Genomic DNA, 72,089 nt, shown 5'->3' with positions numbered 1-72,089 from the left:
CGATACAGTCATCAATGTACCGGAGGAAGAGGTGGGGCTTGGGGCCTGTGTAGGTGCGGAAGAGGGACTGTTCCACGTAACCTACAAGGAAGCAGGCATAGCTGGGGCCCATGCGGGTGCCCATGGCCACCCCCTTAGTCTGTAGGAAGTGGGAGGAGTCAAAAGGGGGAGAGGGTTGCAATTTTAGGACTGAGCTGAAGAGGAACTTCTTCACCCAAAGGGTTTTGAATCTGTGGAATTCCCTGCCCAGTGAAGCAGTTGAGGCTACCTCATTAGATTTTTGAACAGTAAAAGGAATTAAGGGTTATGATGAATGGGTGGGTAAGTAGGGCTGAGTCAATGAAAAGAACAGCTATGATCTTATTGAATGGTGAAGCAGACTCAATGGGCCAGATGGCCTAGTGCTGCTGAGACATAACGGGGACTGCAGATGCTGGAGAATCCAAGATAACAAAGTGTGAAGCTGTGTGAACACAGCAGGTCAAGCAGCATCTCAGGAGCACAAAAGCTGACGTTTCGGGCCTAGACCCTTCTAGGCCCGAAACGTCAGCTTTTGTGCTCCTGAGATGCTGCTTGACCTGCTGTGTTCATCCAGCTTCACACTTTTTTATCTTGTTCTGTAAGCCCAGTGCTGCTGCTATTTCTTAAGATCTCATATTTAAACACTGGGAATTCCAGAATCAGGTCACTCCAAAATTACATGGTAGACCACTGAGGATTGAGATAAGGAGAAATTTCTTCACCCAAAGAATGGGAGCCTGTGGGAGTTGCCTGCCATAGGAAGTGAGAAAAGTTACAACGTTCAATGTTTTCCAATAGGAATTAGATGTAGTTCTTTGGCCTAAAGGTATGGAGGAATGAAGGAACAGGGTATTGAGCTGAAAGATTAGCCATGATCACATTGAATGGCAGAGAGGCTTGAAGGTCTGAATGAAATAGCTTACAAAATTCTTATTTTCTATGTTTCTGTTAACTCCGCCAATCCACGGACAAACAGGCAGACACAGGGGCAAAACGCCATGGATATGAGTGGTGTAGGGAAAGGCAAGGAATGCAGTTCAATGGTCCCTATTCACATGGTGATACTTTTGGCCTGTCAGGATGTTCTGCTGCTTCATTCTCCTCCTCAAAATTCTTTCACTTGCTTGCAGAAGGCACAGGGTGGTAGGTTCTATATTGTAAACTTTCTGCTCACTGGTGAAGAACAAAGCTACAGCAACTTCTCTGGCAGAATTAAATTGGCTTTCTTTGGGCTCAGGGTGTTTTTTGGTGCAGAGAAAAGAGGTCGATCCCAACCTTGCAGAGATCCGATATCTTCTGACCCAAACATTTACACCCACAAGCTATCAGCTATCTGGAAGTTAATCACATAGTTTTGATACAGGCCTTTACCATTGATAACAGGCTGTTAGTCCACAAATACTGATTTCCAGCGATAGGTCCATTTGTAAACATTGTGAGTGAAGGGCTTTCCTTTCATCCTCATTAATAAGATCAATTACGAAGAAAAAGTCTTTGCAAATTACCTCTGCCTGGTCATCTTTGAAGGAGTATATTTCTAATGACAGTGCAACTACAGGAATTCCTTTTAGTAAAGCTCTTTTTTCACAAGAGCTTGAAAAAATAAATGATACACTTTATTTTCCTTATAAAAATCACAGATTCCTTAATAAGTAAGAAAAAGTATCACTGGGTTATGAAATGTGTCAGGAGACCAGGAGAGGAAATCCACTGAGCAGAATTTAATTTATTTGAGAAAATGAGTTTCTCTGGAAATCAAAGCTTGCATGCTTTGTCAGGTCAAGACTTGAAACAGATCAAATGCAACACATTTCAGACAAGCTCGTCCGTCCGTGTTGCATGGTCATTTGCTTCTATTTTACTTTCTTTGTTTCAAATATGTTGAGATCCAAAAAAAACCTATTGAATCAATTTCAATCCCTTAATTTCCTCTCAGTTGTCAAAGGACTTATTTCAGGAATTATCTTTTTCATGATTTTTTTCTCAATATCCAGTAAGGGGAAAAATATTTAAACTTGGCTTAAAAATTATAGATGGCAAAAACCTGGGTGCCCAAAGAGGACATTCAAAAGAATTGCTTTAAACTGCAACTAGCCTCATGTAAATAAACATTGATCAACTGCATTTTTTTGGGCTTGACTTCATTACAAAATTCCTACAACCAATAGTCAGCAAGATATAAGCATTAATAAACCTCCTTCTGTATTGTTCACAGTAAGTTAGATGATGCAGAAGTTTGCAACCTTTAACTTTCCTGTTGAGGAACTGAGATGAGGGGAGAATAAGATTATAGAAACAAAATAAGATGCCTAGATACACCACAGTTATTCCCCAGGTCCAGCACACAATAAAAAATACAAAAGATTTGCTTCATAACTTTGGACCTTCCTTGAATTGAGGAATTTTCAAAACCAAAATCATAGTTTAAAGTGTAAAACACATAGTATTGTATGAAACACAGCAGCCAAGGTCCTACAAACGTCAATAAAACAAATCATCTGCTGTTTCATGGTTCCAACTCCTTTTCATCCTCTTGCAATGGAAAGGTGTAAGAGCTTACATTTTCTATCCTACCCTAAGACCTTCCAGCAGGAATGTTTTTCCAGTTTCCTGCATCTTCATTGAAGTTTGTAAGTTTTGGGTGACGTTTGTGGTTGCTGAAAGGAAAATTCTGAGAGGTTGCTGCCTAAATTCTTTAATGCAGATATGAACAGTCTTAGGATTTACTTACTAAAAGAAAGAAAAACAGAAAAGTTAAGAATTGTGCATGTTATAGCACATGCTCAGGAAACATCCTGCAGATGTAATTTGTTATCAAGGGGAAGTCTCAAGAGAGTGGGCTGATTTTCAGCAGGCTATTGAAGTAGTTAGCCATTCTAAACAACGAACAACGATTCAAGTTGAAATATTCGGTCAAAGTATATAGCCCTGTTCCACTGAAAGTTTAAGAAGATGGATCTAGAATTATTTGTCAGCATAGAAATTAAGAATAACAAAGTGTAGAGCTGGATGAACATAGCAGGCCAAGCAGCATCAGAGGAGCAAGAAGGCTGGACATTTCAGGCCTAGGCCCTTCTGCTGGTTTCTAATCTGCTTTTGTATGAAACATGCATCCATTTTCCCTTCAGGATTCACCTGATGATGCCAATGCATTAAAGCCAGTGTATCACAATTGCAAATGTCATGCCACCACCAGCTCAAAAGCAAATAAGGTATTGATTTCAGCCATCCTGCCTTCATCTCAGTTTGTGCTGTGGTGTTATAACATACCACTGACTAATAAAACATGTTAACCAACCAACCATGATTATTTGCTTAGATAATAAAATGTGAGGCTGGATGAACACAGCAGGCCAAGCAGCATCTCAGGAGCACAAAAGCTGACGTTTCGGGCCTAGACCCTTCATCAGAGAGGGGGATGGGGGGAGGGAACTGGAATAAATAGGGAGAGAGGGGGAGGCGGACCGAAGATGGAGAGTAAAGAAGAGAGGTGGAGAGAGTGTAGGCGGGGAGGTAGGGAGGGGATAGGTCAGTCCAGGGAAGACGGACAGGTCAAGGAGGTGGGATGAGGTTAGTGGGTAGCTGGGGGTGTGGCTTGGGGTGGGAGGAAGGGATGGGTGAGAGGAAGAACCGGTTAGGGAGGCAGAGACAGGTTGGACTGGTTTTAGGATGCTGTGGGTGGGGGGGGAAGAGCTGGGCTGGTTGTGTGGTGCAGTGGGGGGAGGGGACGAACTGGGCTGGTTTAGGGATGCAGTGGGGGAAGGGGAGATTTTGAAACTGGTGAAGTCCACATTGATACCATATGGCTGCAGGGTTCCCAGGCGGAATATGAGTTGCTGTTCCTGCAACCTTCGGGTGGCATCATTGTGGCAGTGCAGGAGGCCCATGATGGACATGTCATCTAGAGAATGGGAGGGGGAGTGGAAATGGTTTGCGACTGGGAGGTGCAGTTGTTTGTTGCGAACTGAGCGGAGATGTTCTGCAAAGCGGTCCCCAAGCCTCCGCTTGGTTTCCCCAATGTAGAGGAAGCCGCACCGGGTACAGTGGATGCAGTATACCACATTGGCAGATGTGCAGGTGAACCTCTGCTTAATGTGGAATGTCATCTTGGGGCCTGGGATGGGGGTGAGGGAGGAGGTGTGGGGACAAGTGTAGCATTTCCTGTGGTTGCAGGGGAAGGTGCCGGGTGTGGTGGGGTTGGAGGGCAGTGTGGAGCGAACAAGGGAGTCACGGAGAGAGTGGTCTCTCCGGAAAGCAGACAGGGGAGGGGATGGAAAAATGTCTTGGGCGGTGGGGTCGGATTGTAAATGGCAGACGTGTCGGAGGATAATGCGTTGTATCCGGAGGTTGGTAGGGTGGTGTGTGAGAACGCGGGGGATCCTCTTGGGGCGGTTGTGGCGGGGGCGGGGTGTGAGGGATGTGTTGCGGAAAATACGGGAGACATGGTCAAGGGCGTTCTTGATCACTGTGGGGGGAAAGTTGCGCAACTTTCCCCCCACAGTGATCGAGAACGCCCTTGACCGCGTCTCCCGTATTTCCCGCAACACATCCCTCACACCCCGCCCCCGCCACAACCGCCCCAAGAGGATCCCCCTCGTTCTCACACACCACCCTACCAACCTCCGGATACAACGCATTATCCTCCGACACTTCCGCCATTTACAATCCGACCCCACCGCCCAAGACATTTTTCCATCCCCTCCCCTGTCTGCTTTCCGGAGAGACCACTCTCTCCGTGACTCCCTTGTTCACTCCATACTGCCCTCCAACCCCACCACACCCGGCACCTTCCCCTGCAACCACAGGAAATGCTACACTTGTCCCCACACCTCCTCCCTCACCCCCATCCCAGGCCCCAAGATGACATTCCACATTAAGCAGAGGTTCACCTGCACATCTGCCAATGTGGTATACTGCATCCACTGTACCCGGTGCGGCTTCCTCTACATTGGGGAAACCAAGCGGAGGCTTGGGGACCGCTTTGCAGAACACCTCCGCTCAGTTCGCAGCAAACAACTGCACCTCCCAGTTGCAAACCATTTCCACTCGCCCTCCCATTCTCTAGATGACATGTCCATCATGGGCCTCCTGCAGTGCCACAATGATGCCACCCGAAGGTTGCAGGAACAGCAACTCATATTCCGCCTGGGAACCCTGCAGCCATATGGTATCAATGTGGACTTCACCAGTTTCAAAATCTCCCCTTCCCCTACTGCATCCCTAAACCAGCCCAGTTCGTCCCCTCCCCCCACTGCACCACACAACCAGCCCAGCTCTTCCCCCCCACCCACTGCATCCCAAAACCAGTCCAACCTGTCTCTGCCTCCCTAACCGGTTCTTCCTCTCACCCATCCCTTCCTCCCACCCCAAGCCGCACCCCCAGCTACCCACTAACCTCATCCCACCTCCTTGACCTGTCCGTCTTCCCTGGACTGACCTATCCCCTCCCTACCTCCCCACCTACACTCTCTCCACCTCTCTTGTTTACCCTCCATCCTCGGTCCGCCTCCCCCTCTCTCCCTATTTATTCCAATTCCCTCTCCCCACCCCCCTCTCTAGGTCTAGGCCCGAAAAGTCAGCTTTTGTGCTCCTGAGATGCTGCTTGGCCTGCTGTGTTCATCCAACCTCACATTTTATTATCTTGGAATTCTCCAGCATCTGCAGTTCCCATTATCTATGATTATTTGCTTCTCCAGCTTCCCTTCAATTCTCATGGTTTAGCAACACGGGGCAGGCTCAAGAGAAAAGCACTGGGAGGGTAAGGGGAATCCATTAAATTTGGATTTCTCTGAAAGGAATACCAATTCAGTTAACTGCATTGCTGTTCGAATTCAGAGGTTTATTTTTCAAAGATAAGGAATTACTTGTATAAGCATGCTATCAAACACCAAAAATACTGACTTTGTTGTTCCCAGATGACTTTACACTTTCCCATACTTAAATTTTGGGTTGTACATTTGTGCTAGCCCATTATTCATGTAAATCCAGATGCATGCTTTTGGCAAGATTGGTGGAGGAAGGGTAGGATCAAATTACTGGAGATGCTGGAATCTGGCTGGAAACAATGAATGATAGAGATTACAGTGGGTTAGACAGCATCCATGGAGAGGGAGAGAGCAAGTTAATGTTTTGAGCTTAGACGACGCTTCATCTGATGAAAAGTCATCTGAACTCGAAACATTAATGAATACTGTCTGACCTGCTGTGATCTCCAAAAGGAGGAAGGGCGGTGTGTGTGTGTGTGTGTGTGTGTGTGTGTGTGTGTGTGTGTGTGTGTGTGTTTTGACTGCTGCAGATGTATAGGAAGGAGTTACAATATCATAATAAACCTTTGTGACTGTGTTATGAAATGGTTTCCATTGCCATCAAGATGTGAGGTGGAATTGTAATCAGAGATGATGAGAACTGCAGATGCTGGAGAATCCAAGATAAGAAAGTGTGGGGCTGGATGAACACAGCAGGTCAAGCATCATCTCAAGAGCTGCTACTTGGCCTGCTGTGTTCATCCAGCCCCATACTTTGTTATCTAAGATCTGAGGTAGAATTGGAACCCACGGCTGCTGGTCACCCCTCTATCACAAGATCTGCCTGGATTTATGTAGAATTTACAAAGCAGAGTCATGCCACTTGGTCCAATTGATCTACAGTGATGTTGACATGCCAATCTGGATGGAGGAAGCTGCTCACGTTATACTGGCTGCCTATCACTTTCCAGCTTTTCTCCACCTTTCAGCTCTTCGTATATAACCCTGTAGGTTACAACATTTCAATTATGTATATTCCTCATAAGCCTTCTCACACCTATTACGATTTAATCCTGTCAGCATGTCCTTCTTTGGCTTTCTCCCTCAAAATCCAAAGTCTGTTTTAAGTCATGTATGCTATTCAGCTTAACTATAGACATCGTTGCAAGCTCCACATTCTAACCATTCAATCTTCTGAAATTTCTCCTCAGTCATTTACTATGAATATAGCAACTTGCTTCTACAGGCAGAATGACCCCCAGTTTATCTTCACAATTGCAAACTTCTCCAGACCTTTTCCATTAAATCTCATTCGGATTTAACATTTATTTTGTTATTCTTAAGACTTTTCTCATCTGGAGGCCGATACCTAAACTTGGTCGATGAAAGACGTGGAGCTGTATTAACAGATAAATAATAATAAAGTCAAATTATGGTTAATTTTTGAAAAACATTGTAGTCGCGGTTTAATAATTGGTCACCTGTTGTTTTCTCAGGCTAAGGTTTGTGGGTGTTAATGCTATGCCTGAAAGAAGTTCCTCAACTGAATTACTTTACAACTGTATCTTCCAATCCAACCACATCGAACTTTCATTTTTTAAATTCATAATAGTTAAATTTAAATAGCTCATTTGACATTAATTTATCTCAAAATAGTTAGGAATTAATTAATTTTTGAAATACACTAACTCCTGCAGGACAATATTACAGAAAATATTTATTTCAATTAACTGTTACAAAGTTTACCTTTGGCCTTTAAGTCTTAGATGGTGTTTGTGTCTATTAAAGTTTAATAGAACACACTAAATGAAAGTGCATTCTACTTAATTTTAATTTAGTTTAAAAGAAATTTTAAATGCATGGACATTCTTCTGAGTGTATTGTTCCTTTATGAAATAACTTTAATTTTAAATGCGCTTCTAAACACTGTCACCCATCTGGCTCTTGTTTTGCTCTTGTTTTATTGTTTGAGTGGGTGCTTGTGAAGCAATTCCCTTGTATTTCCATAGTATATTGGTTCAATCAATGCTGAATCCATGCAGTGGAAAGTAAATCAGGATTTTAAACATAAATAGACTTACTGTTTGTAGACACACAATTTCAAACAATTGATTCATTGACTTTTCTCATAATTCTTTTAAACAGCTTCACTAACAAGTTAAATTGGCCCTGTTATGTGTTGTTATACAGGCACGTTGAATATTTTATCCATTCTCTGTTCCATTTGTTATTTTATCCACTATTCTATTTTCTTCAGGTCTTTTATTTTGCTTTAATCCCATGAATTTTCTTAACAATTTCAATTCTTTATTTTCTTTTTACCTCAAATTATCAACAATATCTTCAATAAAAACTGTACCCCCCAACTGTAGGTCAATTGTCTCAAGTCCACGACATCTCCATAGGAGTTTCACAGTGTATTTTGCTGTACGAATCATCATGGTGGCTTCATTAACTACCTTCTCTCCATCATTAGGCCAGAAGTAGGGTTATTTGCTGATGATTTCACGGTGCTCAGAAACATTTCTTTCACCTCATATAATGAAGTAGCTCATATCCATATGCAGTAAGATGTGGACACATTATAGCTGATCAATGACAATAAATATTCGTGCCACACAGTACCAGGTAATGACTATCTCCAACTAGAGAGAGAATCTCAGGCTGGCGACACAAGAACATTGCACTGTATATCAATGCTCCGTAAATGTGACTGCATCCATTCATTTGAGTCTGTTTAGCCCCAAGTGTAACTATAGCGTCATGATGTCTAACATTCTGACCATTTGCAATGTACCATGGAGAGGTATCTTGGTTAAGAGCCTATTACAGCATGTGGAGGCAAGACAAACAAGGCATATATGGGGCAATGGGTTCTGGTGGTATCATTTGTTCAAAATTGCTATTCGTTTTCTGACCTTTGTGTGTGAAAGTGTTAGTCTTGAATGAAGTGGTCAACAATGCCTGTACAGCATACAGGGTCATGAAGAAATGGGAGCCACCAGGTCCTGAATGCGTCTGTGTGTAATGCTGCTTCCCTCTAAAGTGCCTCACATCAGTGAGTCTTGCAGTTCCCGTCCTCACAGGTTGAGACATGTACCCCGTTCATTCTGATATGGTCACGGCTGTTTTCTTTCCCATTCTACATTTCCAACACAGTACAAGGCATCAGTGAGTGCCCTTCTGATAGTTACATTGTTGTTGAGGCCCCAAACATCCAACTTCCATTTCCATAGCCTTTTACATGAACTCCATTAGCTTTGCAGATCTCCCCAGATCCCCACCCAATCAATCTACATGAGCCTGTACGTGCTCACCTTTCCCCTCCCAGCCCTTGGTATATGAGGTGGCCATGCCACTTTTGATCAAATATTGTTTCCTGCCTTGCTGCATGGGTGGTCCTGACTGTGGAATAATCTGCCATTCCTCCCTACCCCCACATTATCCTATTTCCAACCATGCTGTGCCATATTCCCCCTCCCTGTAATTTTTCCCCATTTCACCTAAGCTGCAACACTCAATTTCCATGTGTATAATCCCTCAGTATTGACCCCTCCTTACTCGATGGCAACCCCCAACCAACCATCTTTAATTTTGTCAGGGTACATTCAATGGACAGATCACGGCCTACTCCCTTCAGTGACCTAACAAACAGCCCTGGACAAGAAATGCCCAGATCGCTGATTGATACCTGTATACCTCCCAATTGTGTTCACCTTACCCTTGGACTGGCCACTATGGAGCCACATGACTGACTGTGAACCACTTGCTGGACTTCAGAGGGAGGGCCCCCCTTACCAATACTGTTCTGACCAATGGTCTGATTGTGGCCAATACCCTAGACAGGATTCAGGCAGCCCTTGACTTAACACGCAAGACCTCTCTAGCTGTTGGCTGTCTCCGTAGACCTTGGTGAGAACCAACTGCCTCAGACTTTAAGGCATGGCTTGCTGCTTGCTGCACATGCAGTTTGTTTGCTGTGTAAGCTGCTGGCACATGGTACAGCTATGAGATTGATGTAGCTCACTGCTGATCAGGACAGATATCTGCCCGCTTGACTGAACAGGGAAAGCTGCCTGATTGTGGGAGTGCACCATTAGGCAAGGCTGGGATGATGTAAGCATTTAGGTAGGTGTTAAGTGAGCAAGTATGAAGGGAGCAAGGGAGAATCATGTGATGCAGTCCAATCCAATCCATGGCAAACAAAAATGGAAATTTCTGGAGAAAACCCGTAGGTCTGACAGCATGTGTGAAGAGAAAGCAGAGTTAATGTTTCAAGTTCAGTGACCCTTCTTCAAAATTGTGAATAGCGTGCATGACTTTCTGCCCAAAAGTGTTCTTGTGGAAGTCTTTCAGTGCTAGTTGCCAGTGCATCGTGAAATCCAGTCATTACTTCCTAAGCAAAGTAGATTGGAGAGGCTCAATGAAGATCTTGAGAAGTTGGTGATATTTGGATGTCAGTGGCCTACAATGATGGGGTGATTGCATAATCTCTTCTTACCCTGTCAGGAAAAACAGCCCGATGTAGGAACTATTAACTAAACTACATTCAAATAGAAAATATTATAGTTCAGAAACACATGAGCCAAACTTGAATATTCAGCAAGGTTTGTTTTCAGGGCAAATGTGAGGCCCAAATTTGCATGGAATGTGGCCATATTAAATCTCTTTAGAACTAACAAGTGTGGCCTTTCAGACTTGGAACTGTGAAAAGGAGGGATCTCATTACAGTTAAGAAACCACACTTACATGTAAAAAATTAACAACATAACCACAAGACCCACTTTGGAGCAAAAAGGAGTAAGCTTCTCTTGTTCAGCTGAGTGAGAGGGTCATTCCACTAGTTTAAAATGTTCCTCACTCACTTAGGAAATGACAGAATGCTACTTTAATATTTGTTAGATACCATTATGATTCACAGGGCTAACATGTTGGAAATCAAACTTTGTTACTTCTGGAATAGTTACAAAAATTAAAGATTTTATAATGTACTCAAAAATCCCCAGTGTTCCTAATTTTCAGACCCACATTGATAGAAAGCATTGACCATGTTTCTGTACTGAACAAGAATCATTGTTTATTACAACTGTTCAATCTCTAGCTACAGGTAAACCAGTTATAAATCATCTCCATATAATACTACTCATTAAAACTCTTAATTCCATTATAAACCTGTCCTACATGCACACAAACAGACTAACAGACTTAATAAAATAAGTCATTAGCAGAGGGGAAATATTGGAAAGACAGTTCAGTAGCGTTGTTTCCAGGTCCTGTTCTTGAGATGATCCTAATGACTCATCTGTTGTTCAAGTGAAATCACTGTTGCAGGAAACTATTATAGGATAAATTGGTTTCCTTCTGGTTTACAGGGAATTTTGACTGCAAAAAACAGTGAGACTGCTTCTGAGCTGGTAAAGAACTTTGCTTTGTTTCACCTCTGTCTGATACTTACAGAAAACTATTAACTTTAATTCCTCATGATCATATACACTCACATTGTTTACAGTTCATTCTTTTATAATAAACAGAAATCTTCTGCTCTCAATCATTCTCATCCTGTCTACACGAATCTGTTTATACTTTTAATCTGCTCCCAAGTTTACTGCAGACCTTAGGCTGTAAAAAGTCCCTTTCCAGTTACTTCTGATATGAACCTTGGAGGTTCATGTTTCTTAAAATGTGCCTTATATTACTTGTAAGTAAGATGTCAACATCTTCCTGTTGTAATCCTTTATTTTTAGAAAGATGTGCAGGTTAGGTGGATCGGCCATGCTAAATTGCCCGTAGTGTTCTGGGGTTTGTGGGTTATAGGGGTATGGGACCGGGTGGGATGCTCCAAAGGGCAGTGTGGACTTGTTGGGCCAAAGGGCCTGTTTCCACACTGTAGGGAATCTAATCTAATCTTAATTCAAACTACAGTGTGCTATGTTAATGCCTCTGTCTTACCCATAAGTGGCAACATTTTGACTGTGAGAAGTTCTGACAAAGCATTTGTTTATTCACTATTGTATGTAGCACTGTAGTACAGCTGTCTTGTATCCCATCCTCTCTTCTCAGAGATTTAAACAGCATATGTGACCGTGGATGTTGGTGTAACATCATCTTCTACATGATCGTGTCATGTACCTGTGTTTTCTCATTCTCATTGTACCACTGGTGGGGTTTCATTACTGAGGAGTTTAACCCAAAACATAAAAATATTCAGGAAATATTCAAGGGTAGTGTCAAAAAATATAGTACTTCTGTTTCTCTTATCTTTTGCAGTGCCTTTTTAAATCACATTATTTTAATCATTCTCTTTCCTTCTTTTGTTGTTTCTTGTCTAGACTACAATGTGTTCATCTTTCCACAACTTAGTTTCACACAGTAACCTGTGACGTATTTAGAGTTAAAAGATTGTGAGTTTAAACTTCATAGAACCTTGGTTGATACTTCTGTCCAGTAGTGAGAGAGCATTATTATATTTGGAGTTGTATCAAACTTTAAGCCAGGGTCTCATTTACGTATTCAGTTGGACATTAACAATCAAATTTTACTATTTGAAGAAGAACATTAGAGGCTTTCAAGCATTCAAACAAACATTTATCACTTACGAAAGTGCAAAAGATGGGATCTCCTTCCTGTATCCTGGACAATGCTTAGTCCTTCACTGAACACCTCCAATCAGATTGATTGAACATTATTCTGAGAAATGCTTGGTATGACCTTTCTTTGCAGATTTTTTTAATATTTTGGATAAAAACAGTGACTGCATTTTTTTGGTTGTAAAAAACTTGAGTTAACAAGAGCGCATGTAATGTGCATTCTCAATGTAAATTCTTTCTTTAAGAATCAATGCACTTTAAATAGTAATTTCACTTTTTTATGTCTAGTGATAAATAGCTTTAACGTGTTCTAAGGACAATTTAACCTTCATAAAATTCTAAGCAATTGTGAAGAGCATAATGGAAATACAGAAGAAAGCCTCATTGTCTCTCAGGAATTAAAAATAACAATGGAATTTACCTTCTGACAATCCATCACTGTGCCCTTGCACCAATTATTCACAACTAATTTAGTCCTGCCCTTTTGTACAGCTAAATTTATTGCTTTTTGACTGACAGATAACTGCAAACAGTGATTTGTGATGACTAAACATATGGTTTGCTACACAGACCAAAAAAAAATTCATTAATTTTTCATTTCTGAAATGCTATGGTTTAAGTTGCCTGGTATTTGACTGAATCACATTTGTTGTTAATAGACGGCTGTATAAAGCATCAATTCAAAAATGTGTCCTAGTGCAATTATGGTCAGAATAAAAGTAAAATCTTGTAATTCTACCTGGAGCAGACAATGATAAATGAGCAATTGACAACCCAGATGTATAATATTTCCAACTGAAATTTTTTTCTTACATATTTTCCAATTTTTTAAAATTAACTTTTTCAAATTCAGATTAAATTGGTTTTAAAATATGTTTCAGTAAAATGTTTAGTCCATATTGTGAAACATTTCACTTCATAATATTTTCAACTTATCCTTTCCCTTATTGATAGGTCCAGTGATATCCTTCTTGGCCATTATGCTTTGAAATTAAAATGCAGTAAATTTATGTAGCTGTACTTCATGCATTTATGTTAAATTCCTTTGTCCTAAGCTCATAGGAACTTAAGAAAAGGTCATTTAGTCCTTTGTGGCTGTAAAGTCATTTACCAAAATGATGGTTGATTTGTAGGATAGAAGACTTCTTTTCATTTAGTTCTGCTCACCAGATATCTCAAAACACCAACAAACACCTTTGAAGTAAAGGCTCTTTTTTTTCTATTCTTTTATAGGATGTAGATATGGGCATTTCTAGCTGGCCAGCATTTATTGCCCATCCCTAGCTGCCCTTAAGAATGTGGCGGTGAGCTGCCTTCTTGAACGACTGTGGTCCTCCTGCTGTGGGTTGGCCTACAATGCTAGGATTTTGACCCAGTAACAATGAAGGAATGGCGATATATTTCCAAGTCAGGATTGTGGGTGACTTGGTGAGGAACTTGAAGGTGGTGGTGTTCCCATATGTTTGAAGCCCTTGTCCTACAAGGTGGGAGTTTGGAAGCTGCTGCCTGAGGATGTTAGGTTAATTTCTGCAGTGGATCTGTTGCAAAGTTGGTAAGGCAATAGTCTAATGGTATTATTGCTAGATTGGTAATCCAGTTTAATTGAGGTGATTTGCTGAGATTCTGTAGTAACAATGCCTTTTTTGAGCATTCAGGGTGAGAAAGAGGTTTTTTTTTTGTCCTGTTTCCTTTAAAAACTGGTTTGCAGAACCAGATTGGGAAGAATGTCTTTAAGTTGTTAGTATTCTAGGGACTGGGATTCAAATCCTGCAAGTTAGAAGTATAATTTGAATTCAATAAAAAAAAACTGGAATTAAGAGTCTAATGATTGTCGATTTTCTGGTTCACTAATGTCGTTTAGAGAGGGAAACTACTATCCTAACCTGGTCTAGCATACATGTGACTCCAGAACCACAACAATGTGGTTGACTTTTAACTGTTTTCTGGACAATTAGGGATGGGCAATAAAATCCAACCCAGACTGCAACTCCGTCATCCCTTGATTGAATAAAAAAAAGTCAATTGCCCGAGATCACAGGGAGAAGCGTCTTTTATTTTGTTAACCTTAGAATAGAATATCCTTTATTGTCACATGTGCTCCATTGTATAAGTACAGTGAAAGCTTTTACAATGTCTGCCTCTTATGGCGCCATCTTAGGTATGAGCACGTAAGTACCTCGGATAAAAACGAGGAGTAGTTGCTTTATTTTGAAGAGTTTAAAGAAAAGTTAGAAATATGACATTGTAAAAGATTGACATTATACTCAGGTAAAAAGTTTCAAATAAACATTACATTGTACAATTCAGCACAAGGCCTCATCATGTGGTCAGACTGACCATGCCAGACCACAGTCCCTCAGCCGTCCCCACTCTGCTCCATACCAACACTCAGCAGCTCCAAGGTAAGTTCCAGGACTACCTTCCCCATTGCTCCCGCTGTTCTCTACACAAGGTGCACTGCCTGTGCTGCTCCAGGGCTCACTGCCTGCGTTGTTCTGGGACTTTGTTGCCACTAGCCAAGGGGATAGGTAAATAAAGAAGGGGAGCCAGTTCATCTCTCCTTTGTTGGGCATTAAACAGTTTGGGATTTTCTGTCTGGAACTGTGATGAATTGGGAAATGTCACGCAGGGTCAATTGTAACAAATGCATTGGAGTTCAACATGGTTTTAATGCTCATGTTCTTGAGTGGGACTTGATCCCAGAACCTTCTGTTCCAGGTGAGAATGCCTTGTAAATTGACATGCTTTTGAACAAGTGCCACAAATTTGCCTTTTTCCATAGGCCTTAATAATTTCAGATGCCAGAAATCTTTCAAGTTCAGACTTGCATTTTATAATTGATCAATCATCAATTACCATTTCTAGAATTCTACATCTTTCACACATAGAAATACTTTCTATCTTTGATCATGAAAGATCTGACTCTATTTTTTAGGCCAAGCTCCCTATTTCTAGATACTGCAAACAAAGAAAATCGTTTATTTTTGTATCTTTTGTATCCGTTCTCCTTGAAACCCTTGAAAACTCTTCCATCACTTATTAAAAAAATTGAAATATTGAAAGCAGGACACACTTTGTTCACAAAATAAAGTAAGATATTCAAGCAACCAAACTGCATCTTATCTAATGCTGAAATTGGCTAATGAGCACAATAAGATATCAAAGAATCAATTTGAAATGACATTGTTATGTTACTGTGTGAAACTCTTAAGCTTTTAAAGAACTCAAGCTCGCTTTAAACACGGTTCATCGGATTTCAAAAACAAATGTGTGCAGACAACTTGTTTAACAATGTGGACCATTTTATTAATGGAAATTGTATCATTGGAATTGTAAAAGAACTCGGTGTTTCTCCAACAGCGTCACTGTCAAATCTACAGCTCTTAAAAAGCATGTTCATGCATCTTATCATTTGCCACTTGTGCGACATATTTTGTCAACTCGTGTCAGAACCACCTGTTCTATCACAAGTCTGAGTTCATTTCCATGAGTGGACTGACGTATGGGACTCATATACTTAATGCTGCAGCCTGCCACTGGGTCTGCGGTTAGGCCCAGTCTCCCATAAAGTGCGATGGAACTGACAGCAGTTAAGAAGGGCTCAATCCATCACATTATTAGAGCCCTGCTGATCCGTGTTAGCCTTTACTCAACAGGGGAGGTTTGTCCTAATGGATACAAATGATCGCCGGTAAGATTGGATTTCGACTGGAATTTGAAAAAAATTGCTTCACAAAGAGGCTTATAGAAGGGTGTGATGGTTAGCAGTACATCAATGATTAATAGCATGGTTGTATAAGACATTAAAATAGCACAGCATGGCCTCCAGAAACTAATGGGATGTAAGCTGTGTTAGTGAGTGACTGACTTCAGTATGATTGCCGAGTCTGGTTGAAGTATTCTTGGAAGTCTGTTCGCACAAGATTCTAGCAACATTAAGTGTGACCATTGCCACCTGGTCACATGACATTGAATCACACAATTTACGCAAAGGACAGTGCATTTAACATGGCTTTATGCTACTGGAGTTGTCAATTTCCCAGGGTGAAATTCTATCATCTGTTTTGCAACAAACTGGAACCAGAAATCCCCCAGTTGAGAAAAAAAAGTTAATGCTGCCTGTTATAGCCGCATCACACCTCTACCCAAACCCCTTCAACACCCCCAGGTCTATGTACTGCATCTTGTACTTATGGATTGTTTTGTTCTGCAGAAGCGAAGGAAGAATTTCAGTGAGTTACGGTGTGTACCTGCCATGGCTGAACAGGTGAAGATATATAATGTTGCATGCGGCAGGATTGAAATTGGCACAATTGCTCCATATGTGAGGGCGAGGTGAAGCAGGTCATTTTCAAACATGAGCCCTGATGCCCAAGAAGTGAGTGATGAGGCTATGGCGCATTGAACAGTTTGAAATATTGTGGGTACAGTCAGTAGGAGGTGCCATGAGAAGATACATTCACTGACCATGACCACTCAGGGACTATTTCCAACATGGCAGTCAAGCCCTCAGAACCAGACTTAGAGGTGTCCTGCCTAGCAATCTGTTTCCAATCCTTTCCCAATGTATGTCTTGATTTCCTGTGGAAATTTTCTTCTTCCTCTCAAAACCCATCAATAATGTATATATGACAATTTTGGAATCCTTTCTCTGTTGTTTTGGCCCATTACAAGTCTTCTTCTTTTCATTAAAATCTTCCAGTAATCCAGGCATTAGATATACTGTAATGATTTTATCTCAAAGAACAGCTTTCTGCTCTTATTATTTTCATTGAATGAGTTATTTTATTATTTATTGTTATTTTTATTTAATCAGGCAAGCACTTTCTCCGCATTTTCCCACTATTCTTTAATCTATCAATTTCCCACATGAACATTTTTTGGCGTGCTATTTGGTGGATCTTTAGGTACCAAAGACTAAAGAGAAAGATACATTTGATTATTGTACTTCACATTTGTATCTGCAATCAATAGCAATGATAACTGATAATTTGTCTTCCAGAACATATTGGACTCCAGCAGATAGAATTCAGAGCTTGCTAACTTGGGCAAAGCACCTGCACACAGAGAAAATAAAGGAATTTTAAATAAGGATGAATTTTAGAAAGATGTCAGGGAAGTCAAATTTGAACAGTTTTATTTTGATCTATTCATCACATAAACATCTGCTGATTTTAAATGGCGTCACAAGTGTAGCTGACTAACTGATGTTCCTTCAAAAATAAATATGCAAACTTCCTGAACAAAAAGATGTCATGCATAATTCACTGTGGCAATGACTGTCGCTGCCAAACTAGTGAACAGGACCAATTGCTCTTCCGCCTCACTATTTAGGCAATAGCAATGTGAAGTGGCAGCTTGAGTGGTGTTCCTCAGAATTCTTGATAAAGATCAAGTCCCCATACTCCCAGAGGGTTGCTCCCTCATGTGACAGAGAAAAACAACTGGTGTCAATTTGAGATGAGATAATGGGAGTTGCAGATGCTGGAGAATCTAAGATAACAAAGTGTGGAGCTGGGTGAACACAGCAGGGCAAGCAGCATCTTAGGAGCACAAAAGCTGACGTTTCAGGCCTAGACACTTCATCAGAAAATGGGGAGGGGGAGAGGGTTCTGAAATAAATAGGGAGAGAGGGGGAGGCAGATCAAAGATGGATAGAAGAGAAGATAGGTAGAAAGGAGACAGGCAAGTTAAAGAGGCAGGGATGGAGCCTGTAGAGGTTAGTGTAAGTGGGGAGATAGGGAGGGGATATATCAGTCTGGGGAGGATGGACAGGTGATGGGGGCGGGATGAGGATAGCAGGTAGGAAATAGAGGTGCAGCTTGAGGCAGGAGAAGGGGATAGGTGAGAAGAAGGACGGATTAGGGAGGCGGGGATGAGCTGGGCTGGTTTTGGGATGCAGTGGGGGGAGGGGAGATTTTGAAGCTTGTGAAATCCATATTGATACCACTGGGCTGCACACCCTTAAACAACCTGAAAAACTAAGAATCTTGAAAGCAACTATTCAATTACCAGCATTAACACTCTCTTGTTACATGTACCACAATTGTTGTAATGTTCAGCTGTCAATTCTTCATGAATAATTTTGAGACCAATCTATTTCTCTGCTTCATTTTTTTTACCTTTATGTTCTTGGACTCACATTTTATTTCAAATTTGTGTGCATGTGTGTTCCATTACCAATTCTTCTCATGTTTAGTAATGAATAAGCTCATTCTTTGTTAACTCAAGAGTACATTGATGGTTGGTCTCTTTTAAAACATAAATTCATTTGCTTCTGGGAGAAAGAGATAAAGAAGGAAATAAATGGATTTTTGATGAATATTGTTGCAATCAACCGAGGGTCAGGTGTTTCGAGAGGAGTCCATTCATCCCTTTTCACCCAGGAGCATAATGATTTGAGGTTACCCATCTGGAACTGTAACAAATTGGGGAACCTCGCCCAGGAACTGGGCATAGCAATTGATAATGGACGCTGTCTGGGGCCTGCTGCACTGGAACCCCCTGACTGATGATAATTCCCCTGGATTTGACTAGGGATTACTCCCCTAATGCTCTTAATAATTATTGTTTGACACAATTATTTGTTTGAAGGGCATGAAGTATGTTTTCCATGCAAGTTGCTGACATATGATGCAGGTGTGACATTGAAGTTCCGTACAACAACAAATACGCCCTCTTGGGTGGACACTGCTCGCTCACATTTTAGGTTCCCTAGTTCTGTCTGTGCACTAAAAGACAGAAGCAAGACGAGAACTGCTGTGAGTCTGGAAGTTCTGAATGAGACAGCAATGTAGAGAATCTAACCATCTCCCCTTGACATTCAAGGGAATTACTCATTGAATACGTCTCTATTGAGATCTTGGGGATTACCATTGATCTGAAGCTGCATTGAACCAGACACAAAAATACTGTGGCTACAAGAGCAGATCTGACTCCAGGAAATGTGTGATGGCTGACTTGCCTTCTGTTGCTTCAGTGCTGTTCATTATTTACAGGCCACAAATCAAAAATGTGAAAAATATTATCCACTTGCCTTATAAATGCCTTTCTAGCTCAATGCTGTCCAGGACAATACAACCCACTTGACTGTCATCCCATCAATCACCTCCAAATAGTTTTTCCTTCCACCACCATCACACAGTAGAGACAACATGTACCATCTACAAGACATGCTGTAGCAACTAGACAACACTCCTCTGATAGCATCATAGAACATAGAACATAGAACATTACAGCACAGTACAGGCCCTTCGGCCCTCGATGTTGTGCCGACCTGTCATACCGATCTCAAGCCCATCTAACCTATACTATTCTGTGTATGTCCATATGCTTGTCCAATGACGACTTAAATGTACCTAAAGTTGGCGAATCTACTACCATTGCAGGCAAAGTGTTCCATTGCCTTACTACCCTCTGAGTAAAGAAACTACCTCTGACATCTGTCCTATATCTTTCACCCCTCAGTTTAAAGCTATGCCCCCTCGTGTTCGCCGTCACCATCCTAGGAAAAAGGCTCTCCCCATCCACCCTATCTAACCCTCTGATTATTTTATATGTTTCAATTAAGTCACCTCTCAACCTTCTTCTCTCTCTGATGAAAACAGCCTCAAGTCCCTCAGCCTTTCCTCGTAAGACCTTCCCTCCAGACCAGGCAACATCCTAGTAAATCTCCTCTGCACCCTTTCCAAAGCTTCTACATCCTTCTTATAATGCGGTGACCAGAACTGTACACAATACTCCAAGTGCGGCCACACCAGAGTTTTGTACAGCTTCACCATAACCTCTTGGTTCCGGAACTCGATCCCTCTATTAATAAAAGCTAAAACACTGTATGCCTTCTTAACAGCCCTGTCAACTCGGATGGCAACTTTCAAGGATCTGTGTACATGGACACCGAGATCTCTCTGCTCGTATACACTGCTAAGAATCTTACCATTAGCCCTGTACTTTGCCTTCTGGTTACTTCTACCAAAGTACATCACCTCACACTTGTCTGCATTAAACTCCATTTGCCACCTCTCAGCCCAGCTCTGCAGCTTATCTATGCATCTATCATCCAAACACTCAACCTCTATTACCTGAAAGGACAAGGGCAACAGATACTTGGGAATATCACTACCTGCAAGTTTCCCTCCAAGTAAAACATCATTTGGAATCATTCCCCTATCACCATTCCTTCACAGTCACTGGAACAGCTTTCCTAAAAGCAATGCGGGTACACCCACCCTCCAAGGACTCCAGTGATTCCAGAAGGCTACTCATCAGCACATTCTCAAGGGCAGATAAGAATGGGCAATGAATGCTGGCCCGACCAATGACTCCCAGACCCCCTGAATAAATACAAAAAAAAATAAGTTTCCATAGGTTTATGATTTTGTGGCCACAGTTCTTTCAGTTTTTATGATTTATTTATTTATTGGCATGTGTATTTTGTTACAAATTACAGTGAAAAGTGTTGTATGGTGCTCAGTTGCTCATATTGTTCAGCAATACTTAATAATTATGACAGGATCATGGTAAAATTGAATTTCTATCCTAAAAAGATGAGATTTATTTTACTAACTTGCTGTAATTGTATTGAAGAATAATATAGCAGCATATCTTATGATGAATGGGAAGTTAAAGAAAATAAATCACAGCAAATTAACATTTTTATTGATTTAAAGGAAAATACATAGTTAAAATATTCAAACTTTAGTTCCAAAGCCTACAATTCCTCCTGGGTGATGAATTGCAAATTAGCAAGCACCAAAATTGCTTTGCACCTACGCACCTCAACTAGAAAAAGCAGCAGCAAGGCATTCTTGTGCATTAACATGTAAAGAAATAAGTACAATCTGCTCTTCAACTCACTTGTATTGTGAGACATTTCAGCAATGCACATTGAATGTTTTGCACAGATGGCACAGTGACCATTAAAGTGTTGAGCATACAAATTACAGTGGATTTGCAAAGCACAGAGATTGATTGCAAAGCAAAACAGTCCCAAGCAATATTAGATGACATCTCAGAGAAAGGATTGTTTGCCCTTTCTATAAATTGGACATCCCTTATTTTAATGATTATTTTTTATTTAAAAGCTTTTAAAGTTTTTGAAGCAATTTGCAAGTATCTCTTAAGGATACAACTTTTCCTTTTCCTTTCATCTTTATTGTTTTTCGAAATCGCTGAGATACCCAGAGTTGTAATTGAATTGAGGATGAAGTATATAGCATCGGCATTGAGAAAGAATGCATGCCAAGGGGCTTGCTTCTTGATCAGTCCAGATGAAAACATAAAGAGCACTTTCTACTGTATCCAGCTAGCAGATAAATTAGCAGGTGATTTTCCCATTGATATTTCATCACCTGCAATGTTAATTCCTTTACTGAATGGGCAGCAAGGACATCAGCAAGTTGTACATTGCATACTAATTATGTTTAATTATATGCACATTGTGTGAATTAGTTGGGGATTCTCTTGCACCCACACAGACTGAGATCCTTGTTAGCAATGTGCAACTCTCTGTAAATAAATGCTTAAAGAATACAGGTTCCAGTCTTGCTTTTGACAAACCTAAGTATGGATGGTTCACTGAAGGGGAAGGTTGGAAGCCAGAAAAAGATTAGATGGAAAACTACAATTGTAATCAATGTTGCGGAAAATGGTAGAAAATAAACTTGACCTTTTGGGTTTTGATTTTAATGTTCTTGAAATTCATTTCAATTTCCTGAAATCTGAACCATACGTTCAGTAAAACAAAACAGCGGATAATTGGAAAGGGGTTATATGCATACTAAAGCAGAAATAATAAATGATATTGAAGCTATCACTTCCTACAAAATCATTAGTGAGGTATTTTATAAGTTTAATGCACTTTAATTGGCTTGCACCAAGGGTTTGGATCTGCTAATAGAATTCTTTGATGTATTTTACAGTAGGGATGGTCTGTTAGATGTCAATGAGGCATAGTCGGACTTTGAGACATTCTGGAAGAGACATTCCATTGATGGAATTCAAATGACTTTCATAGATTATATGATAAATTGACAACATTCAATGTGAGGATCTGTGAATCAGGGCTCAGGTGTAAATTTCTACACTGTCTAAAGAGGTCAATGAAAAATGTTTTGGAGGATGTGAAGTCATCCTATTACAAGCCGTTTTTTGTTTGCCAAGTGACATTACCAATATAGTTACCACAGGTTATACATCCTCATTCCATAGTTTGTAGATGTGCCAACTAGATTTCAAGCTTTTACAATAATATTTATTAAGAATAAAGGGTAATAAGAGAAAAACTCATGGGAAAAAAATAGATACAGATGAGATGAGGAGCGCCAGCAATATTTTGAAAAATGACGAAGATAAGTTTGTCACGATAAGATCAGAAAGATGTGTAAGATGTGAACATCACAATCAAGGGATGATTTTCTGAAGGAGGTTCCTGACCCAAAATGTCAAGCTTTCCTGCTCCTCTGATGCTGCTTGGCCCGTTGTGTTCATCCAGCTTCACACCGTGTTATCTCATGTAGTGAGTGACTATATTTTCCATATAGTTTCAGCTGCTCAGTCAGATTGCAAATTGACAACTGCTCTGGCATGAATCATTTAGACAAAGGATTTCTTCAGATAGTTGGAATTGCAATCCCTATCAATTACTTTGTGGACCATACTGCAAAATACCTTCTGTGTTTCCTTCCCTTGAAGATACTAGAATTGTTTTTTTCTTCCTGCACTTTTGAATGCTTTACATGCATGAGTTACCTCAAGGCTGAGGCGTTGGAGAAGATTCAGAAAGGAATGAGGCATTATATAAGAGATTATCAGTCCAGAAGGTAATCCAGGAGATTTTGTATACAATAAAAGGGAGGGTAAAGCTGAATAAGTTATTGGCTCATAGTGGCAAGTCAGTAATTAACAGGCATTGGAGTTAAATTATTAAGGTTCATTTTCTATGATTAAGCAGAATTAATGCCAAAATTTTAGACTCTGAGCAGCTAATGGAAATAATGAAGCCAATTTGTGACATAAATATTTCATTATTTTATGATAGAGGTCTTGAGAAACTGAGTCTGGCAGATCAAGGACTGTGTGGTGGTAATGTGAGTGATCACAATTCATACAACCGAGCTATCACCTTCACAGGCCTGTGAACCAGAATATGGGTTCAGTGACATTTACTTCAGAAGCGTTGAATAAATAGAGAGATGCAACAAAAGCGACGCATGCAGGAAAAGATACTAACAATTTTGATTATTGGTTGGATATTCAGAATAATGGTCAAACAGCAAGATTCATGGATTGTCAAAAGGGGGTTGAAGACAAGAAAGTGAAAAAATGCAATGCTAATACTGATAGCAGGTGAGGAAGCAGTCATTGCATCAACAAAACAATCAGATGCCAGTCCCTTAGGGTAGTGTCTGAGGCCCAAATATCTTCTTTGGTTTCTTCTTAATAGACTTCTCTCCATCATAAAGTCAGAGGTGTGGATGTTCACCAATGATTGCACAATATTCAGAACCATTTGTGACTGCTCAGATACTGAAGCAGTCTAGGTTCAAATGCGACAAGATCTGGACAATTTCAAGGCTTGGCTTGACAAGTGACAAGTAATATTTATGCCACACAAATTTCAGGCAATGATCGTGCCTAATAGGTGACAATCTACCCATTGCCCCTTAGCTTTCAGTGGTGTTACCAATACTGAATCCCTCACCATCAACCTCCTGGGAACTACCATTGACCAGAATACTGCATGCAATTTTGGTCTCCCTGCTATAGGAAGGATGTTATGAAACTTGGAAGGGTTCAGAAAAGACTTACAAGGATGTTGTCAGGGTTGGAAGGTTCGAGCTATAAGGAGGTGCTGAGTAGGCTGGTGCTACTTTCCCCACAGCACTGGAGGCTGAGGGGTGACCTTATAGAGGTTTATAAAATCATGAGGAGCATAGATAATGTGAATAGCAATGGACTTTTTCCCAGGGTAGGGGAGTCCAAAACTAGAGGTCATAGGTTTAAGGTGAGGGGGAAAAGATTTAAAAGGAACCTAACGGAAAATTGTTCACACTGAGGGTGGTGCGTGTATGGAATGAACTGCCAGAGGAAATGGTGGAGGCTGGTACAATTACGACATTTGAAAGGCATCTGGATGGATATATGATTGGGAGGAATTTAGAGGAATTTGGACCAAATGCTGGCAAATGGGGCCAGATTTCAGTGATGTAGTTCACAGAAAGAATATTGGGAGAATTATTCATATGGTAATGAAAATAGTTCTGCATCTATTATTAAAATATTGGACTGACTTGCATCAGCATTGTATTATGTTACAAAAGGATATGGGGTGCTGTTTATTGGTATCAACTTAATAGGGTCAGTGATGGACAAAGTGGGTGCAATACCCACTTGTCTTTAGTATTTGTCGGCCAGTCAAAATAATTTTTGTGGCCCTTTTGTACTCTAATTCTCTGTGATATCATTGCAAAATACATTTCTTACTGATCTGAAAGATAGGAAATCCTGAGGATTGATTGATTTGGAAACTATGCAGAGTGTAATTAGCACAGCAGTACGTAGCAGGAGGGCCAATTCTTGTAGCACCTACTGCAAGAAGATGATTAAGCATGGAAGTGTCGAAACCTCACAGGAATCAAGTCTCTCTGCATGCATCAAGATTATTCAATACTACACCATGCTTTAAGGCATCTTGAATTTCAGCATTGCAACAAAGCATATTCTTTTCTTTCTGTAAATTACAATCTGTTTCTTATTGGAATGCATGTTTTCAGTTATTGTCATCTTCAGTACGTCTTTTACAGTTGTCAATTTGTTTCTCTGACTTCTCAAAAAAAAACAAGTGGAATTGAGTTAAGACTAAGATGGGAATTTCTGGAAAATTTTAGCAGGTCTGGCAGCATCTCTGAAGAGAAGGCAGAGTTAATCTTCCCTGTCCAGTGATCTTTCCTCAAAACTGTCAGAACCGCACCGGACCTGAAAAGTTAACTCTCATTCCTCTTCACAGATGCTGCCACACCTGTTCAGCTTTTCCAGCAACATCTGTTTTTGTTACTGATTTATAGCATCCGCAGCTCTTTTGGTTTTTATTCAGTTTGGATCAGTTGTTCAAGTAAGAATAGAATCCCTACAGTGTGGAAGCAGGCTTTTCGGCCCAACAAGTCCACACTTATGCTCAAAGAACCCCACCAAGACCCATCCCCTAATCTCAACATCCCTGTACACTATGGGCAATTTAGCATGGCCAATCCACCTAGCCCACACATCTTTGGACTGTGGGAGGAAACCGGAGTACCCGGAGGAAACACACGCAGATGTGAGGAGCAAGTGCAAATTCCATGCAGGCAGTCACCCAACAATGGAATCAAACCTGGGTCCATGGTGCTGTGAGGCAGCAGCGCTAGCCACTGAGCCACCGTGCCACCCAGAAAATCTGAACTCAAATTTCATTGCCTGTTGTGCAAGGGTTTGAACTCAGGTTCTCAGGTTAATAGTCTAGAGATGGTACCCTTAGGCCGTCACCTTCCATTAAGATGACGATATCATTCCCAGCCCTACCGAAAGGCACACTGTTAGTCTCCAAAATAATGTCAAAGCAAGTTTCTGAAGACAATCAGAATGTAAGGCACACTTTGAGGAGATGTCTTTGTTTCCACATGAATCAAACAGAGAAATCTCAAGCATTGAATTCAACCGAAAGTTAACATTTGCTGTGAGACTAAAGTTGAAAATTTGTTCATCAGTTTCTTAGATTGGGTGTGTAATATAGATGTTTTTAATCAACCTGTTCAGGTTATAACACATCTCTGGAGCAGGTGGGACTTGGGGCCAAGCTGCCTGGAACAGAGGTAGGGGACATTACTACAGCATCACAAGAGTATCAGTTTACATTCTGAATATAAAATGTGAATGAGGTCCTAATAGTGTGTGGCGCTGGATAAACACAGCAGGCCAAGCAGCATCTTAGGAGGCTGACGTTTCAGGCCTAGACCCCTCGCGTCTGCTGTGTTCATCCAGCTCCACACTTTGTGATCTTGGATTCCCCAGCATCTGCAGTTCTCATTATCTTAGGTCCTAATAGTGTTAGTCATCACCATTTTGAAATGTGAAAAACAAAACACTGTTGTTGCTCTCCAGTACATAATTGACTTTCAGTGAGCCTTTTTTATAGAATGGACATAAGCTATGAAATAGAGATAATAAAGTGTGGAGCTGGATGAACACAGCAGGCCAAGCAGCATCTCAGGAGCACAAAAGCTGACGTTTCGGGCCTAGACCCTTCATCAGAATAGGCAGAGGGAAAGAGGATTCTGAAATAAATAAGGAGAGAGAGGTGGAGGTGGATCAAAAATGGACAGAGCAGAAGATAGGTAGAGAGGAGACAGACAAGTTAAAGAAGCGGGGATGGAGCCAGTAAGGGTGAGTGTAGGTGGGGAGGTAGGGAGGTGTCAGGTCAGTCCGGGAAGGATGGACAGCTCAAGGGGGCAGGATGAGGTTAGTAGGTAGGAAATGGAGGTGCGACTTGAGGTGGGAGTAGGGGATAGGTGAGAGCAAGATCAGGTTAGGGAGGTGGGGATGAGCTGGGCTGATCCTGCGATGCGGTAGGAGGAGGGGAGACTCCCAGATTCTGGGGTCACAGGAAATAATTAAACTGAGCCAGCATCACAGAAGGGGAACAAAATCAGATTATCTGGCTGCCGGGACACGGCTGCATGTAGGATCTTGCTGTGTATTAATTGCCCAGTGCCATTGTTGCAGGCAGTGACTATTTTAATCAGCTAAAATGTCATTGCAAAGCATGGAAACTCAACTAGTCACCCGATATCAGAGATAAAAGGAACTGCAAATGCTGGAGAATCCGAGATAGCAAGGTGTGAAGCTGGATAAACACAGCAGCATCTTAGGAGCAGGAAAGCTGATATTTCGGTCCTCGACTATTCATCAGAAATGGGGGAGGGGAAGCGGGTTCTGAGATGGGTATTGTGAGGGGGGAGGCGGAACGAAGATGGATAGAGGAGAGGATAGGTGGAGAGGAAACAGACTTGTTAAAGAGATGGGGATGGAGCCATTAAAGGTGAGTGTAGGTGGGGAGGGAGGGAGGAGATATGTCAGTCCAGGGAGGACGGACATGTCCAGGGGGCAGGATGAGGTTAGTAGGTAGGAAATTGGGGTGCAGCTCTAGGTGGGAGGAGAGGATAGGTGAGAAGAAGAACAGGTTAGGGAGGTGGGGACGAGCTGATGAAGGGCCTCGGCCCGAAACGTCAGCTTTTGTGCTCCTAAGATGCTGCTTGGCCTGTTGTGTTCATCCAGCTCCACACTTTGTTATCTGGGGGCGAGCTGGGCTGGTTTTGGGATGCGGTAGGGGGAGGGGATATTTTGAAGCTTGTGAAGTCCACATTGATACCATTATGCTGCCGGGTTCCCTAGCGGAATATGAGGTGCTGTTCTTGCAACCTTCGGGTGGCATTTTGTGGCACTGCAGGAGGCCCAGGATGGACATGTCGTCTGATTTCACAGGGTTTGGGGTCTCCCCTCCCCTACCGCATCGCAGGATCAGCCCAGCTCGCCCCCACCTCCCTTACCTGATATTGCTCTCACCTATCCCCTACTCCCACCTCAAGTCGCACCTCCATTTCCTACCTACTAACCTCATCCCGCCCCCTTGAGCTGTCCATCCTTCCCGGACTGACCTGTCACCTCCCTACCTCCCCACCTACACTCACCTTTACTGGCTCCATCCCCGCTTCTTTAACTTGTCTGTGTCCTCTCTACCTATCTTCTCCTCTGTCCATTTTTGATCCACCTCCCCCTCTCTCCTTATTTATTTCAGAATCCTCTTTCCCTCTGCCTATTCTGATGAAGGTCTAGGCCCGAAGCGTCAGCTTTTGTGGTCCTGAGATGCTGCTTGGCCTGCTGTGTTCATCTAGCTTCACACTTTATTATCTTGGATTCTCTAGCAGCTGCAGTTCCCATTATCTCTGATAAGCTATGAAATGACTTTTACAAATCATGTGAGATTTCATCCTTGAACAAGAGATAGTACCAAGTCACTTACAAATACTGAATTTGACCTTGACATTCCAGAGAATTCACACATTTCTTGGTCTAAAAATGGAACAGCACAAAATGACGACGTAAGCTCTAGTCTGCCTGGATCCAGAGACTCTGAACAAAAGAGGAAATTGAAACTTAACTGCTGGAGGGTGGCCCCATCATTGTCCCATTCCATTCAGGCAACTGTCTCAAACCTTTCAGGCTTTAAACCACAAATCAGGCTCAGAAATTAATGTAAGCACAGCTCTCTTATTGGGAAAAAGACTTATCATGAGAACAAAGTATCGAGCTGGATGTTGGCTGATGAAGGGCCCATGTTGTTAGCTGCTTTTAAAATCAGCTGGGATCTGTTTGCACACAATTTCTCAAAGCCAGCAATTAGTTCCAATGAAATGAACCAGGGAAGCTGACAGTAATACCTTGTAAGCAGGAGATTCCAAGAGAAGATTTCTTCTATTCTCTTCCAGCTCCAAGTTCATCTGACCACCATCCTGCCAGAAATTTCATCATGAGAAACACTCACTTTGAAGAAAATACTTCACTTTACAAGACCCTCTGCCCAACTTCAATGCATGAAAAAAATGCAAGAAACAATAGGCCTTCCAAGAGGGAAACCTGAGTTAGTGGTAATTTGTAAATATGCGCTATTTTATCTGTTTTGTGTGTGTGTGTGTGTTTGTGTGTGTGCGTGCGCGTGTGTGTGTGTGTGTGTGTGCACGCATGTGCATGTGTGTGTGTCATGTGTGTTTGTGTGTGTGAGAGAGAGAGAGAAATACACCAAGTGGTTATTAGAATCACAATCCTCTGCCCCCTCACAGCCCTCTGTGCTCGGGACTGTTGTACCAAACCCCAATCTCCAGCCCTCTCTCCTGCATTACACCAACCCTTTCCACCAACCCCCAATCTCCACCCTCCCCCCACTGCCTTACATTCAGTCCATGCCTTTCCCCTCCCTCGCCACCCTCAGTCCCATGGTCAAGGTACAAGTAAGTATAGGGAAATGGTTAACAACCTGCAAGATTGAATTGCACAAGAGAAAAGCTTGAGCTATTTCTTGGACTGAGATTGGAAATTGTAAACCAGGCCATGATAATTGAATTTATGAATTGGTTGGAGAGGTTTTGTAAGGAGTAAGGAATGGAATTTGTTGAGAATTGATTTTTTTTTGGCAAAGGTATGCGTGACTTCAAATTAATGAATTGTATCAGGATACAAGAATAGGAAATTGGAGCCACAACTCAAAAACTGCAATTGAAAATAATGTGGAAAGGGAGACGAGACGACAAATAGAACAATCGTGTTTCAGAATATGACACAATTGTCATGTAACTTTTTGGAAGCAAAGGAGGTAAATATTAAACTACTAGAAGGTAGAAAGCAGAAAATGAATATGGTGACCAGGTATTGTTACAATAAATATGGGTCAAAGTTATTCAAATCATTGCTTAGCAATACAAGGCTTGAATATTGTTGAAAATATTGCATTCGTCCAGACAATAATTCTAAATTTCAAATGGCCCCAACAATTTGTACTACAGAGGAAAGGGGGCTGATTGGGTCACAAGGGGGCCACAAATCAAATCAGTCACTGAGGGACTGTTTTATTGTTCAGCAGAAATGTAATCTAGAATGAATTTAGTGCCTTGCAGCTATCTCGAAGTTCTCTCTTAACCTCAATGGTGAAAATGGCCTGCCCAGGATTATACCCATCTTGCATTCTGACCCACTCTGATCCTTATTCCTACTTTCAGAATGGTGTTCCATCATGACTGATGGTTCCTGCTACTCCCACTGCCAATCTCTCAAAGCAACATCTTTCTCCAGCCCTGACTCTTTCTTTTCAGTGGCATCCAAAGATGTGCAGGGTAGGTGGATTGGCCATGCTAAATTGCCTGTAGTGTTCAGGTTTATGTGGATAATAGGGGGATGGGTCTGGGTGGGATGCTTCAAGAGTTGGTGTGGACTTGTTGGACTGAAGGGCCTGTTTCAACACTGTAGGGATTCTAAGGATTCTAAGGATCCCAAGATCGATGGCACCTTCCTCATCCCATTCCCTAACTATTTCAACTTCCATCCTTCATCTCCTTTTCATGCAGTGGTTGATGACGACAGCTCTGCCCTCTACCCTCCACTTTCCCATCCCAGGTCCTTCATCCCAACCCAACATTTTTCTCCCCAAGAGTGTGAAAAAGAGAGACATATTGAGAGTAAAAGAGTGACAGAGAAAGTGAGAGGTGGTAATGGAAAGAGAGAAAACCTTGAGATCAGAAGTATCCTGGACACAAACTGATATAAACACACACAGATAGAGGCTATACACTGTAGATAGGCAAACACAATCCCTGCCTTCATACTTCTCCCTACACTGGGCCGAATGAGAAGTAACACCCATTTCTAAACCCTGACCTTCATATGAATTCCACCGAGGTTAGCTTTAAATGTGTAAAACGAGGGGAGAGTCCAAGTTAAACCTAAGCCCTTACATCTCGGCTGCAGTAATTGGGAAAACCTCCAAAGGGTTAAAAACCACAATTTTGATCAAATGAAAATGTGGGTAAACCCTAGCAAGCAGCCCAGAAATGCATATTTATATTTAGTGACAGTGATTTTTTTAAAAGAAGTAAAACACCACAACATTACTGTACCACAGAACGAAGATTGTGTTGGAAGCAAACAATGCAGCATTGTTACAATGCAGATCTTGAAAGCTTGCAGATAAAGAAATTACTACAACATTGCCAAAATATAGTTGAAGAGGCTTTAAGACAACTATTTTTTTCAAATCATGAAAGAATTCAAGCTTTAAAGGTATTAGAATTTACACATTGTAGAAACATCACATCTTTGAGTTAATAAAGACAGCATTAAGATACTACAAATGTAGGATAGTTTTAAAATGTAGGAATAATATAAAACAACATCAAGAAATGGAGGGGTAAGTCATATTGCCAAAAGTATTTATGAGTCAAAGGGCAGCTCTTTGAGTGCAGGAGTTGGGACGTCATGTTGTGCAGGACGTTGGCGAGACCTTTCCTGGAGTACTGTGAACAATGCAGGTCACCCAGTTAAAGGAAAGATATTATTAAGTTGCAGACGGTTCAGAAAAGATTGTAAAGAATGGTGCCAGAATTGGAGGGCTTGAGTTATAAAAATAGAATGCATACACTGGAACCTTTTTTCAGTGGAGTATAGAAGGTTGAGGGGCTACCTTGTTGAGGTAGATAAAATCATGAGGGGCATAGATAAGGTGAATAGCTAAGGCCTTTTCCCTTGAATAGGGGAGTTCAAAACTAGGGAGCCATTTTTTAAGGTGAGAGGAGAAAGATTTAAAAGCATATAATGGGCAACATTTTTTTACATAGAGAGTGGTTAGTGTGTGGAATGAAATGCCAGAGGAAGTGATGAGTGCAACTACAGTTACAATGTTTATAAAACATTTGGATAAGTATATGAATATAAAAGTTTTGGAGGGATATGGGCCAAACACAGACAGGTGGGACTAGTTTATTTTGGGAGAATCGTTGGCATGGACTAGTTGGACCAAGGGGCCTTTTTTGTGCAGTATGACTCTATGACTATGACTTGATGAGCAACAAGTAATTCCTGGCAGTGAAACCACAATTTCTCACAGGAAAGCAACATAAATTATCCGCTGTCTAATGCATAAGCCCTCTATGAACAAGGCAAAACAAATGGGATAAGCAATGTCTCTTTTCTTGGGTTGCAAGAAAATCATGCTTCAATGGTGGTAACTGCAGAAAATACCTCTCCTCTCTGATCTATCACCATTTCCCCCTGAAATGTCAATCTCTCCACTTCCCCTTCCTTGTTCCCTCAGCTTCCCAGGATGCTGCCTTCAATGCCCAGTATTGATGCTCCCACTTCCCTTCCACAACAGTGTGCCCTGATTCCTCACTCCCTCCTTTGGCATTCGTTGCACAGAGCTCCAGGACTTGCCATTGCCCAAACTACTTGGCTGGGCAGGTCAAATGGATCCCCAACACTGACTGAAGACTGCAGAATCCCTAATTGCTTGCAATGGACTTGTGGGGCTGATCATATCCTCCTCCCCAGAGCTTAGTGAGATGGAACCTCCTCAACCTAAGACCTCTGAATACATGACTGAACACAGCTAAGCCTTTGGATTGTAAGGAATCCCTTGACTATTGGCTGTCCCTCCGCTTGACTTGACTGAGAACCACTCCACATAGACCTTGTTGCACGGCTGTTTGGTTGAAACACATGCAATGTGTTTGCCCTGTATTTGTTACATGCTATAGGGGTGAGAATGACATGGCAATGTACAGAAACACTTCCACCCTTGGCCAATGAGTGCTAACAACCCTAAGGAGCTAGTAGGAACAGCACATGTTGGAGAACCTGAGATACCAACGTGTAGAGCTGGATGAATACAGCAGGCCGAACAGCATCAGAGGAGCAGGAAAGCTGACGTTTTGGGCCTAGACCCTTCATCAGATTTCTGAAGGGCCTAGGCCCGAGATGCAGACTGGTCCTATCCACATTGACGATGACTGCCTATCACCATCACCTGGCTGCCTGCCCCTGTGTGCACTGTATCCTTGTGGCAGTATTTGGATGAAAGATGCCAGTATGTTCCAAAGTGCAGCATTAATGTGCAAAAGCATGCTGTAATTGGATAGGAGATATACCAAGATGGTAGGCTAAGACTAATCCTTGTTGAATACCAACATCCATAGATGTGGATTACATGCTGCCACTACCCATGATACATGCCCTGAGACATTTAACAGGGTACCCAAGATATAGGTGCAGAGGATCATGCGGTGAGCTCGACTCACCAGCTACCCGCTCAGACTTATGTGACAGGAGTTCTTGAGGATTACATTCCTGGATTGGAGACTGGGATCCTGCATATTAATAAGATGAAGTGCGACTGTAATGAAGTTGACAAAAAGTGATAATCCCTGCTAATAGGTATCTTGTGTGGACTGGCAGGAATTTCAACTTGACACCCTGGACTTAGTTGGGAAGTGTGAGCTGTTGTTCTTGGCATCAAAGCAGGCCTTGTCTGACATTTTACATCTTTTTAATGAAATTTCTCATCACAGCCCTCCACATCACTCAGAGGCTGGGAGGATACTGCTCAGTGTCTTATAAATTGGTTACCAGAAGCCAATGAATTCTGTTGTTGACGCACTGCAGCTAAAGATATGTTGCCTGAAGAGGCAATCACAAATATTACTAAATGCTTCAAAGAACTTTAGGACTGTTCAGAGTAACCTCCAAAGATGTGACAATGTTTTGCAGGAGACTGGAGGATAGCAGAGGGTATTCCAGCACAATTGACATTGCTTTGTGGAACAATGATTCATTGATGTTAACAACTGCAGTCATTTTACTTAAGTTTCATTGAAATCTGTCTGAGGAGCCATATTGTTTACAGTGTTCCTAGGAAACCATGTGAAGACAACACCGGGAACCACCTCCCACTGAAGGAACTACAAACCAGCATGTAAGAAATTGGTTTTCTCCCTGGCACAGAGGGGTGAAGAGAAAAGGTGTCCTCTACGCTTTTCAGAAAAGGATTTTAAATATTTTTAAGTGTTGTGACAGCACAACCAGTAAAGAAAAGGGATCTTTACTTACTCCTTCTGGCAGCTGCACCTACTGAGCGCAGTTGCAAAAGCAAACTCTGACTATTCGATTACAGAGCCAATGCAAATCTTGTTTCTAAGATTTTGACTGTCTATTTTAGATAAAGAACCCTCAAGCAAGCTAGACCTGTAACAATACTAGAGACAGATTCTGTCAGCAGATCTAGCAACATCTGTGGAGAGAGAAAGAGTTGTTATTTTGAGTCCAGTTTGATTTCTTTCTGAAGAAATGTTAACTCTATCTCTCTCCATAGATGCTGTCAGATCTGTTGACTTTCTTCAGTATGTTCTGTTTTTTTAAATTCCAGATTTCCAATCGCCTTCAACATTTTGCTTATATTTAACATTTTTCTTTGCTTCCTTTAAATCTTTGTATCTTTGTTTCAACTGGTAACTTTCAATTTAAATGTCATTTAGTAATAGTTGTGCACAAACTAACTTTTTATTTTGTTTAATACAAAACCTTTGCAGTTGGTTCATTTTATCCCCAAAAATAAAAAAAAGCTCCAAATATTAAAAGATGGGTTAGAAATGAGTTAATAAAGAAAAGCGCTCGAGAACACTGGGATAACATGCCTGGTGTTGTCATGACACACATACAATTGTAATTCTTTTAACTTTCAGGTAACAGTAAATGCAAAAAATAAATTCAGTTAAAGCATGTGATGGGATAGTAATAAAATTGTGAACAATAAAATATCCTGAATTTGATTTGCTTCATCCTGTAATGGATTAGGAATCAGATCACTCAAGGTTCGATTAAGGCAACATGATAAATTCAATAACCTTCATCTTAATAAGACAAACAATGTACCGTTTCAAGGATCATAAGAAAAGTTATAGTTCTGGAATACTATGTTGTATGGTTAAGAATGAGAAATATAATTTGTAAATAAAATTAAGCTTACTGTAGCAAACCATGGTATTTGTCTAAAAATAACACAATGCAATGCAATACATACAGTGCAAAGCAGTGTAGCTGTACATGACTCAATGATGCAGAATACAGGTCAACTTAATGCAATTTGATACGGTCCAATGCAACACTGTACAGGTCAAAATACTGCAGCAGAATAGAACAGAGCACAGCACAGCACAGCACAATGTTGTGTTTTATATCCAATAGTGAATATCTCCCACAATTTCCTCATCAGGATAATGAAGATCACTCTGGTAGAATAGTCGTTGTTCAATTTGAATGCTAATATAAAAGAAGGATTTTAAATGTTGTGAAATTATACATTAAAGTAGAAATAGTTGGAACTGCTCAGATCAAATGGAATGTGGAGACAGAATGATTAATTTATGGAGGACTGTCACCTAGTGCACTAACCTAAAGTTACGTCAGATGTTAATGTGGCATTTGGATCAGTGTTTCTAATCCGTGTGTCTCAAACAGTCAGGAATAACTTCAATGCAATCCTATTGCATTGGATACGCTCACATTTGGTATAAAAATAATAATAGGCCCCACTGGATTCTGACTTTAGTAATTTGTTTCCTTTGGGAGTTAGGTTCACCTACACGAGATATGTTCTTCAGAAAGTGATGGTGCACACAGAAGACTTCGGAACAGAGTCAGATTATTTGGTCTGTTGAGTCTGCTCCACCATTCTATCATAACTGATATGTCTTTCAACCCCATTCTCCTGCCTTCTGCCCATAGCCCTTGATTTGCTAACCAATCAAGATCTATTTTGTCTTAAATCAACTAATAACTTGACCTCCATTGCCCTCTGCACCAATGAATTCCACAGAGTCGCCATACTCTGGCTGAAAAAAATTCCTCCTCATCTTAAGGGTCATCTCTTCACTCTGAGGCTGTGCCCTTGGGTCGTACTCTCTTCTATTATTGGAAACACCTTCTCCACATCCACCCTACCCAGGCCTCTGAGTATTCTTTAAGTTTCAAACAGATCCCACCCTCATCCTTCTAAATAACATTGAGTATAGACACAGAGTCTTCAATTACTCCTCACCAGACAAGCCCTTCATAGGAGGGATATTATCATTTTTGTAAACCTCCTCAGGCAATCCCCTCCAAAGCCAAGAAATAGGGGGCCTAAAACTGCTCGCAAATGCAGTCTGACCAGAGTTTTACACAGCCTCAGCAGTACATCTCTGCTCTTGTATTCTAGCCCTCTTGAGCTGAATGCTAACGTTGCATTTTCCTTCCTAACTGATTCGACATTTTAACCTTAAGAGAATCCACAACTAGGACACCAAAGTGCCTTTGTCCTTCTGATTTCTGAAGCCTTTGCCTACTTAGAAAATGGCCTATGCATCTATTTTTTCTGATCAAAGTGCAAAACCTCACACTTTCACACATTGTATTCTATCTACTACTTCTTTGCCTACTCACCTGGACTGCCCAATCCTTCTGCAGTCTCCTCACTTCTTCAACACTATCTTCCCTCCAGTTATCATTGTGCCATCTGCAAACGTAGTTGCAATGGCCTCAGTTCCTTCATGCAGATTGTTAATTGAAAACACGAATAGCTGTGGCCACAAAATGGGCCCATGTGGACCTCTTCTAGTCACCGGATGGCATCCTGAAAAAGACTCAGTGATCCCCTCTCTCTGCCTTCTGCCCGTCAGCCAATCCTCTATCCATGTCTGTACCTTGTTACTAACACTGTGGGCTCTTATCTTAATTAGCAGTCTCTTTTGAAGCACCTGTTCAAAGATGTTTTGGAGATCCAAATAAATCATGCCTTCTGGCCCTCTTTTGTCTTACATACTCAATACCTCCACAAAGATTTCTAATACATTTGTCAGGCATGATCTCTCTTGATGAGGCCATGCAGACTGAGCCTAATTTGACCATGCACTTGCAGTATTCTAAGCATTCAAAGAACATTGACTGCAGGTGTTCAAACTTTATGTTGAGGCTGTACAGGACTTTGCTGAGGCCACATTTGGAGTAATGTATGCTGTTCTGATCATCTTGTTACAGGAGGGATATTATTAAATTGGAGCGGGTGCAGAAAAGATTTACCAGGATTTTACTGGAACTGGAGGGTTTGAGTTATAAGGAGGGGCTGGGACTTTTTTTACTGGAGCATGGAAGCTTGAGGGTTGAGCTTATAGAGGTTTATGAAATCATGAGGGGCATAGATAAGGTCAATAGCAAAGATCTTTTCTCTGGAGTAGCTCAAAACTAGGGAGCATAATTTTAAGGTGAGAGGAAAAGATTTAAAAGGAACGTGAGAGGCAACTTTTTCACAACGGGTGGTTCATATGTGGAATGAACTACCAGAGGAAGTGATAGGTGCAGGCCCAGTTAAACCATTTAAAAGCATATTTGATTGATACATGGATAGGAAAGTTTTGGAGGGATACAGGGCAAGCTCAGGCATATGGGATGAGTTTATTTTGGGAAACTTGGTCAGCATGGATGAGTTAGACTGAAGAGTCTATTTCTGATTTATATAACTCTATGACTTGACTCAGCAATATCGCACTCTTAAAATCTTACTAACGTCTGACATCAGCCTAATCAGCATCTAGTTTCCCGTCTTCCCTGCCTCCCTGTCTTCTTAAACAGGGTGTTACATTTGCCATTTTCCAGCCCTCTGGCACCTCCCTGAATCCAGTGATTCTTGAAAGATCACCACCAATGCCTTTACAACCTCCTGTTATTTCTTTTAGAAATCTAGGGTATAGTCCATTTGGTCTGGGTGATTTATCCATCATTAGACCTTCAGTTTCTCCGTAACTTGTCCTTAGTGATGACCACTGATCTCACCTCTGCCCCTTGACTCTCTTGAAATTCTGGTTTGTTACTGGTGCGAAAACTGATGTAATGTGCCTATTCAGTTCCACCACAATTCCTTTGTTTACTAATACTATTTCTCCCAATGACACCAAACTAAAAATAGCTGTCATGGAAAGGTGAATTTCTAATTCAACTAAAAAACAAAATGATGATTTAGGGACAGGATCACAAACATCAATGATTGGTGTGACAAAAGAGTTAAATGGTCTTTTACCATTCTCAAGTTTGAACTACTTCTGAAGAAATGGAACTGTCACATCAGTTGTAAATGCAGGTTTGGAATCAAAGAATGCTATAGAGGAATATCACACATGTCATTCTATCAACATATCTTATCTATCAACACACTGGAAATGATTTGTGGGAAAAGAAAAAAAAATGCCTGTGTGATTTACTATTATTCTTCATAATGATTACAATCATAAAGGGGAGAGTAAGCATAGAGCATAATTTGGAGAGCAGTTGACGGAAATTGCAACTGAAGATCTAGCAACAGATGCCTGCAAATAAGAGGAAGGGACAAAGTTCTGCAAATTGAGTTCCAGTTCTGTTTAATAAGAGAAAAAAAACAGAGAATAAAATAAATTGATCAATGCACAAAATACCTTGTCTGTCATTTAGCTAAAGCAATGAAGCTGTCATCAAATCAAAAGTATGTCTAAGCCTTATATGAACGATTAGAATTGTTAGCTCTTCTTCCAATTCAATACATAATGAAGCAGTTTGCTCAGTTCTGATCTCCATTTCCCAGTTTTGTTTTGTTTTTCAAAATAAAAGCAAAGACAGATATTACCTGAATCTGTAGCTCCAGTCTGCAGCTCAAGATAGAATCTACTCAAATTGACAACTCCAATTTATACTCATCCCTGGCAGCTTGTACCTACCCTAGAAAGTATTGATTAATGCTATAAATCTGATTCTGGCAAGTTTTCTCAGGATTTGTCACCCTGCAGTCAGTTATAGTATTAATAGAGTAACTGTCTCTCTTACACTGTGAACATAACTCTGACTGTATCACTGTCTTTGGGTAATGCATCAGTAAACCTGAACAGGTAGCATCCAGTGATCTTTCTTGCCATGACTGCCTCAATGTATTATGCTGTTCCATCAATACAAATCCAAATTCACATTTTTAAATTGGGCTGCTTTATTCATGTTTTCAAATCTTCACTGTTGAATAAGCATTTGCAATGCTAGTTCCTGTAGACATGGTACGTGATATCAAAAGTAACTAATGAGGTAATTGAATTTGTAATGCTGTCTGATAAATATGCCTGTTAGTTTGAACAATTAACTGAAGATAATTTCATAAAGTATTGAAGAATCACAGTTTGAAATGAAAGTCTCAGCTAGTATGGCTAGAAGGAAAGAAATTCTTATGTTTACATTAAAAGTCAAACCTATGATCAGAAGTTACTTTGCTGAAAGCCAACCATCAGGGCAGAAAACAGCTTTAGACTAGTTTTAGGAGAACAACATGCTTAGTTAAAGGACAGCCTAAAATATGACTGGTACAGGATTTTTGACTATATTTCAATCACAAGTCCTTTTCTGGAGCCGAAAGTAAACATTTACTGATTGGTTATGTTGCTTTTAAAGTTTATTTCAGTAAAAGTCTTAAAGCTTGAAATCCTGGCACATGTATCCTCCCGTGAATCACTGGAAAATGAAACACCTTTTCTTTTTCTAACTTATTGATTTTTACAGTGATCATAACCCAAATATGTGCCATAACTTTTTAGCATGTTCCCATTGCAGCTATCACTCATTATATTGTATTCCTGCAAATCATGTTATTGTTTGAAGGAGAATTTTTTTCTTAAAAATAGATCTTGGATTTTCTATTGGGTGCCACTTGTGATGTGCTTTTGAGGATAAATTCCAATCTGCTGAACATAACTATCCACCACAAAACAGTGTGTAAAGTGTCTTTTTGTGTGTTCTGCAGAAAGAACATAGCAGCATTTTGACAGCTCACATATGTTCCACATAGCTTCCCAGTATGTATATAGTCTTTCCTTTAAATAAAAACATTGCTGTTCTAACAATCCTTGTTGCCTGATTGGTAATGGAGATAATGGGAACTGCAGATGCTGGAGAATTCCAAGATAATAAAATGTGAGGCTGGATGAACACAGCAGGCCCAGCAGCATCTCAGGAGCACAAAAGCTGACGTTTCGGGCCTAGACCTCTCTGATGAAGGGTCTAGGCCCGAAACGTCAGCTTTTGTGCTCCTGAGATGCTGCTTGGCCTGCTGTGTTCATCCAGCCTCACATTTTATTGCCTGATTGGTAATGTTGTGTTAAAAGCCTGATTGGTAATGTTGTGTTAAACAGAAGAACACAGAAATTTAAGTGAGCTTAGTTATCTTTCAATTTTAGATTCATGTTACAGAAAATCTGTAGATAGATGAAAAATAAAGCTTGCTTCATTGTCAGAGTTTACACCAGATGGCTATTAAAATGCTTTTTGCTGGGAAGTAATTACACAATGACAAATCAGGGATAACAATAATGGATTTCAATTGGCAGAAATGTAATTTGCTTTGGTGGATTATTTGTTTATGTAAATGTGAAATAAACTGCCATGTACAGAATGAGATCAATTTAGTTAATAGTCAATAAAGGTTGTAATGGATGGCTTTACAGTAAGAAATGAGTGGGGATCTTGTTTAATGTTCTAGGAACAAGTGAATAATTTAAAAAAACTCATAAGTGAACATGCCGATGCTATTTGCTTCTTCACACAGCGCTTGCCGAGAAGGAACGATGCTCAAAATAGGAAGAGTTTTTGCTGATCCTGCAGATTTGTGTGGCTGTTTTTATTGGTGCTCCACCAACTCAAATATATTTCTGACTTAGACAAATCCAGATCGATATTTTTCCAAAAATTGGACAATTGGAATTAAATATGTATAATTAAAGCAACCTATCATACATAGAACATAGAACACAGAACATTACAGCACAGTACAGGCCCTTTGGCCCTCGATGTTGTGCCAACCTGTCATACCAATTTGAAGCCCATCTAACCTACACTATTCCATGTACGTCCATGTGCTTATCCAATGACGACTTAAAGTACTTAAAGTTGGCGAATCTACTACCGTTGCAGGCAAAGCGTTCCATACCCTTACTACTCTCTGAGTAAAGAAACTACCTCTGACATCTGCCCTATATCTTTCACCCCTCAATTTAAAGCTATGCCCCCTCGTGCTCGCCATCACCATCCTAGGAAAAAGGCTTTCCCTATCCACCCTATCTAGCCCTCTGATTATCTTATATGTCTCAATTAAGTCACCTCTCAACCTTCTTGTCTCTAACGCAAACAGCCTCAAGTCCCTCAGCCTTTCCTCGTAAGACCTTCCCTCCATACCAGGCAACATCCTAGTAAATCTCCTCTGCACCCTTTCCAAAGCTTCCACATCTTTCTTATAATGCGGTGGCCAGAACTGTACGCAATACTCCAAGTGCGGCCACACCAGAGTTTTGTACAGTTGCAGCATAACCTCTTGGTTCCGGAACTCGATCCCTCTATTAATAAAAGCTAAAACACTGTATGCCTTCTTAACAACCCTGTCAACCTGGGTGACAACTTTCAAGGATCTGTGTACATAGGCACCGAGATCTCTCTGCTCATCTACACTACCAAGAATCTTACCATTAGCCCAGTACTTTGCCTTCCGGTTACTCCTACCAAAGTGCATCACCTCACACTGTCTGCATTAAACTCCATTTGCCACCTCTCAGCCCAGCTCTGCAGCTTATCTATGTCTCTCTGTCACCTACAACATCCTTCGTCACTATCCACAACTCCACTGACCTCAGTGTCGTCTGCAAATTTACTAACCCATCCTTCTACGCCCTCATCCAGGCCATTGATAAAAATGACAAACAGCAGTGGACCCAACACCGACCCTTGCGGTACACCACTAGTAACTGGACTCCAGGATGAACATTTCCCATCAACCACCACCCTCTATCTTCTTTCAGCAGGCCAATTTCTGATCCAAACTGCTATATCTCCCACAATCCCATTCCTCTGCATTTTGTACAATAGCCTACTGTGGGGAACCTTATCGAACTCCTTGCTGAAATCCATGTACACCACATCACCGGTTTACTCTCATCTACCTGTTTGGTCACATTCTCAAAGAACTCAATAAGGTTTGTGAGGCACGACCTTCCCTTCACAAAATCGTGCTGACTATCCCTAATCAAATTATTCTTTTCTAGATGATTATAAATCCTATCTCTTATAACCTTTTCCAACACTTTACCAACAACTGAAGGAAGGCTCACTGGTCTATAATTACTAGGGTTGTCTCTACTCCCCTCCTTGAACAGGGGAACGACATTTGCTATCCTCCAGTCTTCTGGCACTATTCCTGTCGACAATGACGAGTCAAAGATCAATGCCAAAAAATCGTCCATCTCCTCCCTGGCTTCACAGAGGATCCGAGGATAAATCCCATCCGGCCCAGGGGACTTATCTATTTTCACACTCTGTAGGATTTCTAATACCTCTTCCTTGTGAACCTCAATCCCACCTAGTCTAGTAGCCTGTATCTCAGTATTCTCCTCGACAACATTGTCGTTTCCTAAAGTGAATACTGTTGAAAAAGATTCATTTAGTGCTTCCCCTATCTCCTCTGACTCAACAAACAACCTCCCACTACTATCCTTGATTGGCCCTAATCTTACTTTTGTCATTCTTTTATTCTTTAAATACCTATAGAAAGCCTTGGGATTAGCTTATCTGCCAACAACTTCTCATGTCTCCTCCTGGCTCTTCTGAGCTCTCTCTTTAGGTCTTTCCTGGCTACCTCAACGCCCTAACTGAGCCTTCACATCTCATCCTAACATAAGTGATAATGGGAACGGCAGATGCTGGAGAATACAAGATAAGAAAATGTGAGGCTGGATGAACACAGCAGGCCCAGCAGCATCTCAGGAGCAAGGAGCTTTTCCTTGAATAAGCTCCACATTTCTAATATGCCCATCCCTTGCAGTTTCCTTCCCCATCCTATGCTCCCTAAATCTTGCCTAATCTCATCGTAATTGCCTTTCCCCCAGCTATAACTCTTGCCCAGTGATATACACCTATCCCTTTCCATCACTAAAGTAAACATAACAAAATTGTGATTGCTATCACCAAAGTGCTCACCTACTTCCAAATCTAACACCTGGCCAGGCTCATTACCCAGTACCAAATCTAATGTGGCTTCGCCCCTTGTTGGCCTATCTACATATTCTGTCAGGAAGCCCTCCTGCACACTCTGGACAAGAACTGACCCATCTATAGTACTCGAACTATAGTGTTCCCAGTCAATATTTGGAAAGTTGAAGTCCCCCATGACAACTACCCTGTCTCTCTCACTCCTATTGAGAATCATCTTTGCTATCCTTTCCTCTACATCTCTGGAACTATTCAGAGGCCTATAGAAAACTCACAACAGGATGACCTCTCCTTTCCTGTTTCTAACCTCAGCCCCTACTACCTCAGTTGATGAGTCCCCAAACATCCTTTCTGCAACTGTAATACTGTCCTTGACCAACAGTGCCACACCTCCCCCTCTTTTACCATCTTCTCTGTTCTTACTGAAACTTGCAGGCCTATGGGCAGTACATTGACTCACTGGTTAGCACCGCTACTTCACAGCACCAGGAACTGTGGGATCAATTCCACCCTTAGGAAACTGTCTATCTGGAGTTTGCACATTCTCCTCGTGTTGTGTAGATTTCTCCTGGGTGCTCTGGTGTTCTCCCACAGTCTGAGTTGTGCAGGTTTGGGTGGATTGGCGTTGCTAAATTGCCGATAGTGTCCAGGGATGTGCAGATTATGTGAATTAGCCATGGGAAATGCAGGGTTACAGGGATAGAGTGGAGATGTGGGTCTGGGTGGGATGCTTTTCGGAAGGGTCAGTGTGGACTTGATGGGCTGAATGACCTGCTTCCATATTTCCTGCTGCCATTGAGAAGGACCCCATTTTGTCAAAAGAAAGGGGAATGGTGATCTTCACAGTTACAGAGACTCAACTGAGTCTCCTGATTAAACTGAATGAGGAGACACAACTTTATCACTACTTTCTTGGTGAAACAGTTTCCTGTGGCAGAGTTCCTGGTTCATTGCTGCAGTGGAATGGCAAAAAAGTTTTTTTTTTCAAAAAACTTGCCTCTCGCATCTCCTTTAACTTTCCCCCTTTTCCCTTAAACCTATGTCCCCTTGTAATTGACACTGCTGGCCTGGGGATAAAGCCCTGACCATCAATTCTATCCATGCCTCTCATAATTTTGTAAACATCTATCAGGTTGCCCCGCAGCCTCTAGCATCCAAGTGAAAACAAACCAAATTTGTCCAATCTCTTGTCATAGCTAACTAGGCAATATCCTACTAAGCCATTCTGACAGTGTAACAATCAGAACTGTATGTGATATTTTAAATGTGCCCTACCTAAAGTTTTATACAGTTGCTACATGATTTATCAATTTTTATACTCTATGCCTTAACCAATGAAGGCAAGAATGTTGTACGCCTTCTTGACCACCTTATCCATTTGTGTTGACACTTTAAGGGAACTGTGGACCTGTAAGCCAAGATCCCGCTGTCATTTACTGTATACTTTCCACCTGCTTTACACTTTCCAAAATGTATCACCTTACATTTGTCAGATATAATTCCATCGACCAACTCTCTACCCAACTCCGCAGCCTACTTATATCATGCTGTAACGTCTGGCCATCGTCCTCACTATACACAGCTCCCCCAATCTTGGGGTTGTTTGCACCTTTACCAATCAGCCCTATTACATTCTCCTCAAAATCATTTATATGTATGACAAGCATAATAATGCTAACTTTATTTGGAGTCTATGTTGACAAACACTTGCTAGAGAGAGAGGGAAAGGACTAAAGCCTCAAGTGGGAAACAATCTCTTCAAGTCTGATGAAGGGTCTAGGCCCAAAACGTCAGCTTTTGTGCTCCTAAGATGCTGCTTGGCCTGCTGTGTTCATCCAGCTTCACACTTTGTTATCAGCCTTTCAATAAGATCCTGGTTGACCTGGTTGATGCTGTAGGACAACATTTGGTCTAGCCTGATGAGGTCTAGAGCTTCCCTTCCCTGGCTGTTCCCCAAAATACTTCTTTATCAAAAAATATAACTCAGCCTCAATTTTTTTCAATAACTCAGCCACCCAGTTCTCTGGGACAGAGAATTCAAAACACTAGCAATCCTCTGACAGACAAAACTTTAGCCCAATTCCTGAGACAATTTGTAAGTCAGTAATTATAAAACACAAACTCAATACCGTACTCCTCATGTCACTATTTGATATCACAAGATATTTTAAAATCTAATTGCCAAGTAACAAAATCTATTTGAGTTTGAAATTAACTTGTCTAAGGTCCCAACATGCCTCAATTTAAAAAAAAAATAGATTAACATCAATGAATGTGTTTCTGAAAATATGCTACCTGCACCGTATGACATTTTCCCCTGAAACACCTCAAGTAACATGCTCAGAGGGAAAGGCAATGCTCCAAATGGGAGTTGTAAGATTACTAGGATAGAAGCAGGTCATTTGCCCCATTGTGCCTGATGCAGCTCTTTCAAAAAGCTACTCAATTAATTCCAATACTCTGAGTCTTTTGCCAATATACGAAAATGTTTTATTTTTCCTTTATCAAGTATTTTACCCAATATTCTTTTGAAAGTTACTCTTAATTCAGTTCCGTTTATTCTCTCAGACAATGAATCTTTGAGCGTGGCCTATTCACATCCCATAGCCATATCTGCTCCTAAGATGTTGCTTGGCCTGCTGTGTTCATCTAGCTCTACACCTTGTTATCTTGGATTCTCCAGCATCAGCAGTTCCTATTATATCTGGAAAATTAGTATTGGCTTAAGCATGAATCAGCTCCTGAGGTAGCAGTGCTCAATTTGTTTTGGAATGATATGTTGCTGGCCTCTGGTGACATTGTGTACGTATATTTTCCATCTTTGGATAGTACTGCAAGGGGTTAAGCAATAAGCAATAAGTATTTTAGGCCCATCAACACGGGGAAATACATCTCAAATATACATTTTATTTTACGTTCTAGCTTCGCAGGAGGTGGCAGTGTCATAGCAATGTCATTGGACTAATAATCTTATTAAATTTGGAGGAGAATGTCAGTGGTCTGATGAGTAAGCTGGCAAACAACACAATGGTCATGGGAGCAGTGGTTCGTGAGGACTATTGCCAGGGGACACAGCAGGATATAAATAGGCTGGAGGCTCAGATTGAGAAATGGCAGATCAAATTTAATCCTACAAATGTGAGATGGTACATTCTGGAAGGTCGAATGCAGGAGGGAAGTATGTAGCAAATCATAGAATCCTTAGATATGTGAACACACAGAGGGATCTAGGTATACATGTTCTAGAGATATGGAGTTCAATTACCACCACAGTTGAAGATGAAATGTGGATTCATGAATATCTGGAAATAAAAACTAGTGTAATGTTGACTGTGTAAAACTGTATCAGAGATAATGGGAACTGCAGATGCTGGAGAGTCCGAGATAACAAAGTGTGGAACTGGATGAACACAGCAGGCCAAGCAGCATTTGAGGAGCACAAAAGCTGACGTTTCCGGCCTAGACCCTTCATCCTGATCAAGGGTCTAGGCCCGAAACGTCAGCTTTTGTGCTCCTGAGATACTGCTTGGCCTGCTGTGTTCATCCAGCTCCACACTTTGTTATCTCTGTGTCAAACTGCCAATTGTTGTAGAAATTCATCCGCTTTACCAATTTTCTTTGGGAAAGGGGTTCTGCTGAGCTTACCTGGTATAACCAGAGGTGATTCCAGACCAAGGGCAAAGTGGCTGACTCTTAAGTGCCTTCTGAAATAGCCTTATAAGCCTCTCAGTGCACAACCAACTAGGGATGAGCAGCCCCAACATGACATGCAATAAAAAAAGTTTAAAAATGATCAGTTCTATGTTTTTTTCTTTCATTGTTATAATTTTGGTTGGTTATCCAGCTCTGGAATCCTTTTGATCTACAATATTTTCTAATCAACTTATTTAAATATGTTACTACCCATTCCTGGAGTTTAAACCCTGTGCTCCTGACTAATAGGTAGGGGCATTACCACTCTACCATGAGATTTTTACTACAGCATGCTGCAACTTCACTTTTGGACAAAGCTTGAAATCTGATCAATCATCTTGCAGGTAACCATTCACTTACTGGAGCTTTTGAATAGAATTGAGGCTTTCTTGGTTTAATACCCTTATTCTTACAATTAAAAGCAGCATTTCAATTAAGTCACAGAAGATAACAGAACACGTCAAGAAAAATTTTTACTTTAACTGAAACTCAAATTTGATCAACTGTGATATTCCATCATGAGGACATTTTTTTTATGCAATTGTTTTATACAACTGTTCTTAACTCACTCAAAAAATATGAAAAGATCTAAAAATAAGTTTGATGGAAAGTGCTGTTTCTGAGTTTAGAACTTACCCAAGCAAGAAATGAAATATTCATAATCCCAGTTAAACTCCTCTTTGTGATGCATTTAATTGGATCAAACTGTTTTCAAATTATGTCACACCGCTTTACAAAAATTATCTTTATTACAAGAGGTGTTAATATTGCTCTAACACATGTTGTGTTTTGAACTAATTAAATGTTTTGCCCTAGAATACAAATAATTGTGTTGCTTTGTCCGTACAGTGAGGATAGCAGAATTGTTTTCATGAGCAAATTGCATATCTGAAGTTAATTTCAGTGTATTATCTCATTTTGATATGTACCTGCACAAGATTTTCTGATTTTTTTGTGTCCGATTTGAAATAAATATATTAAAGAGGAATTTGGTTTGACCATTTGAGTATATAAATGTGACTAGTACCTATTCCACCAAGGAAGCTTATCTTAGCCTAATAACGCCCAGCTAGCTAAAACTACACAAATGATCAGTCTCATCAGCTTACTTATAATTCTCACGGTCAGCTTAGTGAGCTTTCTGTTCATTAGAAATACCACTAATTATGCCAAACTGAAATATCTTTTGGTTTCTAATGAACTGTAATGAATTTTCATTGTTCCTACGTTGAAACCCTGCAGCTCATCTTTTAGGTATCATCAGTTAAGATATTGGCAGCATTGACAGCAGTGTTTCTTTATGGGTCATAGCCAAGTTTAAAAATTGAAATGATCAGCCTCAAAGTCAATTCTTGTGAATACATATTTGAATTGCACATGTCAAATAAATACTAGCATGCCAGGTTATTGTACACCATCTGAATACAAGTGAAAATATTTTGTGCTATTGTTTTATATTGGTCTGCAGTGTATTAGAATGAGTGACGTGTGAAGTCTCTATATGGCCCAACTTCATCTTGGATACAAACGATTAACAGTCTTTCACCACAATCTCCTACCCAGAGGCAAGAAAAATGAGTTTTATTGACACAAACTAATTAAATTACATTCCATTTTTCTAGTTGCCAGATGATAGCTTCTGGCAGAGATGTAAGTAATATTTTAGGAACTATACAATGGCAAGGCATTTGAGGCTGCATTTTGAAAAAATTGTTTCCAAACCTTCCCCAATGTCCCAAATTTGTCTCCAAGGAAATAGGTAAACTCTGGCATACCATCAGCAACTTTTTCCAAAAGATAAGATCCCTACCTTTGACCCCAGAGAATCTGAAATGTTGTGCAAAAACAAAGTTGCTAGAAAAGTTCAGCAGACAAACAGAATTAACGCTTCGGGTCCGGTGACCCTTCTGAACCGGAGCCAAAATGTAAATTCTGTTTTTTCCTTCACAGATGCTGCCAGACCTGTTCAGCTTTTCCAGCAACTTTGTTTGTGTTCCTGATCTACAGCACACACAGTTCTTTCAGTTTTTATTCTGAAATGCTGTGCATTATTTCTATTCTATAGTTGTAAAGTGTGCTGGGTTTATTTTTTGTTTTCAAAACTGCAGAAAATTGTTTCCAAATTTTAAACAATACCAAATTGACCCATCGGCCTTGATACATTTGATATTTGTATTGATTTTATAGCAAAATCCTTATCTGATATCCATCTGTAAATTAATGAACTGTAATCGAACTGTATTGTGAGTTCATATTTTCTGGTACAAGAATGGAAATCTTACCAAATATGACTTATTTTCATATTTTGAAATGGACTTATTGCAAGATTTTTTCATTCTTATAATGAAAATAATAAATAATTAAAAGATGCCAATTTTGAAAGAAGTTTTATCATTGATTTTAATCAGCAGATATCAATGTGAAAATGGAGGTCAGACAGCATCCGGTGAGCAGCCTTGTCCCAGGTCCAGCCTTCCCCTCCCCCTTCCCTGCCTGACCTGACCTAACCTGTTCATTTTCCTATTCACTCCACCCTTCCTGCCTGCTCCAAACCCCCTACCTGCATCCACTTACCAACATCCCACTACTTTTTCCCCAGCCCTAAACCCCTCCCTCTATTTACTTCTGCATTCCCTTCCCTTTTCCAGTTCTGCTGAAGGGTTTCAGCCCGAAACATTGACTTTCCTGCACCTTGGATGCTGTCTGACTAGCTGTGCTTTTCCAACCTCACATCAGTTGACTGTGGCTTCCAGCATCTGCAGCCCTTACTGTCTCCAAATCAATATGAATATTATGTTTCACTTGTAACCGGCATTTACAAGCTGTTAATGTCACATTTCACATCATAGAACCATAATGAAAACCGAACATTTATTGGCATCATAAAATGTTATTATGGATGGATGAAAGGACAGATAGCTAAACCCATGCCTTAAAAAGTACACAGAGATTGGCCCAACAACAGCTGGAATTTAATAAAAAATGAATGCCAAACTCAAATCAGTCTAATTACTTGACCACCCTTTAGCCAAAGTTTCAGGAAAGGATGGGACTGTGCGCAGGCTTGGAAGTCACTTGGAAGAAGCATTGTTGCAGTAAATCTTGCCAATAGCATACTCAAATGTTGCTGTACATTTGTAATGGAAAGAGTGGGTTTTTAACGTGGGCAGTGGAGGGAATCATTTTTCAAAATGCACTTGAATGCCTTACCAATATACTATTACTAAACTTGTACCTTCCTTTTTAAAGCTTAACAACTTGGTTGATCAAAAATCTGTTTTTAGTTTTCAGGCACTTTTTTTTCAGTCATGCAGTGCAATGCAGTTGTGCAATGAGTTGCAATTATGTTGTGTGTTGTAGTGTTTCACTGGTGATGGTATTCAATGATTTTGATTTCACAGCATTCAATTTAATTTGTCAACTGGAAATTGTACACTAATAACTAGGAAATTGAATACTTTCAAAAATGGAGATAAGAATATAAGAAAAAGGAGCAGGTATATGCCATCTGGCCCATGCAATAAGATCATGGTTGTACACTCAGCTCCACTTACTGGCCCGTTCATCATAACCCTTAATTCCTTTACTATTCAAAAATCTGTCAATCTTTGCCTTAAAAACATTCAATGAGGTAGCCTCTGATGAAGGGTCTAGGCCCGAAAAGTCAGCTTTTGTGCTCCTGAGATGTTACTTGGCTTGCTGTATTCATCCAGCTTCGCACTTTGTTATCAATGCGGTAGCCTCAGCTGCTTTACTGGGCAAGGAATTCCAAAGATTCACAATCCTTTGGGTGAAGAAGTTCCTCCTCAGCTCAATTCTAAATCTATTTTCCTTTATTTTGAGGCTATGCTCCCTAGGTCTAGAGAACAACCTCCTTACTTCTATCTTATTTATTCTCTTCATAATTTTATAAGATTCTGAGACCAGCCCCTCACCATTCTTCTAAATTCCAGTGAATATAATCCAAGTCTACTCAATCTCTCCACATATGCCAATCCTCACAGCTCCTGAATCAACCTAGTGGACCTCTTCTGCACCCCCTCCAGTGCCAGTGCATCCTTTCTCAAGTAAGGAGACCAAAACTGTACCAAGTACTCCAGGTGTGGCTTCACTAGCACCCTACACAGCTGCAGCATAACCCATTTCTGAAGAAGGGTCCCAACCTGAAACATCAGCCTTCCTGCACCTCTGATGCTGCCTGGCCTGCTGTGTTCCTCCAGCTCCGCATTGAGTTATATCTGCAGCATAACCTCCCTGTTTTTAAAGTCTATCCCTCTAGCAATGAAGGAAAATATTCAATTTGCCTTCTTAATTACCTGCTGGATCTGTAAACCAACGTTTTTGTTTCAATTCATGCACAAGGACACGAAGATTCCATTGTTTTCTTTCATGGGATGTGATTGCCTAAGGCTAACCTTTATTGTCTGTTCCTAATTGTCCATGAGAATGCATCAAAGGCTAATATAAATGAGAGTTTCCATAGATGAGTGGTTTTCATCCAGTGTGACATGGCTTCAGGATAATGAACAATGAGGCTGGATGAACACAGCAGGCCCAGCAGCACCTCAGGAGCACAAAAGCTGACGTTTCGGGCCTAGACCCTTCATCAGAGAGGGGGATGGGGTGAGGGTTCTGGAATAAATAGGGAGAGAGGGGGAGGCGGACTGAAGATGGAGAGAAAAGAAGATAGGTGGAGAGGAGAGTATAGGTGGGGAGGTGGGGAGGGAATAGGTCAGTCCAGGGAAGACGGACAGGTCAAGGAGGTGGGATGAGGTTAGTAGGTAGGAGATGGAGGTGCGGCTTGGGGTGGGAGGAAGGGATGGGTGAGAGGAAGAACTGGTTAGGGAGGCAGAGACAGTTTGGACTGGTTTTGGGAAGCAGTGGGTGGGAGGGAAGAGCTGGGCTGGTTGTGTGGTGCAGTGGGGGGAGGGGACGAACTGGGCTGGTTTTGGGATGCGTTGGGGGAAGGGGAGATTTTGAAGCTGGTGAAGTTCACATTGATATCATTGGGCTGCAGGGTTCCCAAGCGGAATATGAGTTGCTGTTCCTGCAACCTTCGGGTGGGATCATTGTGGCATTGCAGGAGGCCCATGATGGACATGTCATCACAACAGCCCAGCTCTTCCCCTCCACCCACTGCATCCCAAAACCAGTCCAACCTGTCTCTGCCTCCCTAACCTGTTCTTCCTCTCACCCATCCCTTCCTCCCACCCCAAGCCGCACCTCCATCTCCTACCTACTAACCTCATCCCACCTCCTTGACCTGTCCGTCTTCCCTGGACTGACCTATTCTCTCCCCACCTCCCCACCTATACTCTCCTCTCCACCTATCTTCTTTTCTCTCCATCTTCGGTCCGCCTCCCCCTCTCTCCCTATTTATTCAGAACCCTCACCCCATCCCCCTCTCTGATGAAGGGTCTAGGCCCGAAACGTCAGCTTTTGTGCTCCTGAGATCCTGCTGGGCCTGCTGTTTTCATCCAGCCTCACATTTCATTATCATTGACATGGCTTCAGGTTTTTTTTACTTAGACTCAGTGGAAGACTGGTGATAAGAGTTTCAAGTCAAGATGAAGTGAAATTTTGCAGGGAAATTTGGACAAATACCACTGCCAGTGTGATATGGTCTCATGCACCACAAGGGTTCTCAATTTACGCAAGTTTGACTTTCGAACCCTCATATTTAGGAGCATGATCTTGTCGAAAATATCGGAACATTTCCAGTTCTTACAGATACTTTCTTTATATTGTTCTGCACTGTGTTTCAACTTATGTACAAATTGACCTGCAAACAATTGCCAGAATGCAACCTGGGATTGCTTGTAAATGCCATGAGGGTTGGGTTTTCATAGAGACTGACATCTTGGTGCTTATTAGCAACATTAACTGCTTACATTGTTATGAGACCTCAAGCTTACATACAGAATGTACATGATTTTAACACATCGCCAGCCCGCTGACCTATGATAAAGTGCATTGACTTCACGGCCGTGTGACTTTACACCAGAAAGTCATATGGCTTGAAGAGATTTAATGGTCTTGAAGATATCATTGCCTTTATATAAGTAACAATATAACTGGTCCTGAGGAAGGGTCACCAATCCGGAAAAGTTAACGCTGATTTCTCTTCACAGATGCTGCCAGACCAGCTGAGCATTTCCAGCAACTTCTGTTTTCATTTCTGATTTCCAGCATCTGCAGTTCTTTTGGTTTTTTTTCAGTCTGATTTTAACAGACCTGGCAGCATGTGTAAGAGAGGAACAGAGGTAAAGATTAGAGCCTAGTGAGCCTTTATCAGGACTGAAAGCAATTGGGAAAGGGGGTTATTTCTGCTGATCGTGGGGAGTGGGGCTGCTGTCATCTGCATAAATATCACCCTTCCCCAACTGCTTTCAGTTCTGATGAAGGGCCACTGGACAAGAAACATTAACTCTGTTGCTCTTTCTACAGATGTTGCCAGACCTGCTGAGTTTCTCAAACACCTTCTGTTTTTGCTTCAAATTTCCAACATCCACTGTTCATTACTTTATTTTAGTTCTGAATTTAAACTTGCCTGAGCCTTTTCCACTCCATGTGGAACTTAACAAAAACTAAGCACACGTAGCGTATGTTCCAATCAAAAATGGCTAATTCATCCTAGGTGGGAATTGAATCCATGCTGTTGGCATGACTCCACATTGCAAACCAGCCATCCAGCCAAACCAACCTGCAAACCTGGGAGTGGGACTGGAATGTAGGACTTTATGATTCAGATACACCAACTGAGCCACAGCTGATGCTTATTGATATTGGTGTTCAGTAGATCAAAGTGAGCAGTGGAAGCTGAAATTATCTCATTAAACTTAAGTTTTAGAATGTAGTAAAATAATCTTACAACATCCAGCACTAACCTGAGATAAAAAGAAAGAACTGCACATTTTGGAAATTTGAAACAAAACTGAAATTGGTGGAGAAATTCAGCAGGTCTGGCAGGATCTGTGGAGAGTATGAAGAGTTAATATTTCAAACCCAGTGACTCTTTTTCAGAACTGCTGATTTTCTCCAGAAATTTCTGTTTTTGTACCAGCTCTAACCTCTCTATCGGTTGGTACCATGATAGACACAGACATGGAAGAGTTTATGCTGCAGCCTATCAAACTGCTCATCAGCCTGTGAGTCATTCCTCTGTTCACATTGTTCTCTAAGGGAAGAAAATGAAAGATACAAAAATAACAAGAGGAAAAGACCTGTCAATGTTCATTCTAAACCTCTCATAGTTTCTGAAAGCTCAATTAAATCTCCCCTTATCCTTTGCTGCTTCATTGGAAAATGCTTCATACCTCAAGTCTATCATCTAAGCAATAGTTTTGCATCCTTGACATCATCCTAGCAAATGTACAATGAATGCTCCCTAGATCTTTCGCATTTTATTTGAGCTCTGCTATCCAGAAGCGCACATGCTACTCTCATTGTGGTTAGCCGAATTGTAACTGGACTGTAAAGTCAGTGTTTTCAAATTTGTTAGATGGCCTTCAGTATTGCTCATGTAGCTGTCAGCTAACAGCTAAAGGAGCTCATTATTTCTCTCACCAGGCGTCTACCAGGAATGCTTTTCTTATTTTTATTTATCAAGTTTTGACCCACTGAGCCCTATTGAATTTACGTTCTCAATATGTTAGTTTGGTTGATCCAGGAACTCATCTATTTGTAAATGTTTACTTCAGCTCTGTTGTGAATGAAAGCATGTTTTTGATATTATTCATTATTTTGTAATATTTATGTTATTTCTGTTTACTCTGCCAACGTTCACTTATTTGTCATTGCAGACTTTGTGACAATTTTTTATTTCTGGCCGAATGATTTTCTGAGGTGCTAGATTCAACAAAAGGCTAAACTCATCTCCATCCTCTTAATACATAATAATTTTGTCTGTATTTTAAGTTTACAAGTAGTGGATTAGAGTATTAGCAGATAAACACATTATGCATTCAGAATGCCACAATGAGTGCCATTAATATTATCCCTCAAATGTCAACCTGATGCTGCCAAACACATGACTGAACACAACATCTGGTCTGCCATTTTGAAGATGGTGCAGACGATATTCAGAAAACAAAACATTTTCTATGTGCCAAATGAAAACCTGTAGCCATTTGGCTCTTACCGTTATCGTAGTTAAAGAAGCTACACATGATTCTCTGCAGAATCCTTTTCTTCAATGGTCAATGTAAGTATTAACATAAGATTTGTTGACTTAGCCAAAGTAAAATGAAATGGAAGGAAACAAAAATAAGTTTGCTCTATTGGACAAGTTAATGATTACGTGATGACCTAATGATTGGAAAGGTCAATAATCATATTGTTTCTGTGTCTGAAGAAATGTGGATGTGTTTAACTTAGTGTAGTTCTCACATTGGTTAACATGAAAGATTCCCCTCCTAAACTTTTCCCCTCAAATAAGCCATGGTGACCCTCAGGTCAAATACCATCAGTCCATCTCTAATAAGAAAGCAGCCCTGTGTTCTGGTAACACTATGGTCACTTTATTTGCCTTCAACTCAACAGTAATGCAGCAAAATGCAGCTGCAGCTCCATAAGTCTGGAGTCATGTTTTAAAACAAACACAATGAATTTAATGTGATAAAATGATTATTTATCAACTAAACAATATGTGATTTATTATAGAATTCTACAGTGTCAATATCATACAATTTATTGGATGACATAGGTGATAGCTGAGCAAGCTAAGCCTGAACGTAAAGATTAGCCTCTTTCCTTGGGAAAACAAGCAAGCCCTCATCAATAATTGATCAAACACTGTACCAATTAGGATTGTACAAAGTAGGCCTGTTTCTTCTAGAATTTAGAAGGTTAAGGGGTGTTCTGATTGAAGTCTACAAGATATGAATGAGAAAAAACACCGATAGATGACTTGAGAAAATGAAGTTTTGGTCAAGAACAAGGAGGAAGCATACAGCAGGAAGAGGCAGCAGACATCCAATGATTCCCTAGAAGAGTTTAAATGCAGTAAGAGGGAAATCAGGAGGGCAAAAAGGGGACATGCGATAGCTTTGGCAAAGCGGGTTAAGGAGAATCCAAAGGCATTCCAAAAATGCATTCAGGGCAATAGAGTAACTAGGGAGAGAATTGGGCCTCTTAAAGATCAGATTGGCCACCTATGTGTGGAACCTTGGAAGATGGGGAAGATACTAAATGATTATTTTGCATCAGCGTTTACTGTGGAGAAGGATATGGAAGATACAGTACGTGGGGAAATAAATAGCGGCTTCTTGAAATGTCCATATTACAGAGGAAGAGGTGCTGGACATTTTAAAACAGTGAAGGTGTATAAATTCCCAGGACCTGATCAAGTGTACCCGAGACCTCTGTGGGAAGCTAAGGAAAAAATTGCAGGGCCCCTTGCTGAGGTATTTGTACCATCGAAAGGGGACGTGCCAGAAGCTTGGAGGTTGGCTAATGTGGTGCCATTATTTTACAAAGGTGGTAAGAAAAAAACAGGAACTGTCGACCAGTGAGCCTGCCATTTGAGGTGGGCAAGTTGTTGAAGGGAATTCTGAGGGATAGGATTTATATGTGTTTGGAAAAGCAAGGACTGATTAGGAATAGTCCCCTTGTATGGGAAATCATGCTTCACGATTTTTTTGATTTTTAGAAGAAGTAACAAAGAAGATTGATGAGACCAGAGTGGTGGACATGATCTATATGGAATTCAGTCAGGTATTCGACAAAATTCCTCATAGCAGACTGGTCAGCAAGATTAGGTCACATGGAATAGAGGGAGAGGCTCATCTGCTGTGGGTTGACCAACAATGCCTTTAGGGAGGGAATTCCAGGATTTTGACCCAGCTACAGTGAAAGAACGTGATACCTTTCCAAATCAAGTGAGTGGCTTCAAGGGCAACTTGAAGGAAGAGTTTTCCTATGCTTCTGTTGCTCTTGTCCTTCTAGATCGAAAGGGGTTCGTGGGTTTGGAAGGCCCTGCTTGAGGATCTTTGATGAATTTCTGCAGTGCATCTTGTAGATTGTACACACTGCTGCTACTAAGAAGTGGTGGTGGAGGAATTGGATGCTTATAGATGTAATGCCAACCAAGCGGGCTGCTTTGTGCTGCCTGGTGTCAAGCTTCTGGAGTGTTGTTGAGGCTGCACTCATCCAGGCAAGCGGGGAGTGTTCCATCGCACTCCTGACTTGTGCCTGTAGATGGTGGATAGACTTTGGGGAGTCAGGAGGTGAGTTACTTGCCACAGTATTCCTAGACTCTGACCTGCTCTTGTAGCTCCTGTGTTTATGTAGTGATTGCATTTGAGTTTCTGGTTGATGACAACCTCCAGGATATTATTAATGGGGGATTCATTGATGGATAGATTGTTTCTTATTTGTGATAGCCATAGTCTGGCATTTGTGTGGCGCAAATGTTACTTGCTACTTGGCAGCTCAAGCCTGGATATTGTCCAGATCTTACTGCATTTGAACTGGATCTTTCCAGTGCCTGAGGAGTCGCAGACAGTGCTGACCACTATGCAATCATCGGCAAATATCCCCACTTCTGACTCTATGATAGACGGGAGCTCATTCATGAAGCAGCTAAGATCGTTGGGCCTAGAAACCACCTTGAGGAACTCCAGCAGAGATGTCCTGTGCTGGAATGAGTTATTCTAAAGGCTAATGGCTGGGCAATTCTGAACTCCCTTCACTGAAAATTAACGTTGCAAAGGGCCAGAACATCCAAACTCCTGTTACAATTATGTAATGGACTTATGCTGTAATCAGGTCAGATCCCAAAATAAAATCTGTCTTCATCGATCATATACTTGTGTTTTTTTTTAAATTTAATTAGCTGTGGTGCTCATTCATTGAAACATAGTCACAAATGGCCATCATATTTCTTCTGACAGGACAGAGAATTACTGTACAAAAGATAAAAAGGCAACAGAAAAAGTTATTTTGGTGTAGAAAGCAGTTAAAAATATCTTAAAGCACACAGCCAAACAAAGCTTCAACCTACTTCTGACACCAGCTATGGCGGAGATTCAAGTCTGGAAAGATTTCATTTTCATATCAAATCTTCAAGTTTGACTTAAATAATTCATCCTGGTTGCTTTTCTGTGAACTGTGAAGTCTTCTTACATAAATGTTCACAAAGCTGCAAGCTTAAAATTTCTGAAGAAGGGTCTAGGCCTGAAACATCAGCCATCCTGCTCCTTTAATGCTGCATGGCCTGCTGTGTTCATCCAGCTCTACACCTTGTTATCTCAGCTTAAAGTTCCTTAGCTTTTAATGCCCATAGATTTTGAACGAAACACTTCTGGTTCACAGGTGTCAGAAACTATAGGTTTCCACCTAAAATGACTGAGTTTTTTTTAACTGTCTTATACCATCTTCTCGGGGAGTGTTCAGATTTCCTTCAAACTGCCATAAAAAATGTTTCAGTCTCAGGATTTTCTTAATTTGAATCAATCCTCGATGCCTCTGAATGTCTATATTACTTGTCTGAAACCAATATAAACAGTTTTCCATTAACACCCCAGGGGTTCATAGTCGCTACCTCTCTGTTATATACTGGATTTAGGTCATTGTTCCATGAGGGTTACCTGAACCAGTTTTCATTTCCCAATAATAACTATTAGCCATATGCCACTACTTTGAAATCTTAACACTAAATATGTTAACATTATGTATAAACCATACACCTTTCAACAAGTTATCAACATCTCCAAATTAAATGATATTGTTAAGAGTTGACTGTCTGTACAGATTAACATGTTTGCCTTGACTAAAGTCTTCCAAAATTTTCAAACCTCATATAGAAACTCTGCATTGAATACTCCACAGCATATCTGGCACAGCTGAAGCCACAAGCAACCAACTCTTCATGCAAAGGACAACAAAAGGCAGGCTCAGAATCCATGCATTTTACATCAAAAAATGAAGTGGAAAATCCATTATTACAATATTTCAAAAGTTCCTTCAGAGACTTGCAGCCGTAAGGATGCAAACTGACATTGTCGACATGGCCCCAAAAATACCCAAAGTGCAGAAGTGAGCTCAGGATCAGTGCCCACAAAACTGAAAAACTTGGAACAAAATTCACAGCTCACATAATCGATCTGCAAATGTAGAATCAACTGTCAAAATAGATGAGACTTTCAATGGGAATTGAGCAATAAACATATTTGTTTCTGAAGGTCTGGAAAATCTGTAAGCAGGCCAATTATTTTTTTTAACCAAGATGGTGTTTATACCTGCATGCTGGCAAAATGCTGGACAGAGCTTATGAACCCTGAATCTATGGCCTTGAAATACAAAATATTTTGGTCATTTCTGGTCAAAATAATTTATATTTCAGAACAAATTGACATTTATAGTCGAAGCAAAAGGAGAACTGAAATATTTGGGGGTCAATAATGAAATTTTCTGACTTCCCCTTGAGTTTCTGCAAAGATAAAAGATCTGATGCAAAAATAAATTTTCAGATGAGTCACAAAGCCCTCCTTGTTATGTATAAAAGATTCCAAAACAGCATTTTGAATAAATACTAAGGACTTCAAACAAAACCGACCATCTTCATCAGGCATGGCCGTCCCTTAATTCCATTCCTATAATTTTCAAGATGGTGGTAAAGTAGGTCTCTCCAGCTGGAGCTCATCCACTCCAACTATATCTTCTTTTCTCTCTTTTTTTTCATTTTTGTGTCTTTTTCCTTCTTTCTTCGCGATGATGTCCTGACCTTCTGGCCTCAGCTCAGGCCTTGCATGGCAACCTTTTGGTGGCCCAGTATAGCTGTATCCTGGCCCGAAGTGGCGATCTCTTGGTGACCCAGTGTGGTGGTCTCCTGGGCCAGCATGGCAGCCTCTTGGGCACTTGGCAGAGCTGTTTCTTGGCAGCCTGGCGTGGCAGTCTCTCAGTTGCCTGGTGTGACCTCAGCATGGACTTCCAGTCTCAAGGTGAAGCCTGGTGTGGACTGGAAACAGGTTTCCACATGGACTGGGTTGGAAAGACTCTTATTCAGAACTTTTATTTCTTTATGTTTCTAACTAAGAATTTGTACTTAAGAATCTATACTGTAAATGGTGACTTATAAAGATTTCACTGTACTCATAAAGCTATTCTAATTCTAATTTTTCCTCATGTTCTGGCCAATATTTATTCTTCAAGCAACACTCAAAACAGATGATCTCACCATTACATTGCTGATTATGTGGCCTTGTTGCATGAGCACAAACTGACTGCTAGGCTTTCTTTAATTATTGCAGGGCCTCTACTTCAAAAGAGCTGTATTGACAGTAAAGCTCTTGAACTCATGAAGAAAAAGTGCCATGTGACTTGATTTGTTTTTATTTTTTATATGTTTCCTCCTGTGAACCTGAGCACTATAGATTAGAAACTGTGCAACATTGAGAAAGCGAAAGCAACTTGAGAAATATTGAATGAAATTGCAGCTGGCCTGTTTCTTAACCAACATTTCCTCCAAGATGCAGGATGGAGATTTGTGCTCCAATCCAGAGTGCACCTTACTGTGAAATGAACAAGTCCTGCACAATTTATGATCGTCCACTCTTTGTTGGAAGGACGATTATGGATGAGACAACTGAAAATGATTGGTCTTAGACATGAAGCTGAGGAACTCCCATTGCAATGTTTTGGGCCTGAAATGACTGGCGTCCAATAATCATAACCATCTTCCTTTGTACTAGATATACTTCAAGCTGGTGGAAAGCTATCGATGATTCTCATTCATTTCAACATTCATTGGGGCTCCTTGTTGTCACCCCTAGCCAAATATTGCCTTGCGGTCATTTGAACATGACCTCTTCAATGCAGGTCTTTAGTCTATGACGCAATGAACTTTAGAGCTGAATTCTCCTGACAGAAGCCAAACTGTGCTTTGTTGAGCAGGCTCTTATTGTGTAAATGTTGCCTGATACTGCTTTTGATGATGTCTTCCATTACTTTGCTATTGATTGAAAGTAGACTGATGGGTTGCAACTGGCTAGAATGGATTTGACTTGTTTTTTTTGCAGGCAGGATACTCCTGGGCAATTTTCCACTTTGCCTGGCTGATGCCAATGCTGTAGCTGTATTAGAACAACTTGGCTGGTGGGGGAGTTAATACTGAAGAATAAACCTTAAGAACAATGGTGGTGATGCTGTCAGGGTCTATAGCTGTACAGTATCCTTCACCTTCAGGCATTTCTTGATATCATTTGGGGTGAATGAATTGGGTGGAAGGCAGGTAAAGACCAAAATTGATCAACTATTTGGCACTTCTGGTTGAAGATGGCACTTTTCACTCTCTTGGCTGGACTGGCTCTGATTATAATAGTATGCCCCCTCTCTTAGATTACCTCCACCAGTGGAAAAAGATTCTCTCAAAATACCCCATTAATTTGTTTCATGCTGCATAAGAGGCAGTTCAAGAAAAAGCTGAATATACTTGCGTTATCTTTCATTATGGATTGTTTTATAAATAAAAGTTGAGATTGTAATTGGAATCTGACGTGGAATAATCTGTTATTGGAAATGGTTATGAGCATATGAAAAAGAAACAGAAGTAAGGTCATTCAGCACCTCAGGAACATTCTATCTCTCGATGAGATCATGGCTGATATGATTGTAGCCTCAGGTCAACATTGTAGCCTGTCCCTGATAATATTTCATGCCCTTGCTCATGAACAATCTATCCATTTCTACTTTAAAAATAGTCAAAGACTCTGGTTCCACTGACTTTTCAGGATAAGAATTCCAAGCACTCACTGCATTTTATGAGAATTTTTTTCACCTCATCTGTTTTCAACGAGTGACCCTTAACTTTGTCAACATTGACCCTCTCGGCTTTTCAATAAGATAAAGTGCAGTTTCCACATTTACATATGAAAGCAAAATACTGCAGTTGTTCTGGATTTGAAATAAAAACTCAACACGTCCAGTAATATATGTGGAGAGAGAAACAGATTTAATGTTTCAACACACCTTAAAATGTTAATATGACACTTATTCTGAATCCTGTCAACACCCCTCAGGATCTTGTATGTTTCAATCAATGTCACCTCTTACTCTTCTAACCTCCAATAGACACATGCTTGGCCTGCCCAACCTTTCTTAATAAGGCAACCCGCCTTTCCAGGTCTGGTAAACCTTCCCTGCAGTGCTTCTAATGCATGTTACGCTCGAAACATAGTCTTACCTGGACAACTGAAACATAACCTCCCTATTTTTGCATTAATTAATTAATAAAATTAGTTATAAAAATCTATTAACTTCTCTAACTACTTCTATAGCTGTACAATATTTTTAGCAAATTTTTTGCAATTTTTGCAATTCATGCAGTTGGACACATAATTTCTTCTCCATTTGAGAAATCTGCAATCTCTCACCACATAGATAATAGGCTTCATTTTTATTCTTTCTGCCAAAATGAATAAATTCACATTTTTCCATAATATATTCCATTTTCCAAGCCTTACCCCTCTTGCTTAATCTACCTGTATTTTGTGGTAATCTCTTTATATCGTCCTCACTCTTATCTTCCCATCTACCTCTGAGCCATCAGCAAACTTGGCAACCATAGCTCCATCCCTTTTTTCAAGCCATCATATAAATTGTAAACAGTTGAGGTCCCAACTCTGGGATCCTGTGATGTGCTATTCATTACATCTTGCCAACCTGAAAAAAAACCATTTAAACCTTTTTCTCTGCTTCCTGTTGACCAGTTAATCTTCTACCAATGCCAAAATGCCAAGGCCTACGTGGCAAGCTTTTATTATCAGTAATGACCTTAAAATAAGATACAACACTGTTTCAATGCCTTCTCAAAAATTAATGGTACATGTACTGGTTTTCCTGTATCCATGGAACATGGTACTTCCTAAAAGAACACCAATAGATTGGTAAACCATAATTTTCCTTTCACAAAACCATGCTGACTCTGCTTAGCTACCTTGAAGTAATGCTTTTAACCAAAGCTACTTACATTTTTTTACCAAAGAGATGTTAAGCTAACTAGAAGTGGGAAAGCATGAGAGAATCTGCATGTTTTTAGCTAGTACAGTGTAGAGAAATGTTGAAATGAAGAGAAAAAGAAAAAAAAAATCTGTAATTGATGAATGACAGTGGAGATTCAGAAGACTGCAAAGCAAAAGGAGATGTGGCCAGACAAGTAAGGAAATAAAAGATGAACCATAGAGACAGTGTAAATGACAATAGTTGTTTCAGCAACAACAGCCTGCATAGTTATGATCTGGGATTTTTCAATTTGCATTCCTAGAAGGATGAAAACATAAAGTTATAAAATCAGCATATTCAATTCCCAGTATATTGAAGCTGATCAAGAGCATATTTTTTAAGAATTAAAAGTAAGATTCTTCCCATGGACTAATGTGAGGAATAGTGAGTGCCTTCTCATCTGTTCAGCCAGCCTGTCATTTCTCATAGCCCTTTACCTTTAATGAGACCAGAAAGTCTGGGAATCACTGAGCAAGTCAGACAACATTTTTGTGGAGAAGCATATAGGGTTTATATATCCAATCAATTACATCATCAGAACTAAAAAAAATGGTCTTTTTCTGTGTTTGATTAGCTGCACACTTCAATTTAATAATCGGACTAACAGCTGACTCCATCTTCCACATGTTATTTTAGAGGCTTACATCCCTTAACATGACCTTTTATGTTAATTGATGCACTTGGATGGCTCACTGTGCAGATGTGAAGGCATATGTTGCTGTTCTCATTGAAGTGAGAGTTAACCAGCAATTTCTGTAAACTCCAAACCAAAATAATAGCCAATTATTGTTTGATTCACATCCAAAGTATAAATTCCATAAGCCCCACTGCCAACCTGAAAACCAATGTAATATATAGTATATTCTGTGCCTTACTATTAAGAAATAATTTTTCCATAAGAAATATATCTTAAATTTAAATGATATCATCTTCTATCATGGCTGTTTGATGCAGCTTTTAATATTGCATCCAATTATTTCTTGTAATCACCCTGGAACTGCAACAAAAATGTCAAAATCTAATATGTTAATTCTACTCTGTTGTATCTTTTCTACTTAAAGTGGATAGCTTATGATTTATTATACACTGAGTTAACAAATGTTGGAAGCTTTCGCTGCATATTAATGACAAAAGGTAAAGCCACTGTAGCTTCTCTCTCTCATTATAGAGAGACGGCTCGTGATAATTTCACCTGAGGGTCACCACTCCTCAGGCACCGGGAGACGCTGAGAAGGAGAGCCCTTTTGTTGATCTCAGCTGATGCAGGAGTTGAATGCATACAGTTGGCATCACACTGCATTGCCACACAGCCAACTGAGCTTGTAGCAGCACTAGACTTGAATGCAAGTCTGATGAATATTTAGCAAATAGAGATAGTCAGATTAGTTTAAAGTTTGTTGGAGTATAGCAAATAATTCCACTATGATGATAAATAATGAAGGATTTAAGAAGGCAAATGTGACTAAAAAGTTTGTACTTCATAATTATGGAAGTGGTATTCAGTAATCCATTGTTAATAGTGTTTACTGCCCTTAATTTATGTCCCATTTTATATTTGTGATAGCTTAATTTATACTTTAAAGTTAATATTCTGCAAAGCCAATGTCTCCTGACTGTCATGGGCAACCACTGAGGGAATTTGAGTACATTATCAGAAGCGCAATTGAATTTATTGGAAGTACATCACAGATCGAGGCAAATCTTTCTTATTATGCCACATCAATGTAACAAACAATAGCATTCAAGTTGTTTGTTCTCTGATCCTTGCAAGGGAAATTAGCATTCAAATGAAGTGAGTTGAAATTTCCATGACAAAGATTGGAAGTAAAATATTGAATGTGACATATAAAATATTAATTCAGACTCATTGGTTAGTATCTGTATATGTCAAAAACACCAATGGCAGTTATAAATACTTGTTGATATGAAGACGTTAATTGAGTTTGCCATCAGCCTGACTTACTTTGCTGATAATTTTACATTACATAAATGGTAGAATTTTACCTAAGTTCCATAGTTCTTACAACTGGATTAATGCTTCAGCCCTTGCTCATTTGATAGTTCTCTTGTCCCTGACAATTGAAAGTTTGTTGAGTTCAAGACTCATTCCAGGAATTGAGCATGAAAATCAACATTTCACTCCAGTGAAGAAGTACTGGCGTATCGGAATTTCTGTCTTAAGATGTTAAATTGAGACCTTTCTGAATAAATGTTCCCTGCTTTTGTCAGAATTAAGCCATAGGCTCCCTTGATAAGGCAGGGATAATGGATGTTTACAGGGATACCTTAAAGACATCCTAAAAATATTTCTAATATCCCACTGGAGTCTCCTAACATGACAGAATAGTTGTTTTGGGATTCTGGTGTCAGATGTACAAACAGCAGGTCCCAACCACAGCAGTTGCCACCTCAATGCTGCGCAAATTAGTTTCATTGAGATGGTGGTGGGAGGTGGGAGGCTGTTGTGTGGGGTGTGGGGGGTTTCTGCTGTTAAACCATCCTTCTTGTTACCAGATTTGGGGCATCTTGTACAGGCATCACTGAGGCTAATTCTCCACTGTGTTGATATACGGTCTGTAGGCTTTCCAGCATTTAGGAGCTAGGGATTAACTGCTGGCCAAGTAAATCATGACCTTTGCTGTATGTTTGAGTTCCAACTTCTCAAATACATTTTCTTTTCAGTTGACCAAAGCCCGACTTGGTACCATGGAGCAAAAGTGAATTCATTCATCTCTATCTGCCTTTCTCAAGAGGTGTTTCAGGACTTTGACATTGATCTTGACTGATGGGAGAGCTGTGTGCTGATTGGAAGAGAACTTTGGTTTTTCAGATGTTGGGTGAATGACTCATTTCCTCATATGCTTCAGAAGGTTCAACAATAACTTAGCATTCACATTCCCAGTGATCACAATCACAAATGTCATCTGCATACTGAGGCTCAATCCCACTGTGGGATGTGTGAGTGACTCATGACTTTCCAGTGCACTCTAATGAGGGATCTGTTTGGTGTTGTTCGTAAAGCATCACTTCTATACTTGAAGTCAGGAAGGAATTGACGCTCACGTTGAGCAAACCCGAACCTTAGTCCCAGCTGGTGACAAGCTGATCCATCATTAGATTTATAAGTGATTAGATTATTAGATTCCCTACAGTGTGGAAACAGGTCCTTCGGCCCAACAAGTCCACACCGCCTCTTGGAGCATCCCACCACTGCCATCCCCCTATAACCCGCACACCCCTGAACACTACGGGCAATTTAGCATGGCCAATCCACCTAGCCTGCACATCTGTGGGCTGTGGGAGGAAACCGGAGCGCCCGGAGAAAACCCACACAGACACGGGGAGAATGGGCAAACTCCGCACAGACAGTTACCCAAGGCTGGAATCGAACCCGGGTCCCTGGCACTGTGAGGCTGCAGTGCTAACCAGTGAGCCACCGTGCCGCCCCTTAATCTTACATTTGTGACCTCAAGCTTTGGTTTACCAACCAAATTAAGCTTATTTGTTGTATTCTCTTAATCAAGTCCACTTCGTAAGTTTTACGCCCTCTATTAGGTCAGACCTTGGTCCTCTGCTTTCTCAAGCAAAGAGACCCAGGCTATTCAGTCTCTCTCACGTAACCACAATGTATATCATCACCTTCAATGTATAATTATTGAACTTATTATGAATCAAATATTCCACTAAAATGTTGTATACATTTATATTACATGCATTACGCTCATCATTTTCAGCTACAATGCCAGAAGAATTATGGAAGCTAAGAAATTGTAAAATATGAACAAAAATTAGGGTTGCAAACTTACATTGAAAGCTTATGTATTTTCAACCTCACTCACCAAAAGCACTATCTTCTGCACATCATGAAATGTACCCCCAATATAATGCTTTAATAGCAGAAAGGAATTAGCACCAGGCACAGCCAGTGATCGAATAGTTGATTAATATTTATGAGAATTGTTCTATTCTTGCTGTCAAGTATGTGATATCTTCATCCACTCTGAAACTCCACATATTAGAGGATACACAAAATTTAAGTTAATGGTGAAAATCTGTAAATACAAAACTGTACGACAAGAAATTATATGGCTCTGCAGCATAATCAAAATTGGGAGGCCCATTACTTGTTTTTCTGGTATGTTAGTGCAGGAAATTTAATTTGTATCAAAATATTATAAAATAGATGTGCTGTTTATTATTTTCTGACAGGAGACTGGTTGGCATTCAGCCAATTTAAGTACTTACAGGCTTCAGTTTACAGCGAGTAGACAGCTGGCTCAATAGAAATTCTGCCATTTAAAACAGTGTTGCATCGCCTTGGATATGATGTCTCTGTAATGGTTCAATTTGTCTCTTCCTCCTTAAGAAATTAAATTGATTGAGTTCATTCTGCATTATTAAGAGACGTAGTCCTTCTATTACATCTCGGGGAAATATAAATGGTGGATGCTAAATAAAACCAACTTGTTTTGTGGTTTCTCTATTCCATGCAGCTTTTATATTTTTCAATCTTTCTCAATTCATACCTGACAGCATTGTGTTAGCAGTATTTTTATTCTGTTCACACATTTTATCTTAATAACAACAGTAGATTTCAGGCAAGATGTAGTTAATTATATTGCCTGTGTGAAGATTCATGAGGCAGCTGTTTAAAGAGTTAACCACTACAAGTATCGACGTCAAAGTGGATGGAAAATTGAATTGAAGGTAACAGTGATGAGGTGGCTAAGTGAGACACACTGCTGTAGCAGCTCAGAAAATTATAACTTTTTTGAGTTGATTTCTACAATCTCATTTTATACAGCTATAGTTGAGAATATTATCCATTTTAGAAGCCTTGCCTAATAATAGGTATTTTTAGAAAGCAGACATTTTAAGGGTGCAGGGGTTATTAAAACAGATGGGAATTTTTCATGACAAAATCTGCTCTTGAAGAGTTTTGAAGAAAAGAGTGACATGAACAATGAGAATCAACCCTTGTTCCAGTATGATTGTTGGATGTGTTTCGGGTAAAAGCTGTGATCCTTCAGATGCAGGATAAATTGGTTACTGAATTCCTTTTCCAACAGAACCTTTAACAGAAATTGACTAATTACTCTAAATATAATGGGATAATTTTAATACATATTTGAACTAAAGTTAGATTTCTATGATTGAGTAACTTTTTCTTCTCTTGCTATTATTTACTTAGGCATAATATTTTAACAAATGTGCAATGTACTCAAAATAAACTTACAAATAAAGTTTTATTTATGAACAATAGAGTTTTTTGATCTGATTTGACTTGATTTATCAGTGTCACATGCACCTAGGTACAATGAAAAGTTTTGTTTTGCATGTGTTACGGGCAGATCATAGCGTACAAAATATATATGGGTAATAAAATGTCATGGCTACAGAGAACATGCACAAAGGCCAAGATGAACCTTAACTTTAAAACCTGAGTTGTCCATTCAGAAGTTGAATAATAAGTTAAGGGAAGTTGAATTTTTATGATACCTTTCTTGTAGTAAAGCACCCAAAGATGCAACACAGGTCGGTTAAAAATAAACAAAATTTGACATTTTGAAAATATTGAGGTAGTTGACCAAAATCCTATTAAAATATGTAGTTTGTAAATCATGTCTTAAAGTAGGAAAGGTGGACGTGAGTGAGGGCAGTTTTATTGAGAGGATTCCAGAGTTGAGGGCCCGGACCCTGAAGGTACGATTCGCCTGGTGACCAATGACAAGAATTGCAAGTGTACAGAATACTGGAATCTAAGGGGATTTTTCTCTCTCTCTCTTTAATTCATTCATTGAGCATTGGTGGCTAGGCCAGCATTAATTGTCGCAGATGCAGTTAGGAGCCAATACATTTCTGTGGATCTGGAGTCACATGTCGGTCAGACCAGGTGATGATTGGCAGATTTCTTCTCTAAATGACATTTGTGATCCAGCTGTGTTTCTATTACAATTGGCAATGGTTGCAAGATTGCTATCAGGCCAACTCTCTATTCCAACTTCTTTTATTGAATTTAAATTTCACCATCAGCCAAAATGGCATTTTTACCAATGTCGCCAGGAAATTGGCCTGGTGCTCTGGATTACTCGTCTAGCTGCATAACCACAATAATACCACCCAGTAATCTAACTATAAATGTAACACTGACCATATGCAATTGTCATTGCAAACTCACATTTGTAATTTGAATGACTGTTATCAAGTTTTTCAATAAGATTGACAAAGTTTAGCCTTAGAAGTTAGAACAATTTTGCCCACAGGCGAGACAACTTGAGAACACTTTGGTTTTCATCCAATATTTTTCTATTTATATTTTAATTTCATTCACAGGATGAGGGCATCTCTAGCTCGGCCAGCATTTATTGGCCATCACTAGTTGTCCAGAGGGAAGTTATGAGTCCACCATATTGCTGTGGCTCTGGAGTCACAAGTAGGCCAGACTAGTTAGGGATGGCAATTTTTTTTTTCCCTATAAAGGACAGTAGTGAACCAGACAGGCTTTTCCTCAGGCAAATCAACAATTGTTTCATAGTGATCATTAGACATTTAACTTCAATATTCTTTTTCAAAGTTGAGTTCAAATTCCACCATGGTGGGTTTTGAACCCTCAAACATTACCTGAATTTCTAGATGAAACAGTCCAGTCAAAATACCACTCAGCCATCATCTCCATTGTTGGCAACATGTGGGAGTCAAATGAGTGAAGCGTCTTGTTTAACTAATCTTTGGGGAAAATATTGTTAGAAGCAAAATAAATATTGTCAGTTTTAAGTGCAGGAAAGCTTCTCACTGCATTTTTAAATGGTATCTATCAAGGTTAAGAAAATATACATGTCCACCTATGAATATATTAATCATGGGCAAATAAAATGCTTAAAATTCATTGATGACAATTAGATAAGTGTAAAATTTTAAATGCCCATTTTAAAGACATTCTGTTGGCATTTATTACAATAGGATTTGTATTTCAAAGTAAAGATGGTCTTCCCGCAGTCCTGTTGATCCTGAGTGAGGCCACAGCTAGAGTATTGCAAGGAGTTTGGTTTCCTTACTTATGGAAGGAGACACTTGCTGTAGAGAAAGTGCAAGAGAAGTTCATCAAGCTAATTCCTACCATGGAGGGATCTTCATGTGAGGAAAGATTAAATAAACCATGCCTTTATCTCCTCCAGTTCTTCACAATGAGAGGTAATCTCATTCAAATACACAACATTCTTACAGGGCTCAATCGGATGCTTTCAAGATGGATATTTTTACCAGCTAGGAGATTGAAACAGTCGTAGAATAAAGATCATTCATTTAGGACTGGCATCGAAGCACCCGCTGTGATATAATTGAGAGGCAGAAAAAGATTGATGGAGTAAATGGCCTGCTCCTGCTCCTCGGTGTGATATTGTTAAACTGAGGTTTGACCATAGTCAGTGTTGGGTGAGTGACTTGGATTTTCATGCATGTTTGTAGTGTGAATCACAGACAGTTAATAGTTGGGGTAGACTGTTGCTTCTAATATTTATTTCTGTGCTGGGTCCAAGTCCTGGTTTGGATAATGATGATAGACAATAAAGCACTTAACAAGAAGAGACACTTGTTTTGACAAGGTATAAAACATTGGTAAATAGCAACAGGCACAAGTTGCATTGGCAGCGTAGATGTCATAATTATCAGGAGACAATGGGATCTCTTTTTCTTCCAAATCCAAGTTTGTATCACATCATCAAATTGTGTGGAATTTAATGTAGTGCCATTAACTCTTTCAGAATGTTTTTTTATACACGTCCTTCCTCCAAATTTACCTTTCCCCCTGTGAACATTTGTAATTTTGGATATATTTCTACATTTAGATTTATTACTGTCCCATCCATGCTCAATCCTGTGACTACTCAAATTCAAGTCTTCTGGAAATTTCACAACTCTTCTGCATGTCCAGAAGCAAGCACTGATACATGATTGCTTTGTGTTGAGACAAGGTCCCCACAGTTCCTCAGTGGAACCCCCTAAGCTACAGGGACAAGACACAATCCCCGCTGGTCCTCTGACTCTTGGACTCTAGGTTTAACGTATGATGAACGGCTAAGGATCCTGGGATTGTACTCATTAGAGTTTAGAAGGTTGAGGAGAGATCTAATAGAAACTTACAAGATAATGTATGGTTTAGAAGGGGTGGACGCTAGGAAGTTGTTTGCGTTAGGCGGGGAGACGAGGACCCATGGGCACAGCCTTAAAATTAGAGGGGGTAAATTTAAAACTGAAATGAGACGACATTTCTTCAGCCAGAGAGTGGTGGGCTTGTGGAATTCATTGCCGCAGAGTGCAGTGGAGGCCGGGACGTTGGATGCCTTCAAGGCAGAGATCGACAAACTCTTGATCTCAAAAGGAATCAAGGGCTCTGGGGAGTGTGCAGGGAAGTGGTGTTGAGATGCCCATCAGCCATGATTTAAATGGCGGAGTGGGCTTGATGGGCTGAATGGCCTTACTTCCACTCCTATGTCTTATTGTCTTATGGTCTTATGGATAAAAATACCACTCCTGTTGAGGTCCTTTATCCATATCTATTGCTCTTGCCCCTAAGTACGATAACCACTATGGCACCCATTATGTCACAAGACCGTAAGATCAAAGAGCAGTATTAAACCAATCAGCCCATTGAAACTGGTCTTCCATTTGACTATGGCTGATCTCACCTTATTTTCCTGCCTTGTCCCATAACCCTTGATCCCCTTATGAATCAAGAACCTATCTATCTCTGTCTTAAGTACTCTCAATGACTTGATGTCCACAGCCTTCAGTGGCAATAAGTTCCACAGATTCACCACCTTCTAACGTAAGAAATTCTCAATCATCCCAACTATAATGGGTCGTCTCTTCACTCTGAGGTATCATAGTATCTCTGACAAGTGGAAATATTTTCTCCACATCTGTTCTAGTCAGGCCTTTCAGCATTCTGGATGTTTCAATCAGATTTCCCCCCTCATTCTTCAAAACCTCATTGAGTAGAGACCCAGAGTTCTCAATTCCTCCTCTTATGACAAGAATATTGTTCCCAGGAACATTCTTGAGAAATTTCTCTGGACGTCTTCTAAGGCCAGCACATGATTCCTTGGATATAGGGCCTAAAACCGATCATAATATTCAAAATGCAGGCTGACCAAAGTCTTATACAACCTCAGCAGTGCAGCTGTCTCTGTCTTCCAACCCTCTCAAAATTAATGCTAACATTGCAGTTACCTTCCTAACTATCAACTGAACCTGCATCTTAACCTTAAGAGAATCCTGAATCTTGAACTCTCAAGACCTTGTTTTGCTTCATATTTCTAAAGCCTTTCCCCATTTAAAAAATAGTCTATGCCTCTATTCTTCCAAAAACAATGCATAAACTCACACTTTCCCACATTGTACT

This window comes from Stegostoma tigrinum, chromosome 10 (assembly GCF_030684315.1).
Source record: "Stegostoma tigrinum isolate sSteTig4 chromosome 10, sSteTig4.hap1, whole genome shotgun sequence".
NCBI classification, from domain to species: Eukaryota; Metazoa; Chordata; class Chondrichthyes; order Orectolobiformes; family Stegostomatidae; genus Stegostoma; species Stegostoma tigrinum.
Note: the sequence above shows the minus strand (reverse complement) of the source record.